This window comes from Carya illinoinensis, chromosome 4 (genome assembly GCF_018687715.1).
Source record: "Carya illinoinensis cultivar Pawnee chromosome 4, C.illinoinensisPawnee_v1, whole genome shotgun sequence".
Lineage (NCBI taxonomy): Eukaryota > Viridiplantae > Streptophyta > Magnoliopsida > Fagales > Juglandaceae > Carya > Carya illinoinensis.
In genome coordinates this window covers 35,472,858-35,544,946 of record NC_056755.1, presented here as the reverse complement: position 1 = coordinate 35,544,946, position 72,089 = coordinate 35,472,858, and the positions used below count along the sequence as shown (strand labels likewise).

At 34.9% G+C, this 72,089-nt stretch overlaps 4 protein-coding genes across 8 annotated transcripts in view; 1 reads left to right on the top strand and 3 right to left on the bottom strand.

Annotated features, from left to right (window-relative positions):
• LOC122306691 (NAC domain-containing protein 75-like) overlaps positions 1–6,734 on the bottom strand; it is a 7,372-nt gene extending 638 nt beyond the window's left edge. Inside the window, exons 1-6 of one of the 4 annotated variants that reach the window (XM_043119158.1) lie at positions 6,583–6,734; positions 3,747–4,015; positions 3,217–3,394; positions 2,304–2,884; positions 1,482–1,784; positions 854–970 (exon numbers count right to left, since the gene is read on the bottom strand). In XM_043119158.1, coding sequence (XP_042975092.1) covers positions 854–970; positions 1,482–1,784; positions 2,304–2,884; positions 3,217–3,394; positions 3,747–3,875 — 1,308 coding nt within the window. In that variant the 5' untranslated portion in view covers positions 3,876–4,015; positions 6,583–6,734. Of the gene's footprint in view, positions 1–853; positions 971–1,481; positions 1,785–2,303; positions 2,885–3,216; positions 3,395–3,746; positions 4,718–6,582 lie in introns of those variants that run through there. The other 3 variants (XM_043119156.1, XM_043119159.1, XM_043119160.1) reach the window with 3 other exon arrangements.
• Positions 6,735–40,554: 33,820 nt separating this feature from the next.
• LOC122308106 (AP-4 complex subunit sigma) lies at positions 40,555–47,367 on the top strand. The gene is made up of 4 exons (XM_043121278.1): positions 40,555–40,818; positions 46,229–46,315; positions 46,736–46,804; positions 46,921–47,367. Exons 1-4 carry the CDS (start codon positions 40,678–40,680, stop codon positions 47,050–47,052), a joined length of 429 nt encoding a protein of 142 aa, XP_042977212.1. The 5' UTR covers positions 40,555–40,677; the 3' UTR covers positions 47,053–47,367.
• A 149-nt stretch (positions 47,368–47,516) lies between these two features.
• LOC122308105 (glutathione hydrolase 3) lies at positions 47,517–51,006 on the bottom strand. Its single transcript, XM_043121277.1, has 7 exons — positions 50,759–51,006; positions 49,827–50,170; positions 49,130–49,648; positions 48,733–48,968; positions 48,354–48,618; positions 48,104–48,241; positions 47,517–48,028 (listed from the first exon to the last, which is right to left on the bottom strand). Exons 1-7 carry the CDS (start codon positions 50,874–50,876, stop codon positions 47,756–47,758), a joined length of 1,893 nt encoding a protein of 630 aa, XP_042977211.1. The 5' UTR covers positions 50,877–51,006; the 3' UTR covers positions 47,517–47,755.
• Positions 51,007–57,632: 6,626 nt separating this feature from the next.
• LOC122307951 (inositol oxygenase 4-like) lies at positions 57,633–60,409 on the bottom strand. 2 transcript variants are annotated; one of them, XM_043121084.1, is made up of 11 exons: positions 60,266–60,409; positions 60,032–60,137; positions 59,861–59,942; positions 59,405–59,609; positions 59,252–59,311; positions 59,101–59,153; positions 58,865–58,987; positions 58,595–58,664; positions 58,271–58,349; positions 58,072–58,153; positions 57,633–57,964 (listed from the first exon to the last, which is right to left on the bottom strand). In XM_043121084.1, the coding sequence occupies exons 1-11, from the start codon at positions 60,294–60,296 to the stop codon at positions 57,938–57,940; spliced, it is 918 nt and encodes a 305-aa protein (XP_042977018.1). In that variant the 5' UTR covers positions 60,297–60,409; the 3' UTR covers positions 57,633–57,937. The 2 variants fall into 2 exon arrangements, with proteins under 2 accessions (XP_042977018.1, XP_042977019.1); XM_043121085.1 differs by lacking the exon at positions 58,865–58,987.
• Between the last annotated feature and the right edge of the window lie 11,680 nt (positions 60,410–72,089).

The window sequence follows — 72,089 nt, the reverse complement described above, 5'->3', positions numbered from 1 at the left end:
CATGTGAACATTAGGGTTAGGTTTATATTGTAGAAAAGAAAACTATACACCCAGGAAACAACTGAGAAAGAACCGCCTCTTTAATCCCTTCCTAGTACCCCACAATATTAAAAATGCATGTCTGTTGCTGTACTGCCCTTCATCCAACGCCAAACACGAGGAAAAGAAATACAAGCTAGTACTATAATTCCAGTACTTCTTCCAAAAGAGAGAGAAAATAAATAAAGAAGAAGCTAGGCATGTACTTAGATCAATTAAATACATAACTATGTTGCTTTGATTATATGGAAAAATGCTTTAATAGACCTTCAGGATCAGTTCATATTAGCAGGCAAATAATAAAAAAATTCCCCTAGAAAAGTTTGTACGCAGTGTATTTCTTATTTTCTCTCGATCAGCTAGCTTAGTGTAAGTTTTTCAAAAGAAAATAAGGAGATCTGGTTTTTAACTTCCATAATCGACTTTGTCTTGTGCTTTTAATTATCTGTTGAAATTCATCATCGACATCTTTAGCTCTTTCCATTCAGGTAGAATAGATTATCTTGCCTACTATAAAAGCCCAATTCATGATATGGTAGCTAACTAGGTGCCTGCATCTTTTATTACAAAGGGGAGGTTGATATACAGTATATATATCATTATAAAATCACTCACCGAAATAAAATGAAAGATAAAAGATAAAGTACAAAGAAAAAAAAGTCCTGTTTTCTCTCTTTAATTTAATTTATTTAATAAAGAAATTAATTTATCTTCTTTTTATCACTTTTAATCCTTGTTTCCCTTTTCTTTCTTTTCTCCTTGGGTAGAATTATGACAAATTATATAAGGGTCTCAGGATTAAGTTCATACTCACTTCTTTGATGTCAGTTGAAGTGCAACCCATTATGAGTTCCTCCAAACCAGATGCAGACCTCCCAGCTCCCAGTTTATGATGCTGTTGCTGCTGCGGATGCTGTTGTTGCTGCTGCTGCTGTTTTATGCATATTCAAAACACAAGAAAAAATGAAATGTAATTTTATGTTTGTAGTACTTTTGCAAACAGTATTGGAAGCCGTAACAACTGGCTATGCCTGAATGTGGCATGCATGCACACACACACACAGATATATATATATATATATATATATATATTCATATATATATATATATATATCTATTCATACGCATGAATGCTGCGACTCAGACTCGAGTACCGTGTGTGTGTGTGTATATGTGGTTAAAACTCAGAAAATAATTTACTGAGTTGCAACTTTAGTTATGCCCATTCATATATTGGAAACTAATCTCACTATTGAGTTTTCGATCGATTCGAGCTGCCGCATGTCCTTTTTTCATACTTTTTTTTCGTAAAATTAAAGAAACGAAAGAAACTGCACACTGAAATAATATAATTAGTAAACAAACTAGACTCAGATTACTTGTGGGACATCAGAAATAAAGGGAAATTAACGAGGTTACGTTGCTTCATGATGAGTACCTACCTGGAAATTTTCATTTTCGAGCATTATTCTGGAGATGTGGTACGAGTCTTGATCGAGATTAATAATGGATGTGTGGTGGAGGGGAGGTGGAGAGATGATGGTGGAAATGGTATGTGAAGGCCTGGCGCTGACGTGGAAGGCTGCGGTTGCAATCTCATGATGCGCATGGTGATGTTGCTGCTGTTGGTGATGATGCTCATGATGGGCCATAGGATGTGGCCTCTGGTGATGATCTCCCATCTCTTCGCACGTGCCAGCTGATGCTTGGGCTTCCCTTGCTGTTGAAACCTCTCCTATTCCCACCTGCAATATTATTTGACACTACGTTATTCGTGAGGTCTAATTGCTAGCTTGTCCATTTTCTACATACAAGATTAATGAACATTAATTAATTTCGGTTTTTTGCAATCTTTTTTCGTGGTTAAACTGGGGTTAATTAGCGGAAATAATATCAAGAGATGTCCATAGAGTTTTCATCGCCAGTTCTAGCTATGACAAAATCTAATGACTTGTAGATGTTGAAGAGCAACGTGCTACGAGTAATTAGCTTTTTGACTTCTTTTCTTTAGTGCTTTTATTGTTGTGAAATCTCTATCATTAGTTCTGTACCCAAATCTATTTACCTGTAGATGTTGAAGGACAACATGATGCTATTGAGTAAGCGCGCTAGGTGATCAATTAATTCATGATTTCAATGTATTTTTTCTTATATATCTTTTTGTTTCATGGTTATTCATTTGTTTGATTTAGAAGGTCCATGCATGCATGGAAGTTTCAGATAAAAAAAACCATATCGATCGAATGAAAAAAGATCATATATACCTCATCAAAGCTTTTCCTGAACGGGGCAAAGCTAAAATGGTGATCAGATTTGAATTGTTGAATGTCCATGGCATTGTAACCTGACATTTGATGAGCATTAACCCCAGGTGGTGGAGAAACTTGATCATGATCTCTTTGGGGAATCATTTCCCGGGAGGAAGAACAACTCCCACTGCCACTATCTCTCCTGCTATTCGGCTCACTGCTTCCTTCTCCAGTGGTTGCACTACGCTCAGACCAATTGCATTGCCTTGGCTGCGTCTGATAGAATATCTTTGAAACAACAAGCTCCCCTTCTTTCTCTTCTTCATGCTGACCAAGATGGTATTGATGCATGACCCAGTTGGTCTTTTCGGGTTTTCGATTTTTCCCAAAATTGGTGTAAAGCACAAGTATTTTCTTGCACCCCTTTTGCTTACCATTCACCATTACAGGCCTGGTCTTTCCAGTCTTGTGCCACCTTGTTTCTCCCCCTTGCAAGTCGCATTCGGTTTGAATTTTCCTTCTCTTTCTTGTCCCGGTCGTGTAAGCTTTCGAAGGTCTGTGGAAGAAATGCTTGCTCAAGCCATCTCTTGTGACTCCTGCAAGAAAAAGTGCAGCAGCAGTAGCAAAATCAAAGTTAGGTTGACTTAGGTGTAACAAACTGCAAGACATGCAAGTGGGATATCCTGAAAGTCGTAACAAATGATCTATATAATATATATATATATATATATATATATAGGAGGAGCATATATTAAAAAAAAAAACCTAGTGCATGAAGTCCCATTTTCGGTTGAGACAAAAGAGTTTTTAGTGAACCCAACAACAATAAATAATTACATGAGTACTAGCATATATATATATATATATATTTATATATATGTATCAGAGAAAGAGAGAGAGAGATGATATGAGATTTTCTGATGATCACCTGGAAGTTTTTCAGGATGGGTATAACAAATCCCATCTTCTCCTTCAATAGTAGTGATAAACTCGTCTATCAAAGGGTGAGATTTCATGTCTTTGGCTTCTACCTTTGCTTCAAGGTGTTCTATCAATTCTTGGTCTGTAGGATCAAATTTCACTCCTGCAGGTAGACCTAACCAGTCCTGGAAACTCCATTCGAACTCTCAATTAGTAAAAATGAAAGCCAACAAAAGAAAAAGAAAAGAGATATCGATGAAAAGCAAGAAAAAAGAAAAAGAGGACCCTAGCTTCCATTAAATTTAAAATTTGTTCTATATGTATGAAAAGCAATCAATCAAAAGCAATCAATCACTATATACATATATATATTTATATACATATATCATGTATGTATGGAATAATATAAGAGTCTCATTATAAAACAAGAAGCATATTTCTTTTTCTTGGTGTGATTCTTCGTTTGTAAAGATCTTTATGCTGGAGCCAATAAGAATATTATAATAAGAAAATATTATATCCTTAATTTATACGTACCGGCTTGCCTTCGAGCTTGTGTCCACAGCCGGGGCACTGCTTGGATCCACACATCTGATGCTCTTCAAGCTTGGCATCGATGAGATCAGAGCTGCTGATGGAGCCCACAGTAGTACTACTCTTATTCATTGCTAGCTCTTTCTTCCTTCCTACAGAATTAGATGCTATTCTTAATTTCTCTAAAGCTAGCTGAAATCTTCTGTGAAATATTCATCCCCGTATGCATGGCGGCAGATGATCACTATTCATATCCCAGCTTTGCTCTCTATCTATATAGGAGAAATCAAAAGATTTGATTGAGATCTATAAAAGGGAAAGAGTAAATAGATAATAACAAAGGTATGAACCACTTTGGCTATGGTTTCCAAAGGTAAGTATCCTAGTCCTAGACATGAACCTCGAACTAATTCTGGTTCAGTAGTTTTCAGATAAGATGAAGAATATAACAAACAAAGAAACGCTGGAATAGATAATAACAGTGAAAAGGAGAGAGATTGAATACATGTTCTTGAGCATGTATGTGAAACATGCCAGGCAAATTTCAATTTACATGAAGAAACTCAGCAAACCAAGATGAGAAATATGCCCAGAATAGGAATATGGGTATATTCTCCATGGTAAAACTGATAAGGAAGAATAAGAGGACAGGAGAAAAAAAAAAAGGAATAAATTCAGAAAAAATATCAATAAGAAGAAGAAGAAGAAGAAGAAGAAGAAGAAGAAGGGGAGGAAAAGAGGAAACTGTCACAGTAGGATTGAGCTATAAACCTGCTTTAACCACAAAAAACACCAGAATTCCCTCCCTAGCTAGCTACTTTAACTGAAACCAGTGAGAGATAGAGTGAGAGAAGAGAAAAAAGGAAAGAGAAGAAAAGATGCCCTCAAAACCTCCTTGGCACCTTTAAGCCTTTGCCCATTTAAGAGGCGCATGTAGGCGGTTTAGAGAGAGAAGAGAGAGAGAGAGAAAAAACCGGCCGGTTGGTTTTCCTAAAGCACGAGTGGTTCTTCCACGCCTTTGTTTGAGCCTTGACTACAAAAGCAAAAGGCAATTAAGAAAACGGCCTACACAGCTGTTACTAAGGCACGCACTCAAAAGTAAGAGCAACCCTATCTGCATTTTGCTTATATCTACTAAACAATCTATCTCTCTATTTAATTTTTCTATATATATTATTACTATTTCTATAATTTTTAAACTACATTCCTTTACTCTCACGAAATTACATTATATTATTCTTAAAAATAACTTTTTATTTTTTTTTTATAAAAAAAGGTAAAAGGTTTCGAATCCAAATTTTTAATTTGATCAAGAACTGGACCATATGCCATCAGACCATAATCTACTTAGTTTAAAAATAACAATTAGTTTGCAATGAAAGTACTACATCATCCATTTTACAACATATATAATCTTTTGCTATCAAAAAATTTACAACGAATTTAAAAAAATTGGAGCTGTAATTTTTTTATTCGCTAGGATAAAAAAAGGGGCGGTGATTTAGTATTTTCACCAAAATTATTTGAGGCAAGCAACAAAACGCTGCCATTTGTAGATGATTTTGACTATTGGCACTGTGCTAGAAAAGAAATACTACCACAATTGTGACATTTTTTATATTTTTGTCGATGTTTTAATCGCACAACTAACCATTTATAAATATATTAATTTCATGAGTTGTTCTGCATATAATTATTTTTATGTACTCTTTACATATTCTATTAATCTGATTGATTAAAATAATTATTTTATATTAAAAAATAACACAGACAATTACATTAATAGAGTATACAAAGAGTACGTAAAAATGACTGTATATAAAATTTTATACATTTTCATTGATCTAACCCTAAATATTTCACCTCTCTTCTCCTCCACTGTGCTACTAATCTACTTCTCCGTCAGTACTCCCATGTTTTGTTCTAGACAATATATTATGTTTAATAATTTAGTTGGACATCTAAATACTATGGAAAATGCTCTTCATTAATATATGATTTTATTTTCAAATAATTGAGTTTTGCTCTTGATCAAAAGCCACGCATCCATCAACTATATATCCCATTTCAGGTAATTTAAATCTAGGAAATAAAATATATATATATATATGCAATTAAATTTCTAATTCTATTTGTAAAAGTAAAAATATTATTAATGATATCAAGGCATAGAATTTTGCTCTTTTGAAACCACATCACCAACTATATATCGATCGAGAACATCATATTTATTAAATAACTAGTAGTGCTATAAAACCACATGATCATCCACTCCAAGTTTTTTTAATATATATATATATATAAAATATAATATATGATCATCAAATTAAGCTTACAATATAAAAAATAATAATTATATATAATTCTATATACTTATAATCAAAACTAACATTAATGGTACCTTTCTAAAGTTTTATTGATAATCATATAAATGCCTCATGACATGAAATTTAGTTACTTACAGTACTCTTCATTTTAATAAATGAAGTTATTATATATACCTAGTGAGCATTTATCACATATATTTACAACTAATATAAGAAGAAATAATCATTGGCCACAACTTTCATGCAGGTCAAAGGGGGATATGATCGATGAACTTATATTCTAACAAATATATAAGGAAAAAAAAAAGAAAAAAGACAACCCGAAACGATCGAGGAGGTAGGAGAATTGTAGTCAATCTCATAATAATTTTGCCTAACAGATAATATTAATTAGGAGTAGTAAAATAAAGAGAAAATCTTCATCAACTATATATACGTGAGGAACGACAGAAAAGAGGTAAAAATTATTCTAAGGGAAAAGGGATATTGGAGGTAGCTAGGAGTGAGCTCACATGGATTTCGAGCTGGAGTGCTGATGATTATGCTTTTGCCATGAATGCTAGCTGCTGCATGAGATCAGATCAGAGAGCTAGAGATCAGAGAGAGAGAGAGAGAGAGGGAGAGAGAGGGAGAGCATGGCATTAGCAGATTGCTTGATAAGCAAGGCAAATGAGCGGTGTACTTGATGGACCACCACCACCCCCTTGTAATTAATCAGAATTTATATATAAAACCTTATTAAAATTAATAAATATCTACGAAGCTTCAGGCCGAAGCACCAAAAATTATTAACACATCTCGAATATAGGTGCAATATATTGCATTATGATTCTCATGTACAGTACTTTTCCTCCCCGTTTGGCCTCATTTAAATGAAAAAAAAAAAATCAATATTTTAATTTATTTATTCAAGCAAAAAAGGTTCACGCCAAATGATCATATCACTAAAAAATAAATCACAATTTCTAATGGATTAATATGCAACACGAATAACTATTTACGATTAAAATATATTTATTTTAATAAAAAATAATTATTTTTATAAAATATAACTTGTCACAGTTAAATAGTTTTCTTGTAATGATATATATATGCCCCATAAATAACAGGAATATATATATAATTTTCAATTAAGAAAAGAAAATTTATAATTTTACTAATTAAAAGGAATTTTCAAAATTATATATATTTTTTCTAAATATAATTTTTCAAAATCCCGTCTGAATAAATTGCCAACCTACACGAGTTAATTCGTTCATGTCGTGCACAGTACATGAAAATTATAGAGCTACCACTATATATGTAGGCCCATCTTTGAAATCTCCTGCATGCCCTTCAAAAGTAGCTTGATTAGATGATGGTTTTGCGTTCACGTTTATACATTACATTCTTTTGAGCAATCAAGAGCTGTATAATGATGAAGGGACAGATCACTGCAGATCGATGGCCATGATTGCTTCTTTTTCTGTTTGTTTTTTTCCTCTTTTAAATTAATTACTTTTTTTTTATAAGAGAGTTATAAAAAATGATATTTATAATTATTAAGAAAGTCTCGTAGTAAAAAAAAAAAAAAAGATGAATCTAAATTTAAAAAAAAAATTAATTTTTTAACAAGTAATATTAAAAATAATTATGATTTTTATAAATACTACGTATTTCTTTTAAAAAAGAGTATCGACATCCACAATTATAAAATTATTTTTTTTTTTCGTGTAAATTATTTGTCAAGAACACCTGCATGTAAGAGATCATATATATATAACATTAATGGGTTTTACAAATGAATTCAATTTTCCTGTAACTAATCTATTATCGATCTCTAGTTCTAAGCCATTAAAATTGAAATCTCTTTGATTAACTCCCTATTAATTTTCTATAAAGGCATACTAATGAAGGTACATAGCATTAGATTACTAATCAGGCAATGGACCCTACATAGCTTAAAACTGTTTCCATCATCTTTGTCTCCTGCATGCGGCATAAATACATATCCTCATATTCATTTATTCTGAAATTTTATGAAAGTTTTGTAATAAAATTTTGAGTAATATTATATATAGTCGTGGAATGTGTAAGTACTATACAGTCATTTTGAAAATAAATGAGATTTATTATTAAAAAATTAATTTCTTTTCATTTAAATTTTATATTTATTCTTTTTTTTTTCAAAATGATTACATGGTATTTGCATACTTACGACTGTAACTATCATTTCTTTAAAAATTTATAGACGCTAATTATAATTTTATGAAAGTTTGGAAGATTACATGATTAATTGCAAAAGAATAGGATATGTATTAATTAATTGTTGATATAATATGTTAGCTAAAAATTAAAAGCAAGAACATTAATAAACATGCAAATTACCCATCATTGTGTTTGTGTGTGTTTTCGCCGACAAATATCTTTTTGTCCATAAGACTGTTGAGCAGATTACTTTCGCTGAATATCTTGCATTGACTCCTTTTATAAATAATAATTACTTCACAAAAAAGAGTGAAATGAAAAACAGAATTTGACAGAGGAGTGTGTACTTCAAGCTATAAATTATGAAAACAAGGGCAAATTCTATATAGAAGATTTCAAAAACAAAAGATACATAACAAAGAAATTAATCATGTAAGAATATGGAAACCGAACATGTTCTACACTACTTAATTCTCTCTTTAAAACACACCCTCTCTCTCTCTCTCTCTCTCTCTCTCTCTCTCTCTCTCTCTCTCTCTCTCTCTCTCTCTCTCTCTCTCATTAATCTACCTCTCTTAATTAAAAAAAATAAGAAGGAAACAAAAAACAAAAAACCGGTCTGAGCCACTCTATCAACTTTGTTGGATCTTAGATGTTCAAAATCTGATCATCGACGATTTTCACATTTAGTGTGTGGGCCCCACATTTCGAAGCAGATTTAAATATTCCTTAAATGTATGCGAAGCGAGAGGAAGATCTTCTTCAACTTCATCCTCGATATGCTCTCACCGATGCGGTGAGAATCTTGGACAGATTTATTTTAAAACTGCCAACAAAAACTACCTTCATAGTTAGTCTTTTATTTTATAAACATATTCATGTAATATGTTGTATGAAAATTTCGACAAATTATAATAATTAGATGAGAGGAGATAAAAAATTTTATGAAAATAAATAAGGCCAGTCCCAATTTTTCTTTTCTATATTTTCGTTTTACACTTCTTTTAATCTTTAACGGTTTGGCACATAGGTTTAGAAACTTTGGGACGATTGTAGGGGTCTCTCTCCAATCACACCTGTTGTATTTTTGCTTATAAATGAAAAAATTTGCTTATAAAAATTAAAAAAAATTGTAACACTTTTGTGCTAAAATTTGTAGTAAGTAAAACATTTTTCTTATCTATTATTGTTCCTTTGATTTTATTTCACTTCATTTAATTTATGTGTAGATAAACATGGATGCACATGTTTATTAATTTGTTTGCATGCATACTCACGATTTCATCATCATTTACCTAGGAATTAACTTGATATAATTACTCCTACTAATTATATTTAGTTACTGGTAAAATGGTAATTCTTTTGTTAATTTAATTGTTAACCAAACTAATTTACGAAATTCTAGGTAAGTTGTAGATTATTTTGATATTTAAAGTTACCATTCAATCCATGCATGCGGCCATATGATCTGTACTCCCAAGTGAAAATGGCAAAGATGAAATGAGTGATCAGGATAATAGATTTATTTATTATTATATAAAGAAATCATGTCGTGCATGATTATGCTATTTAATTGATTATATAGAGGCAATTCATCAATTTATATGAATTAAAAACAGCATAATCATTTATTACCAAGACATTTTTCGATTGATTTTGTTGATTGCTCTTAAAGCATTCTTTCTTGTTGCAAATGAAAAGGTCCACGATTTATTAATGATTTCAAAACCATGTCATGGAATTACAAATCTCAAACCATTATATATAGAAAAAAAAACAAATGGACGACAAATTTCTGTTTGGCATTTAGGCTTTTACAATAAGGTTTTTAGTTTTCACTTTTCTCAAAAGTCTATTTAATGGAGATTTAAAATAGCATAAATATTAAAATAGTCTATGTCGCGACCCATCCTGAATAAGTTGAGATGGGCATGGAAGGGATTACAACGTACAATGGAGGTCCTCTCTCTCGAGTAGAGGTTTTCTTCCTGTCTTTGTGCAGGGTGTGAGTTTGTAGTCTTATCTGTGAACCTACTATTATCGTAATGGAGGATAATCTGGAGGAGTTCTATAAATAGTTATCCCTTATAGATCAGGAACAAGAGGCGATCCAAGTGGAGACTCATAAACTGGAAGATAGATACATTCGTGGGGGTCATTACCTGATTACCAAGTGTTGACGGGTTGAAATTATAATCGAGATGCATTCAAACAAACAATGAAAAGGAATTGGATACCAGTCAAGCATATTAGGTTTCGAGAATTGAGTTCTACGTTAATGTTGATTGAGTTTGAAGATATTCGAGACAAGGAACGTGTGATCCGTGAAGGTTCATGGTCTTTTGACAAACAATTGGCATTGCTTAAAGAGGTAGATGGGGAATCAACCGATTCATCAGATACGCCTTACTGAGGCTCGAAACTACTACTTGGTGCATGAAATGAGTATATTGGGAACTTGATAGGGAACATCATTGGAAGGGTACAGGAAGTGGATATTGAGAATGGTGAAATGGCATGGGGAGAGTTCATGCGACTAAGAGTTGCTATTGATGTTACAAAGCCACTACTTAGAGGGAAAATGATAAATTTTGGTAATGGGATATCGAGTTGGATTTGGTTTTCTTATGAGTGGCTACCAAATTTTTGCTACTGTTGTGGGTTGTTGGGTCACGGACATAAGGAGTGTGAATTATGGATGCAAGTGAAAGATAACATTGGAAAAAAGGGTTTCCCGTATGGAGTATGGCTGAGGGCAATTGGAAGTATTTTTGCTAGGGGGGTTCTGGTGTAATAAGAGTACTGGTAATGATGGTGGTGGTGGCCACTCTTCTTCGGTGGCAGTTCTAGTGACGACGACGAACAATGAGGACGAAGCTTCCATTACAAGATCCCGATCTCTGAAAATGGTGGGAGATATTAAAGGGGAAGTTACTCAAAATGCTGGACAAAGTTTTAAAGGGGAGGCGGGGATGAAAGAGGTGAAAATGAAGTTGATGTCAATAGTTGGCCCAAATTATAGGGAGGTTCAATCTGATTCCCTTAATAATAAGGAAACAAACATAACACATGGTCTAGCAGATATTGAGGTAGGAAGGGAGGAGCTTCTGGAGACAATGATATAGACTGATGGGCTTACTTGCCCAGCAAATGAATAGAAAGCTCATGACGAGCCCATAGCCTAGAAGACTTTTAATGATTCGGGAAAGAGCCTAGTAGAGCCCAACTTGCCGAAGCTTAATGAGTGAGAAGCAGCAGGTAGAGAGAAATTTTGATGGGGATCACAATGAGAAGCAACAAAGGATATCAAGGGAGGTTGTTCAACAACCCTACTAGAAGCCATGAAAATCCTAAATTGGAATGCTCATGGGCTTGGGAACCCACAAGGCATTCACACTCTTCAAGACCTAGTCACGAAAAAAAGGGTTTGATGTTGTGTTTTTGCAAGAAACCAGATTGCAAGCTAAAGAGGTGGAAAGATGTAAGTATAAACTTGGCTTTGTGAATTGTTTAGCTGTTGATTATGAAGGATGAGGTGGAGGTATTGTGTTATTTTGGTAAAAGGATGTTAACATTACCATTTTTAGTTATTCCAAAAATCATATTGATGCTTGTGTTAAAACTGAAGTTTCAAATTAGAATGAATATTATTGTTGGTATATTACAGGTGTTTATGGGCATCCAGAAACAAAGTGTGGATATTTGACTTGGGCTCTAATTAAGTCTTTATGTAGAAGAAAGAAGCCATGGGTAGTGTTTAGGGATTTTAATGAAATCATTGACCCTAATGAGAAGGAGGGAGGTAGGAAAAGGACAAAACAACAAATAAGTGAATTTAGATATTTGATCTCTGATTGTGCTCTTAGGGATTTAGGCTTTCAAGGACCAATGTTTACATGGTGCAATGGGAAGGAGGGACAAAATTGTGTTAGTGAAAGATTGGATAGGTACCTTGCAAATTCTCTTTGGACTGACTGCTTTTCCCAAGCAATTGTCACCCATGGTTCTAGTGCTTATTCTGATCATCTACCCATTTGGTTGGAGTTAGAAGGAGGTGTTATTCAAAGGCCAAGACATTTTGAAGCCATGTGGGTTTGGGAAAAAGGCTGTGAGCAAATTATAGGGAGTTCATGGGGTCATAGGTTTCAAAGACATGATATGGCAGAAGTGATGGCTAGGATCTCAGATTGTAGCTAGAGATTAGAAATTTGGAATCGCACTACTTTTGGCAAGGTTTAGAACCAACTAAAGAAAACAAAACAGAATCTTAAGAATGTTTAAAATACAAATCCAACCTATGTTGATAGAGGCACATTGTTTAGCAAGGGCAGAGGTACAAACATGCCTGGAAAGAGAGGAGATTATGTGGACTCAACGTTCAAAAGCTTTATGGCTGAAAGAATGTGACCAAATTCAAGATTCTTTCATAATAAAAGCTTCACATAGAAGAAGAAGAAATTGTATCAAGAAGCTAAAAGATGCAAATGGGGATTGGAAGGAAGGAGAAGCAAGGGACATAGTTATATTGGATTTTTTTCAAGACTTGTTTTCAGCTATTGGAGAGAGGGGTAGTACATATTTTTTGGAAAACTTTAACTAGCAAGGTTACAAGCTCAATGAATGAGGAATTGTCTAGTCTTTATACTGAAAGAGAGGTTGTTGATGCCCTTAAGGAAATGAACCCTTCAAAGCCCCCTGGTCTAGATGGGATGGCCCCACTTTTTTTCCATAAATATTGTCATGTACTTGGCAGGTTAGTCATAGCAACAGTATTAAAAGTATTGCAAACTGGTAAGTTTCCAACTGCCTTGAACCATATTTTTATTACTCTTATACCAAACAAGAAAGTCTCTAAGGATTGTTGATTTTAGACCTATTAGCTTATACAATGTAATTTGTAAGTGATCTCAAAGATGATTGCAAATAAATTGAAGAGAGTGCTTCTTAACATAATTTCATAATCTCAAAGTAATTATGTGCCTAATTGTCTAATCATAGACAATGTTCTTATTGCCTATGAATTAATTCATTATTTGAAGCATAAAAAAAGTGGTAAACAAGGCTATATGTCTCTTAAATTAGATATGAGTAAAACTTATGATCATGTTGAATGGCATTTCTTCGAGAATGTTATGACTAAGCTGGGGCTTGAGAAAAAGTTGGTTGATATACTTATGAAATGTGTGACCATTGTCACTTTCTCTGTGTTGATTAATAGTGAGCCAAAAGGATCAATTGTTCCTAGTAAGAGCTTGAGACAAGGAGCTCCCCTCTCTCCCTATTTGTTTTTGTTATGTAAAGAGAGCTTGATTTCTTTATTGAAGAGGTTGAGATAGATAGAGAGTTAGAGGGCATTAAAGTGTGATCTTTTGTAAGGTAAATGTTAAGGAGAATAGAGTGATTCAAAAGCTACTGGATACCTATGAAAATGCATCTGAGCAGAAGATGAATAAAGAGAAAAGTTATATGGTTTTTTCTAGTAATGTTCCAGTAGAAGGGAAGGAAAGTATTCTGCAGATGTGGGGCATCCCAAATGCTCGATAGCATGAAAAGTATCTAGGCCTTCTAGCTATGATTGGTAGATCTAAAAGGAGGGTCTTTGCAGACATTAAGCAGAAAGTATGTCATAAATTATAGAGCTGAAAAGAATAACTTCTTTCACAAGGGGTTAAGGAAATTCTGATAAAAGTTGTGCCCCTCTCCATCCCTACCTATTCAATGAGTTGTTTTCTATTTTCAGTAAATTTTTGTAAAGAGCGGAAGGCTATGATGGCAAGCTTTTGGTGGAGTCAAAAAACAACTAAGAGGAGGATTCATCAAACTAGTTGAGAGAGGATGTGTGAAACAAATGATAAAGGAGGTTTGGGTTTTAAAGATCTACATACTTCTAATATGTCTCTTTTAGCTAAATAAGGGTGGAGGATATTGCAGGGTGAAAATTCATTGCTTCGTAAAATATATAAGGCTAAATACTTCCCACAATGGTCTTTTTTTATTCTAAGTTGTGATTAGTGATGGTAAAACTGCAAAACCATGATCTGACAGTTGAGTTCTAGGGTATTAAAGCTTGCTGCAAGAAGGCAATGTGAGAATTACTAAAACAAATGAAAAAGTTGATACTATTATTGATAGTGACACAAGATGGTGGGATGTGGGCAAGGTTAGAACTCTCTCTCTCTCTCTCTCTCTCTCTCTCTCTCTCTCTTAGGAATCAAAATATCATTAATCATAGAAAATAACAATTACAGACAATCATCAAGCCATAAAGCTTGAAAAATATAGTCTGAAATACAATCCCACCATAAAACAATATTATCAGCCCTAGAGACATTCCTAGCCAACATGTCAGCTACCATATTACCCTCCCTATAAACATGTAAAAATTTACAACAGTCAAAATAGGAGGACAACTGTTTAATTTTATAATTTAACCCCCCAAGCAAAGAGCTATGCATACTGGCATTTTGAAGAGCTTCAACACATAATAAACATCACTCTCCACAATAAGCTCTGGAATACCCATAGTAGCACACAATTGTAGAACTCTGAAAATAGTCATTAGTTCTATAGCTTCTTAACCATCCATTTCCAATTTAGCTTTACTAATAGTCATTAGAACTCTACCAGAATGATCCCTCAAAGTAGCACCCACGCCATTCCTCCCCAACTCAGAAAAAACGGTCCCATCAACATTTAACTTCAACCATTATGATTCAGGATGATGCCTTTTATAATGAAGTCGTATTTCCCTTGTCTGCCGCTGTACCTGATTGAGACTTCGCAACATAGATAAAGCATGGTATCCAATATGTTGTGGGCTAATTAATATCTGATCATGCACAAATTTGTTCCATCAAAGTTAGAAACTCCAAGCCAAAGCAAAGAAAACAAGTTTATCATGCATATTTTTCTCACAAAGTTCCAAAACCATATTATAAACTATGTTATTGCTATCAAAGCACAAACTAGGAAAATAATTAAGAAAGAAGCCTTGAAAAGGAGTACAAGTAACCAAAGCATGCAAAATAGTTTCAGGTGTTGCTAAACACAAGTTGCAAGTGGCATCTATCAAAACATGTTTATGCACTAAATTGGTCCCCGTAGGCAGCCCATTTTTGCATGCACGCCATGCAAAAATTTTAATCTTATTCGGAGCCTTCATTTTCCACAAACGCTTCCAAAGTAGTTCCTGCCTATGCACATTTGAAGGTTCTGGAAAATGTGTGCCCAGGTGATCATGAATGGCTCTATAACAGCTTTTAACACTAAAAATCTCATTCCTTTCATGTGACCACACCCTTTTATCTTCCATAGTAACATAATTATTGCTCATATAATTAACACAAGATGGGGGTAAATTGGGTTATATTTAAAAAATTTAACAATTATAAATCAAATGCACAATATAAAATATAAATAAAATACAAAGCAGCAATAAATATAAAAAGTAAGGGTAAGAGAGAAGCAAACTCAGTATGTTAACGAGTTTCGACCCTACTGCCTATGCCCTCGCCTCAAGTTACTCCTTTAGGATCCTCAAATTCACTATTCAACCTCCTTCAGGTAGAGATAGAAACCAATTATACCTTTGATCAATACCGATACAAAGGATCCGTGTAGAACAACTTCTACACTTGCAATCACCTTACACGTACTTATTAAACTATTCACTGTGTAGAACACTTTCTACACGCACAAAAGTTATACACACATTTTTACTGATACAAGAGCTGATAGTGGATAAGTTATCAGAAAACACTCCTCAATGAGTGAAATAAGAACAATACAATACAAATTATATCTCTCTTAAAATAAACAAGGTTTAGGGCTCAATGTTTAGAAAAGAGAGAATGAAAGTTTTGAATGAATGTTGTATACTCTTAGAGTTATGAATTTGAAACTCTCAAATGATTTATTTATAAACATATGAGATTTCATATTCAAATTTAAAAAGATTCTCATATCAAAGACAACATCATTCACTTTTTAAAAATTTCAAATCTAATCTTTTTACTTTTGGCATATGACAAAAGGAGTACATTTTACTTTTCAAATTTTTCAAACAAAATCATCTACCTTTTACATAAGTCAAAAATAGCATCAATCACTTTTGAAAATATTCAAATAAAGCATGCACATGTGAAAGATGAAAATCAATCATTTTTAATATTTTCAAAATTTTCAAACAAAATCATTTACTTTTTACATAAGTCATAAAAGTATCAATCACTTTTGAAAATATTCAAATAAAGTATGCATATGTGAAAGATGAAAATCAATCATCTTTAATATTTTCAAAATTTAAAGCTTTAATCATGTCATGCACATGTGAAAGATGACAATCAATAATCTTTCAAAAATTTCAAATTTAATTTTCAAAATATTCATGCACATGTGGAAAATGTATTTTAATGCTTTATGATATTAATTTTGAGCCTTAATCATATTTTCAAAATTTTAAGATATTTACAACATTACTCTATGACTTTAATGTGAACTTGTTTCCTTCTTACTCATGTTTGATCCCTTGATGTGCTTGACTCCATTGTGTAGACAATTTGAGTTTGAAACTCCTTTATTTTTTGAATTTATTTGTTATCATCAAAATCCATGTGTAGATATATAATTATACGAAATTTAAAATCTTGAGTTCAACAATCTCTCCCTTTTTAATGATAACAAATACTTGATAGAACTTAAAACTCATATTAATATTTAAGCTCCCCATAAGAATGTGCGTTAGTTTTTCAAGCAAAAGTATAAATATAATTCCAAGCATATATAACAAGTTTAGCAATTCAAACAATGTTAATGTTCTAATTTAAAACTTATCCCTCTTTTAGCATTATTAAAAATGATCCGCAACAAATAAATGGATTGAAGAAAACGGTGTATTAGTAGAAACTGTAAATAGTTGAAAAATTAGAGCCGCCCGTAACCCGACAGGTGTGGCTGGAGATTTGAACAATCGTCTGATGTTATTGACAAACAAGATTGAGGGTTCTGAGTTTACATAAAAAATGATCATTTTCACACATCTAATACCCTATAAAATCAGTCTTAAAGTTCATTCAATTCGCATCAAATCTTATTCTCATATCTATAATTTATCTGCATTTTTTCAACATTCTCGCTTTAAGTTTTCAATTCTTTTCTCAATAGCTCATTTTTCTAACATTTCTCTAGATCCATCCATGAGGTATTCTACACCTCAACCTCCTGTCTTTTCTGCAGTTATCATTAGTGTCATGTTGCAGCAAGAAAATAATAATTTGACAAATAAGTTAAATTCCGATGCTATCTATGACTTGGTGAGTATCGAGACTCGCTACTCCTCTTCTATAGTTACTTTTTTCACAGCGGCTATAAGCCAAAAACTATGAGGTTGAAAAGCTTAAAAAATAAATTATTGTACTTCAACGAATTGTTCAAGAGTCTCATACAAGGGAATGAATCATTCGATAGAAGAATAAACAGTTGAAATCCCTATTAGATTCTTCATTCTGTTTGCCAATTCCCATGGATAGGAATGACATAATATTGTATGAAGAGAATGATCGTCTCAAGCATGAAGCTAAGAACCTCAATTTTATATAAAAGTATTTAAAAATCTCTCTCTATTTTTATAGACTCTGTTATATCTTTAAAGAGATATTCATAGTATGCATCATACCTATTTCTCTTTTAATGATACATAATCTATCTTCTGGTAAAGGTTTTGTGAAAATATCTAATAACTGATCATGTGTGTTTGTAAATTCTAGTACTATATCGCATTTTTGCACATAATTTTGAAGAAAATTATATCTTATTTCAATATGCCTATTTCTAAAATGTTGTATTGGGTTCTTTGAAAGATTTATAGTACTTGTATTGTCACATTTGATTGGAATGTGATTATACATAAGTTTAAAATCTTCAAGTTGTTATTTCATGTAAAGAACTTGAGTACAACAACTACTCGCAGCAACATATTCTGCCTCAGCAGTAGATAATATAACATAATTTTACTTTTTATTAAACCAGAAAAATAGTGCATGACCTAAGAAATGACATACTCCACTAATATTTTTTCGATTAATTTTGCAACCAGTATAATCTGCATTTGTATAACTGATTAGATCGAAAGATGTGTGCTTAGAGTACCATAACCTTAGGTCAATTGTACCACTAAGATATCTAAGAAAACGCTTAATTGCAATTAAATGAGATTCTTTTAGAGATGATTGAAAGTGTGCACATAAGCACACACTAAACATAATATCTAGTCTACTGGCTGTCAAATATAATAAGTTACCAATCATACCTCGATATACCTTCAAGTCAATTGACTTACATATTTCATCTTAATCAAGTTTAGTGGATTGGCTCATTTATGTTCCAATTTCCTTAACAGTTTCCATTTCAAACTTCTTGAGTAATTCCTTAATATATTTTGATTAATTGATGAATGTTCCACTTTTTGAATATAAGTTCTCCCATCATACTCATTTCAAATTCTTCTTACAATCTTAGCAAAAACTTGGCACATGTTTTTATTAGTAGCACCGAATATTATATCATCAATATAACTCTGAATCAAAAAAATATCATCATTTTCGTGTTTAATGAAAAGATTTGTGTCAATTTTTCCTCTTGAAAAACCTTTTTCAATCAAGAAACCACAAATTTCTGGTACCAAGCTCTCGGAGCTTATTTGAGTCTATATAATACTTTTGTGAGTTTGAAAATATGATTTGGAGAAATATGATTTTCAAAACCTAGATATTGTTCAACATAAACCTCTTCATTTATAAAACCATTTAAGAAAGTACTTTTAACATCCATTTGAAAAAGTTTGAAATCTTTATAACAAGCATATGTAAGTAGCATTCGAATAGCTTCTAATATTGTGATTAGTGCATATGTCTTATCATAATTAATTCCTTCTTCTTGATTGAAATCTTGGACAACAAGTCGAGCCTTATTTCTAGTAATGACTCTGAACTCATCTTTCTTATTTCTAAAAGCCCATTTTGTTTCAATAATAGTATGATTTTTGGGTTTAGGATCAAGTGTCCAAATATTATTTCTTTTAAATTGATTTAGCTCTTCTTGCATAGTTAAAATCCAAAATTCATCAAAAAGTGTTTCATCAATATTTTTGGGGTTCAATCTGAGATAGAAAAGCAGTATGATTGCAAATATTTCTAAAAGATAATCGAGTACTTACACCTCATGAAGGTTCTCCCAGAATTTGTTCTACTAGATGATCTTTTACAAATTTTTACTATTTGGTTGTATCTTGTATTAAATTTTGATGATATTTCCTGATGTCTTGGTGTTGGACTTCCTCTATTGTGTTTTCTTTGTTGAGATTGAGACTTTTCGTATTATTTATACATCATGTTTTTTATCAACCGATTTATTGGAGAGTAGAAAATTAGATTCATCAAATATATGTATAGATTCTTATATAGTCAAAGTCTTTTTATTGAATACTCTATAAGCTTTATTATTAGTAGAATATCCAAGAAAGATACATTTATCAGATTTTGTATCAAACTTGCCTGAATTATTCCTATCATTTAAAATAAAACATTTGCATCCAAATACATGAAAATAACCAATGTTGGAATTTTTATCATTCTAAAGCTCATAGGGGGTTTTATCTAGTTTAGACCTTAGCATAACTCTATTTATAATATAACATGCACTACGTACTGTTTCGGCCCAAAAGTAACTAAGCACGTTGTTCTCATTGAGCATTATTCTTGCCATCTCTTGAAGAGATCTATTTTTCCTTTATACTACTCTCATTTTGTTGAGGAGTTCGATGAGCAGAAAAATCATGCACAAAACCATTTTTATTACAAAAATTTCAATATTTTTATTAACAAACTATTTTCTCATATCATTTCGAATGATAATCAATATTATCAAGATTTATTACCTCAAAGTCATCTCTAGCCATAAGATAAAGATTTACTGATACTTCATTGCTTGCTTCATTATCTGAGTTACTTGAATCATGATCATCTCATGTAGCTTTCATTGTTTTCTTGCCCTTGTTTCGATCTTTCTTTAGCAAAGGACAATTTAACTTAATATGATCAGGCTTATTGCATTTATAACAAATAAAAGTGTCATTTTTACCTAAATCTTTTTTGAAAAACTTTTTAAATGATTTCCTCGGAGAAGTTGTATTTTTCTTTAAGAACCTCTTAATTCTTCTTGTTATCATTGCAACTTCTTCATCTTTGTCGTTATTTTCCTTATCTTTATCACTTTCACTTTCATAAGAAACAAATTTAAGTGTCAATATCTTTTTTGGCTGTTCTTTTTTTTTCTCCTCTTTTCAATGTGTACTTATGGGTGATAAGTGACCCGATGAGTTTATTTACTTCGAGTTTCTTGAGTCTCTAACTTCAAGAATTGCTGTCACTTTTAATTCCCAGCGTTTTGGTAAAGAATTGAAAATTTTTTTTACTATCTCCACCTTAGAATAAATTTTGCTAAGAATTGTCAAGTTGTTTATGATGTTAATAAAATGATTGTACATATTAGAAATAGATTTATCATCATGTATATTAAACATTTCATATTCATGGGTAAGAATATAAATTTTTGATTTCTTAACTTGTAAAGTTTTTTCATAAGTAACTTCCAAGTTATCCCAAATTTTCTTTGTCGTAGCGTAAGTCATTATTCTATTTAACTCATTTCCATTGAGAGCATTATATAATAAATTCATAACAATTAAATTCAATATATAAATTTTATCATCTTCACGATCAAACTCTTTTTCTTCCTTTATGACATTTATTTCATCAACCACTTTTGTTGAAATATAAGATCAATTTATAATGCATTTCCAGATTTCTCAACCTTGAGCCTAAAGGAATATTCTCATTCTAACTTTCTGAATGAGTAATTGTCTCCACAAAAAAGTGGAGGCCGACTACTAGATTGACCTTCATCATAAGATCTTAACTCAAAAAATAGTTAATCTTATAACAGAACCCTTGCTCTGATATCAATTGTTAATGATCATAGGCAGTGCCTATGTCACCTAACAATTATACCTACTAGACTAGCGGGCCACCATCTCTACTGGTGCACCGTCACCCATGGTCGGAGAGTCTTACTTCGGTAACACAATCACAAACAAGAGTTCCTATGAGTGATCTACCTATATGAATAGTACAAGTCAACTAGCTTTGATACCAATTATTGTCCATATGACTAACACAAAAGGGGGGTGAATTAGGTTATATTTTAAAAATTAACAATTATAAATCAAATACACATTATAAAATATAAATAAAATATGAAATATCAATAAATATAAAAAGTAAGGATAAGAAAGAAATAAACTCAGTATGTTAATGAGGTTTAGCCCCATTGCCTACGTTTTCGCCTCAAGCTACCCCTTAAGAATCCCAAAATTTACTATTCAATCTCTTTCAGGTGGATATATAAACCTATTATACATTTGAATAACACCACTAAAAAGGATCTGTGTAAAACACCCTCTACACTTGCAATCACCTTACACATGGTGATTCAACTATTCCCTGTGTAGAATAATTTTTACATGCACAAGGGTTATACATACCCTTTTACTTATACAAGAGCTGATAGTAGGTATGTTATCAAAAAACACTCATCAATGAGTGAAATAAAAATAATACTGAGCAAACTATATCTTTTTTAAAATGAACAAGGTTTAATATTCAATGCTTATAGAATAGAGAATGAAAGTTTTGAATGAATATTGTATGCTCTTGGTGTTATGAATTTGAAGCTCTTAAATGATTTATTTATAGGCATATAAGATTTCATATTCAAATTTAAAAAGATTCATATATCAAAGACAACATCATTCACTTTTTAAAAATTTCAAACATAATATTTTTACTTTTGGCATATGACAAAATGAGTACACTTTACTTTTCAAAATTTTCAAATAAAATCATCTAATTTTTATATAAGTCAAAAAAACATCAATCACTTTTAAAAATATTAAAATAAAGCATGCACATGTGAAAGATGACAATCAATCATCTTTAACATTTTCAAAACTTTCAAACAAAATCACCTACCTATTACATAAGTCAAAAAGAGTATCAATCACTTTTGAAAATATTCAAATAAAGCATGCACATGTAAAAAAATGATAATTAATCATTTTTAGTATTTTCTAAATTCAAACATTTAATCATGCCATACACCTGTGAAAGATAACAATCAATTATTTTTCAAAATTTTCAAATTTAATTTTCAAAATATTCATGCACATTTGAAAAATGTATTTTAATACTTTATAATAAAATATTAATTTTGAGCCTTAATCCTAATTTTGAATTTTTAAGAGATTTACAACATTATTCTATGATTTTAATATGAACTTGTTCACTTCTTACTCATACTTAATTCCTTGATGTGCTTGACTCCATTGTATAGACAATTTGAGTTTGAGACTCATTTATTCTTTGAATTCATTTTTTATCATCAAAATCCATGTGTAGATATATAATTAGACAAAACTTGAAACCTTGAGTTCAACAAGAACATAACTGTACTTTGAGAATACCTTGCACCACATTTGGATCAAAGAGAGCCCTTAACTTGATTATATCCCAAGCTCTTTCATTTTGCAGGTACAAAGAGTCTACTGAAGCCATTTCAACTTCTCATTGCCACTACCCCTTAGCAGCAATTGACTTATGCCCAAGAATCCACTGATCTCACCATATGTTTACAAAGGTACTGCTCCCGATTCTCCACCTACAACCTGCCACTGGCCATTTTCTTGCCTCCCAAATACCTCTCCAAGTGTAAGAGGGACATCCACACCTAAACCAGCTTCCACAAAATTGGTATGAGGAAAATATTTAGCCTTTAATAATCTGTGCAGCAAAGAGTCCTCATCTTGAAGTAAACGCCACACTTGCTTTGCCAACAATGCCAAATTAAAACTTTTCAAGTCTTTAAAGCCCATCCCACCTTGAGATTTCCTTTGACATAATTTTCTTCCTCTCACACTCCTTCTATCCCACCAAAACCTTAACATCATTCCTTCTAAATCTAGGATACTCTAAAGATCATTATTTCTCCATATGCACAGCCAGATAGATGGACTTGGGCATATGAAATGAGTGGCCTCTTTACTGTGAGAAGTGCATACAGACTTATTAGAGGGTAGTAGTAGACTAATGTTGGATTGTGCTTTTCTGCTGCAAGGCAACAGTCTTTGTGGAAGGCTATTTGGTAGATGAGAATCCCACATAAAGTTAAGATTTTTGCCTAGAAAGCATGTAAGGAACTTCTCCCCACTCTGTCCAATCTTAGGAAAAGGAAGCTCCTAACTTAAGATACATATTGTCTTTGCAATGCAGGTGTTGAAACTCTACCTCATGCTTTAATGTATTACTCTCATATTCATAAGCACTAGAGTAGCATATTTCCTATGATTAGTGAGATGGAAGGGGAAATTTTTGTAATGGATATAGCCATGAGAATACAAGAATTTGGGGATTCTTGTTTAGGAGATCAAGTTTGTCAATGTGCATATCCTTATTGAGCCACAAGTTGTTGATCATGCTTTATCCTTGAAGTAAGAGTTTACTACAATTCAAAAGGCTATTGGTTGTGAGTTGAAAAAATTTTGTAACTAAAAGCCTCCTGAGCCAGGTTTTTTAAAGTTAAATGTCGATGGAGCGATGTTTTGTGATTTGCATAGAGTAGGTGTTTAGGTTATTTTAAGAGATGAACATGGGTAGATCATCATGGCAACAAGCAAAGTCGAGTATGAAGTTGTAGAGGTAGAGGATGTTGAATTGTTAGAAATTTTTAGAGGCCTTCAACTATATGCTAACATGGAGATTTGGAAGATTATTGTTGAAAGTGATTGCTTGTTATTGATTCAAGATCTTCAAGATGCTACTAGGCTATCATTGAGATTTGGTATTTTGATGATAGAAATTATGAAGCTATTGGTTTTGTTAGATGAACATAAATTTTAGAATGTTAGTAGGTTAGGCAATGAGTTTCTAATAGACTAGCTAGGCATACTAGGAATGTTGACACACTCGAGATGTGGTGGGATTGTTTTCTAGATTTTATTTCTCAATCCATATGGCTTAATCGATGTCTATAATACTTGTTATTGATGAATGAAATTGCTCTTTCTATATAAAAATAATAATTCTAATATATTTTAAATTTGCAGGCAAATAAAGTAAAGTCCTAACGACATGTGTGCTTTGTGCAATGTGGTAGCACACACAGCATCACTATATGAAAAGCTTTGCCAAACATGTTAACTTTAAAGACTTAACTCAGATTGTTTAAGTCCCTAAGTCTTCAACACTTTGCTCACCAAGAAGTGCAATGTTGCTTGTCAAACGTATTGTTCCCCTTCTTTGCTTGTCTACTATTTACTTCTTGTCATTACTCGCCTTATGCATTACTTGCCCAAGGCTTTGCTCGTATGTTATTTGCCTACTCAAAATTGGTCACCTCAAGCTTAGTTTGTTGACCTTTCACTTGCTCACTTAACTGTGCCCGTGAAGTACTTAGCCCTTTCAAATATTTCATTTTTCTATTCTCTTGATCAACTATTACCCATTCAATATCCTCGTTTGCCCAGTATCTGACTGCACCAACTTTTCCTGCCTATACTTTCGCTTGGCTAAGTGTGTTACTTAACTACTTGATCATGCTTGCCTGAGCATTCATTGCTCACCCAAACTATCAAACTTGCTCGTTTGCTCGCCCAAAAGAAATAAAAATATATTTTCTTCAATTTTCTTCTTAAGTAAGGGTTATTTAAGACTATGGATCTCACAAATTATGTCCTTGAGGACATAATTCATTTGTCTAATTCTTGTCCTTCTTATACGTCTCTCTCTCTCTCTCTCTCTCTCTCTCTCTCTCTCTCTCTATATATATATATATATGTTCTTAAGGCACAAAAATGTTGATCACTTGACTTATTTATTAATATTTTTTATATGTTTAATTCTCCTATTTGGATGCTGAGAAAGAACAATAAGAAAGGAAAGTGGAAGACTAACTTCAGAGTTCTTATAACAAGAAACTCACTTAACTAAGATAAATTGTAAAATTAGCGGCTTTTGAATTCTCGAAACTGGTTTTAAATAAGGTTTATTATCAAAATTAGTAACTCTTTGTTTTAATTATATAGCAGTACTTGTTTTAACATTATTTTTATTGTCTAAATCTTATAAATCTTCGCTTTTGAAGTTGCTTCTTCCAATTGCTATGTTTGAGAAAAATTTTTTATTCATTAGCAATTGAGTATGCAACATGTTGGATTTTTTTTTTTTTTCAGTAATGAGGTTAGTTGCAGATGCTTTTTGGGAATGCTAGTTATAATTGATGATATATGAAGGTCTAGATCATATGTGTACATACTATATTTTTAAGTAGTATTTTATCAATTCTAATGACTCTGCTGCTCAGAAAGTCATATTCTTATTTATGATAAAATATCAATTATTATATGTAAAAGTTTCTAATTATCCCCAATTTATTATGTCCTTCACTTTGTAGTTTTGAAGTAAGGGTATAATGACCTGAATGGGACATTTCTAAATTCCAAACCTATCTAAGGGAGCAATTAATCATGCTTGTACATGATACAACACATATATGAATTCGATGGATTCGAGCCATAGACAATAACATAGAATTATGTAATTCAATATCTCATACACCACTCCTCAAAACATGATCATGGATTTCTTTCGTTGACAAAGGAAATGCTCTTTAGCCTACTAGAAGCAAGCAACACTAGTTGTCATTATTGCAGTAACACAAATTCTTTCCTCTTATTATTTTGTGTAGAAAGTTCACTTTGATCTCAAACCCTCCTTTTACAATGTGCACCATAAACAATGAAAAATTGCAATGTGTTTTAAACTATTAATATTCAATAGGCTTCAATGTATAACCTCGATTGACATCATGTCGTCAAAATTAATACACATGGAGTGTATTTCATTAATTGATCTTATTGAGAAATGAGTGTTCTATTTATTTATTTAAAGCACAAATTCTTTCTTTCAGCTAAGAGTTATACTAATGAGTGGGAAGCAATTGTTGTCGAATATATCTGTAATTACCACTCTTCTTTGATGAGCTAGAAGAATTTGATATTTTAGATTGTCTACTACTTTTTAGGTATTGATTGGCGATACCAAATGAAATCTTTCTAATGTTATCTTACAAGTAGATGTATGCACCTCCAAGGCAATATGTGAGTAAATTTCCTTGTGATACTAATGAATGACAGTGGTGTGTCTAACCACATGTCCTCCCAATCCTTCATTCTTCTTGAGTGATTGTCCTATCAAGCTCCCACAAGTGAAGTCATTCTTATTAAACGTACTGGTGCTATTCATATCACTTGCATTAACTCTAGATGGTGTCCTTTTATGTTCTTGATTTCTTAATTTACTCCCCATTATTACTATAAACCACTTCATCCCACCACACACTCAAGTCTTCACTCTCATTGTGCATGTGAGATGTACCTCTTTATGGCACCAACTTTTGGGTCACTCATCCACACCATGTTCAAACAAAAATATCAATATTTTCAGTTTACATTTTTATTGTGATGTACGTATGTGTTCAAGCCAAACAAACTTGGATACCTTTTCAAACTAGTTCCAATAAAAGCTCTACTATTTTTCATAGAATTGATTCTGGCATTTGGAGTGAATACCCAACTCTTTCTACCTCTAGTGCACATTACATTTTAGCTAGTACTGATGATAATTCTAGTAACACTAGGGTGCAACCTCATATGCTTAGAATAGCTCTCACCCATCTTCATCTCTTTTTTTTAGTTAAAATCAATTTCAATGTTCTATTTATCCATTTGTATAAACAATGTTCAAGAATTTTTTTCCTCACTGATTGCAATAACTTTTTCATGATCGTGGTATCCTTCATGAACACATTTTATGCATTGAAACCCCTAAGCAAAATGGGGTGAGTGCATCCGCATTGTCATATACCTCATCAATTGTATTACCACACCACAACTTAACAAGAAGTCACCACACGAGTTGTTTTTCAATTCCCCACCCACCTACTTCCACCTTCATGTTTTGATTGACTTTTCTATGCCCAAACCTTCTTTAGATCATTTCATCGTAACAAATTTTCTCCATGTGAAACCAAATGTATTTTTCTTATCCTTGTGATTAAGAAGTTTATGATCTTACCCATAAGAAAATCTTGTTTATCAGGATGTTACATTTGTTAAAATAGAATTTCCCTTTCAATATATTACACATTCTTTGTCATACCATACCATACTTCCTTCCTCCATTAATGATGAAATCCCCACCCCTTTCTAGCTTCCAATTCCTCTTTTCCCACCCTGACCATCATTACTACTTTTCCTGAACCTTGCTCTCGCTTTCCTTCCCACATATCTAGCTACATCATTATATCATTTGCCCATACATCTCGATTGTGTCATTATGTATGCCCTTCTCGATTAGGTGAGTAGTTACTGCCTTCCCTTAAGACTTCTCCTCGGCAGGTATAGCTTATTTTCTTGCCATTTTTCTTTCTTATCATCATTTTTCTTCCATGCATATGGCTTTTCTACCTACTTTTGCTCAATATCAAGATCCTACCACTTATTCTCAAGCGGTCAACCATTTCCATTAACATGAAGCCATGACCTATGAATTTCACATCCTAGAATCCAATAATACTTGGACTCTTCAACCTCTTCCTCTTTGCAGAAAGCCCTAGTTATAAGTGGGTCTATTCAAAACCAAGTTTTAGATTGATGGTTCCATTGAAAGGCATAAGGCTCGATTAGTTGCTAAGGGATATACTTAGGTCAAGAAACTTGATTATCATGATATTTTTGCCCCCATTGCCAAACTTGTAACTCTATGTTGTTTACTTGCTGTTGTTACTAATTGCCATTGGTTATAAGATCAACTTGATGTTTTTCAATATTTTTCTCCATGAAGTTCTTAATGAGAAAGTTTACATGCAACTTCCTTCCAGATATCCAAAACAAGGGGAGAGACATGTTTGTTGTTTAAATAAATCTTTTTATTGAGTCATATAGGCTTAAGGAATTGGTTTTACAAATTTTCCTCAATTCTTCTCATGGCTAGATTCTGCTAATCTCAGTTCGATCACTTCTTATTTAAGTTTTCACAAGGTTTCTTATTTATTGTGCTTGTATTTTGTATTGATGATATTCTTCTAGAAGATAATGATGGTACCTCAATTTGCAAGCTTAAAGATTTTCTACCTCACGAGTTCTATCTCAGTGACCTCAACTATTTGAGTTAGATACTTTTTGGGAATTAAAATTGCATGTTCACTTGATGAAGTTTTTCTAAATCAACAAAAATATGCTTAGATATTCTCACTAGTGAAAATCTTTGAACTCAACCTACTCCATTTCCCATAAAACAAAATTTTGGGTTTATTGTCACTAACAGTAAATTTTTTTCTAGTCCAAGTTATTATCGTGGTCTCATAAACCGATTAATGTCTCACAATCATAAGGTTCCAACATTATCCAATTTGTCAACATCTTGAATCAATTCATACATCAACCATGCCAACCACATTATGATGTTGCTATTCGGATTCTTCTTAATATCATTTCTTCTCTTAACGACAACATTTTTTAATCATTCAAATTTACCCCTATTCTTATTCGAATTAGGCTAACTGTCCTATAACCCGTTACTTTATTACTTATTACTTTGTTACATTAGGAGATAGACCATTTCATGGCACACTAAGATGCAACTTACAATCTCTTGCACTTTCACCAAAGCAAAATATTGCACCATGATTACTACAACTTGTGAGCTTATATGGCTACGGATTCTCCTCCATGCATGATCTTGCCATCTTCCACTTCCAGCCTATGAAGCTTTATTGTGACAGCTTTTGCTCTTCACATTGTTGAAAATGTATTCTTTTACGAACACACCAAGCACATTGAAATAGATTGTCATCTTGGACGTAAAAAACTATATGTTCGTATCATTTCTATTGTCCATGTACCTGTTGCTCATCAACTGGCCTACATTTTCACCAAGGCCTTGAATTGTGAGCCTTTATGTTGTCTACCTAGCAAGTTGGGCATTACAAACATCCATGCTCCAACTTGAGGGTGAGTATTACAATTTGATATGATTTTATTCTTATTTATTTTAATTTTGTATTCTTTGTATATTGTGGGTAGTTATATAGCTTTATTGTAAAATTTGTTTTCCTTATTAGACCCATGATTCATTGGATGTTACAACTTCCTCCACTATATATAAAAGCTTATATGGATATTTTAGTGAAAAGGAATTACAAAGAATTATTTCCAATTCTATTCTATGTTCTATTATCTCAATATTTACTGAACCATAACATGTCCCTCCTTTGAATGGATTGACACATAGATTAATGAGTCATGAGTCTCAAGACACTCTACATGGAAGAGATCTCAAAGTAAAGTTTGTCTTCCTCCAAAAGGAAAACTTGATCTTTCCAATTTAGCATGTTTGTTCTAATGCACAAAGTTTCAATTTGTCTTCTACCCAATCGCTCTACCTATCCCCTTCTTGTCCCTTTATTCCTTTACTCCTCCCTTAATATTTCCTTTTTGTGCTTTTCTTATTTTTCTTTATCTCCACCATTTTTCTCTTCACACTCTACTTTTGACCCCAAATATGCCATCCTCCCACAACAACAATCGCACGTGACCCTTTTGACCAAGACACCAACTTTTGTTCCATTACCTAGAACTTTTTCTCAAGCATTAAGAAGGCATGTGGATCACACAAGTTATTATCCACAAGATTAAAACTAAGTATTAGGTTGGGATGGGGTTTTAACCTCCAAGATTTCAAAAAAAAAAAAAATCTAATTTTTATAGTTTTTATAGAAAGAGAATTTTTAAAATATTTTTATAATTTTGCCCCTATACTTTATTTTTTGGTTTGGCCCTAACTATCAATGCATGTGTTCAGTGTGATTTTACTCACCTCCATGATCTGATGCATATTCCAAATTTTTGCTATTTGTGTATCTCTTCTTTTGTTGCTTTAGTAAAGACTTACACAACCACAATTTAACCTCTAACCATCACCTTAGCCGTCAAGATAGGACTATAGACAAATTGTGACCATTGACCTGCAATTATAGCTTTTTAAAAATATTTTATAGGCAAATTTGCATTAATTAAGAGAACAAAGGGTGATGAGCCCCAACAATAACCCTATTACAACTGCACAAAAGTTCAATAAAAAATAAAATAAACTAAAAATTGGAAACTAAAGCTAAATTATTGGTTAGGTTTTTGGTTTTCTTGATTGATTAGATACCAAGAAAATGTTGTCACGTAGATGGTTGATATAACAGTTTAGAAAGTTATGGAAGTTGCTGTTTTGTATGCTATGAAGAAGGTTGTAGTAGGAATGGGCACACTATTGTGGAGTGTAGCAAGGAAATCGTCGAAGTACTCATTTTCCTTGTCCTTAGCTATGCGATTATAAGAACTTTCAAATTTTTGAAAAGTAGTAACATAATGAGATGATGCAAATGAAAGGATTGGGGCTTCAAAGTTTCCAAAAAAGGTTACACAGCTGTATTGGTTCTTTGGAGTTCACACGGTGGGAAGAGTAGGGCTCTGGTGGTCAAACTTGAAAGATTGGTAGTTGAGGAGAAATTAGGGTGCAACACATGTGGGCATCCGCATGGTAGAGATGTGTTGGAGCATGTGGTTAATGTATAACTTGAAATGGAGCACTAGTTATTATTACTAATAGATTGATTTTTTGATAAAGATGGTGGTAAAGGGCATTTAGCTCATTTGGAGTCTTCAAAGGCAGTAAGTCAGTTATCAACTAACCAAAAATACAAGAAAAAAATTATAAAAAAATTAAAAAATGGCACAAGGAACTTGTGGGAGAGGGGGAAGGCAGGGATGGAGGAGACGACTATTGGCCTTTAGAAGCTTCGTTCCACTCGTGAAGCTTGTAGGGAGTTTTTTTTTTTTTAATAAAAACTTATTCATCATTAAAATATGTTCCTTTTAACCTATGGGCCTATTAGATCGCCACCTTAGTCATAATTAACTATGAAACCCCTTTCTTTGATTACGCAATATAGTTTTTATAATGTATTATCTTCAATCACACTAGATAAAACTTAAAGGAAAACCCAATCTACATCTTGACTATATTTCAAAAAGACTAGCCAATGGTATGATTGAAGCTATTAAAAAGAACTTTTATCTCCTAAGGAATGTGGAATCACATACACCATATGCACTAAAAAATAAGTATAATTAAAATGATAAGATCTATAACAAATGTGGCATTGAATTTTAACACATATAGACTTTGCCCATAAAGAAATCAGTTTTGCTATGGAGTATATTGCATTTTAACACACTGGTTACACTGGCCAATGTATATAGTGACATGTCTTTAAGTTGAATAAAAAAATCCCCACAAACCAGGTGTCAAAACACACGAAACCTAAGATTTTTCCATCCATTCTGTTTCAAAAGGGTGAAAACTTGTCCTAAGGAGCAGCCAACAAACTCACTAATGAAATTTTTCTTCATTTCTTCTGTGTCGAAACTGAAATTATACATTTCGTTCCCCATCGACGTGAAGAAGTTGAAACTCAAGGTTTAACTAAAGTTGTGCATTTCATCCACCATATCTACTTTGTATTTTGAAATTTTTTTAAATTTTTGTATATATTTATATTTTTAATTTGTATGTAATGAAATTTTTGTACATTTATTTGTTTGTGAATTTACTTGTTTGTTAGATAAAGTTTTGTGCATTTATCTATTTGTGTTTTTAATTTGTTTGTTTTTTTTTTTGTTTGAATTGAAGGCATTTATATGTGGGAAAGAATCATTTGTTGTTTACGGTCATGTTTGATTTGTTCTTTTCTATGAAATGAGACTTTTGGTATGGTTTTATTGTCTTGAGGATAGTAAAAATTTTAGATTCCCTAATTTCGACATTTTGCATTACATTTATGCTTCATTTTATTTAATTTGTTAAGCTCAATGTACATATTAGTATCTAAACAAATCACTTGTTGCAATTCATTAGCCAAAAAACAAATGGGCAAAGAAGATAAACAACCTCTAAAGACTCATCAAAGACATCTTTGAGTGAATCAACAAGTTCTACAAATGTGAGAAAAGTAAAATGTTTTTTTTTTATTTGTCCACGTTGTTATGTCCACGTTGTTATTGTTGGTGTTAACGTAATGGTATTTTTATTTTCAAGCTTATTATGGATCTATGCCTGCTTCATTTGTACCTCCATTTTCCTGGTCTCTACTCCCGTATACCCCCTTAGTATTTGACATAGTATATTTTTAATGCAAGAAATGTGTACAACACGGAGTATTCCATTGGAAGGCATTCACTAGTGGAGCAAGTAGATCCAAATTTGGTTCAACCCCTACCGATAGTACCAACAGGGTATGATCATATGCTCATACTTACATACTTCATTCATTTGTAATTTTACTTAATATTTTGACACAATATTATTTTTAATGCAAGAAGTATGTATAACACAGAACACTCCATTTTGAATACAACATTCACAAGTGGAGCAAGTAGATCCAAGTACAATAATGATGTTGTGAAATGAATGGAACAAGTTGAATGTTGATTTTGTGTAATGTATGAACAAGTGAAAAAATTGACTCTCTTGTAATGTATGGTTTTTTGTGATGGAATGAATGAGTTTTCATATTTCATAAATTGCATTTTGTTTCATGTTATGTTTGCATATAATCCTGAGACTTTGCAAAAAGGCCACATGAAGATAATAAGTAAAATTAAAACAGCTCATTTAATAGACATATAAAAGCGTAATGTTTACAACCAACCAACCAATCACTAGTACAAAATATCCCTACTTCACAAGTAACGTTTACTTCACATTTACAATGATATGGTGAAAGATTCTTTTGAGAGAGCTCCCCATTGTTGCCAAAGTAGTTGAAAACATATATCATAATCAATCCTAGTACATGCACAAAGCAAGCCATAAACACCTCTTCTCCACCCTAAGCCATCTTCCTAGTTTTGTAACTCCTTGTTATGAACTTCAACCTTTCTTTTGAAGACTTCATCCTCCATTTTTTGAAGCTGAAACTCCATTCTTGTGACTTTTTCCTTTCATTTCTGAACCTGAAACTTCATTTTTAGGATTCCATCCTCATTTTTCTGAATTTCATTCAATTTTTTTAGAAGTTCATTTTGTCTTACTTTATAATCATATGCCCATCTAAAGAAACTGAATGCGGAATACCCCTAAAAAATATGCCCAAACCATTTCTCTCCAAGTAACCCCACTGTTCAGATCATTAGCAGCGGGAATCCTTAGCCCAAAATTTTTAGAAAGTGTAAGTTACTAGAAAAACTTTCATTCTACCAATAAAAAATGATTTAGTATAATGTTTTATTGCAGTAACAAATAAGTCAAAGAGCATAGGGTTGCATGAATTGCTATGAAACTACTTATATAATTCTTGAAGACGCAAATATTGTGCACAATGGACAACCTTGAAGCTAAATATTTAATATGAGGGATTGCATTTTCTTATGTATAAATGAAAACTTATATAGTCTATTTGAAAGTACAGCACTAATCCACACCATTTTCCAAATACAGTATCTAATAACTGATGAAAGATTTTGTCTAGGGCCAAAATTTCAGTTTAGGGTGGGCCAAAACATATTGGCAAATCAACATTTGAAAAAGTAGAATACAATTTCTTAGATAGGTAACTAAGTGCTCTGTATTTAGCATTCGCTAGATAAATAAGTGATTTGTAATCTTCAACATGTGCAATAGAAAAGCATATAAATATTCTGGGAGTGCTTTGAAATGACTAATACAAATAATCAAGCCCAAAGACAACATTTTCCTACTTAGATAGTCTCATTTTAAAGAATAATTTGGATATCCAAAGGCCTCTACAGATCACTAGAGAGCAATAACCCACATTATTCCCAAGTAATGAGCTAAACCTAAATATTTTTTACAAGTTTGTTTTTGATAAGTAACATTTGTATAAGTAGAACCACCAAACCCCAAACTTGAAGTTTGAATATTTACAATTTCAGACTCACACAAATAGACATACAATAACTTGCAAACAATGTCCTTTAAGAAATTTTATTAATTATCTGACAAGTAAATAATGTAAGCACATAAAAATTGGATGACAATACCGATCATTACAATGTATAACCACTTATAATTATTATAAGCTAAGAAAGGGAGCTATAGTGGTTGAGATTATCAAATGATTGTCTAATGTGCAGGTTGTGTGAAGGAATGAGAAACGAGTTGTGTGTAGGAGAAGGTTAAAGATGATAGTTTAGTTTAGTTACTTGAAGTTAGAGTACTATGATGTTGGTCTATTAAACAAAGTGATGTATTTTTTGTGTAAGTCAAGGAAGATTGGTAGAATAGTGTCATTTTTTGATACAGAATAGTAATAAGTAAATATACAAGAAATGGAGTCATTTTGAACACATAATAAATACACCACGAGATGGGAAAAAAGCCAATTCTAGAATTTCATACAACTCTCTCTCTCTCTCTCTCTCTAGTTCTAGTTTTTGGAGGGTGACTACCTTGAACCAGTCAGCAAAAGTAAGGAAACAGCAGGGTCTATTAGAACTTGTATCAAATGCTAGGATCCATGGTAGAGGGTACAAGATCACGATCCTATGCTCAAATTGTGGATTTAGTAAACTATATTAGACAATAGCAAGAAAGGAAACAAAAGCAGATTGAAGAAACAATTTCAATCTTGGTTCAAAAGTAGAAGGATGCCGAGGTGGATCCAGAGAATCAAGATAAAATATTTTCAGAATTGCTATAGCAGATTTTAAGTATTTCATGTAATACTTTTAAAGGGAATGGGCAAACAGTTAGAAACTTTCAAGAAACTCAGACATTTATTCAAAATGGGGATGTTAATTAAATGAGTGAAGTTCATTATCGTGACATGAGTGAAAGGAGATTCACTAAAGGTATAAAACTGGATTTTCCAAGATTTGGAGGCAAGAATCAATCAGCTTGGATTTAAAGGACTAATCAATAATTTTTGTACCACCAAGCATCACCTGGCTAGAGAATATTTTTAGCCTCATTTAATATGGATGAGGAAGCCTTAACATGGTTCCAGGATGCAAGTCAAGCAGAAACTTATCATTCTTAGGAAGAGTTTACATGGACTGTGCAGACAAGATTTGGTTCGTCGCCATATGATGATCCAATGGACGCTCTTTCAAGGCTCGAGCAGGTAGGTTCTATAACTGCTTATAAGGCTGATTCTGAATTTCTATCTAATCAAATAAAGGGTATATTTGAAAAAAATAAACTTAACTATTTTTTGAGTGGGCTAAGGGATGAAGTGATGGTGCAAACCCAAATTGATATGGGGTATTTAAGTCCAGATTCTACGCTGATTAGATTGAAGTACTACCTTAAGAAGATGAACATGTATAAATATGGAAGAAAAAACTTAATATCTTCCTTGGATTAGGGTACATAATACTAGTTATTTTTCCTCAAATTATATATTTACACTCACTTTTGCCTTGTTAAGAATTATTTGGTTTTAAATTTTGGAACTGATTCTGATTTCGATTTTGATCAAATGTTTTGTATAATTCTTATTTATTTATATATTTATTTTTTATATGAAAAGATCCTCATAATTTTGAATTTTACAACTATTTAAGCCCTACTTGTGGGTTTCATAAAGGGATTTCAAATTTTTCTATTAATGGATATTATTATGAAGTTTTGATAATTCTCAATTGAAAATGAAGTTTTTTCTGTATTTTAGGCAAGTCTATTGTCTTCCCTGTTTCGATTATCTGTTAAAACTAGCCATCAGAATTAATCGTAATTCTGTCTTGCATCAAGTGAGGTTGCCCATGAGGATATTGAATCCTACTACCTTAAATGATGTTTTCTTTTTTCTTTTTAATAGGAAAACAACTTCATATTTATTAAACATAGACATTACAAAGAATGTTTATCCAGCCAAGCGGCTTGGGATACATGAGTAGGAACACTATCCCACCACGTCTCTATATCTACAACATTCCAAAAATGTCTAACAAGCTATGACTAGCCTCATTACCAAGATGACTGACATGTTGAACACTGCAATCCTGAAAGATCTGCATGAGCAACCTCATTAAATGATGCTTTTGATTTAGCCAAGATCTAAAAGCAATATATTTGGAGTACAATGAGGTATTGGAGAAGTAATTCTATAGATTCTCATCAGGAAAATTGTGAGTGGGGTTTATCTAAAAATGTACCTGCTAGTTTTATTCTGGGTGCACTTAAAAATTTACCCACTGCAAAATTGCCTTATCAAAAGGTGTCTGAAGCTCAAATGCAAGAAAGAAGGAAGAAATGACAATGTTATTTTTGTGATGATAAATGGCATCAAGGCCATAAATGTGTTAAACCAAGATTATACTTATTGGAGGGTATGGATGTGTTTAAATAGCATTGGAGTAGGAGCTAGTGGTTGGTAGTATGGAGGATAGACTTGAAGATGTGTGAACATTACCTTAATTTCATTGCAAGCAATTTTTGGGAGTCCAAACCCTAAGTCAATAAAGGTGGTGGTCAAATTAATAAGAAAAGAGTTTTTACTTTGATAAACATTGGTTGTACCCATAATTTTATGGATATTGCAATGGTGGCTAGATGTAAATTGTTTGTATAGATGTGCAACCCTATTCAGGTGAGGGTAGCCAATGGTAAAGTATTGAGTAGTGAGGGTAAATCTGCAACAATTTGGGTACAAATGCCGAGCACTATATTCACTATTGATATTTTCACACTAACCTTAGGAGGCTGTAATGTACTTTTTGGGGTATGGTGGCTTTTGTCATTGGGACATGTTCTTTAGAATTTTGTAAGTCTAAAGAAAGGTTTTTCTTACAGAGGAATGACAGTATGTCTCAATTGGTAGATGATAAGGAGATTTCTAATTTTTCCAAAATAGGGTATAAAAGATTGTGGTTATAATTGCTGCCTGCTGAGTGCATTCTGTCGAGACCAATGTTTGTGTTAAAGTTTTTGAGTTGTTGCGGAAGCATGGTAAGGTTTTTTATGAACCTATTGGCTTACCTCCTTAGAGGTCTTGAGATCATCAAATAATTCTAAAGAGTGAATCCCAACCAGTAAGTGTGAGGCTATATCGATATCCTTATTACCAAAAAAAGAAATTGAGAAGATTGTTAGTGAGTTACTGAGTTTTGAGATTAGGCCAAGTCAATTACCATTTTCTTCTCCTTTTTTATTAGTAAGAAAGTCATACGGCTCATTGAGAATGTGTATTGACTATAGAGTGTTGAATGAGGCTACAAATAGCCTGGTTTGGTATGGTGAGATAATCTCATTTCATATAATCATTACAGTTTCTCAAACTCCAACACAAAATATAATAAATAATTCAATTTTTTCAAATCTCAAAACAAAAATTATATTCTAACAATATTTTATTTAACTTCAACTTTTATTTCATTTCATCTCATCTGTATAACCAAACGAGGCCTAAAGACAAGTACCCCATACCTGTAGCAAATGAGTTGCTAGATGAGTTGTTTGGCTCCAAGGTTTTTTTTCAAATTGGATTTGAGATCGAGGTATCATCAAATCCATATGAAAACTGATGATATACGTAAAACAACCTTTAGAACACATAAGGAACACTATTTGCAAGGAAATCAAAGTATCATTTTGCATGGGTTGAAAATGAGTATTGGGGGCACTTAATTTCTAAGGATGGGGTAAGAGCTAATCCAAAGAAGCTACAGTCTATGTTAACTTGGTTAGTTCCTAAGAATGTTAAGTCTTTAAAAGGCTTTTTAGGATTGACAAGTTATTATAGAAAGTTTATTGGAGGCTATGGTTTAATAGCTATTCCCTTGACAACTTTATTGATGGCAAATGCTTTGTCAAAAATGGATAGTTCAGATGATTCTATGGTGGTTACTACTATAACAATTCCTACCCCAACTTGGCTTGAAGAATTGAAGAATGCTTATGTTGGAGATCAGTTAGCAAAACAATAGTTTGATTTTTTGAAGAATGGGAAGAATGGCTCATCTTCTGCCTCTTCCTTCACATTTAAACATGGTCTTTTGTTTAAAGAATGAATAATTTATATTCCAGATTGTCCTAAGTTAAAAGTGAAGATTTTACATTTCATCCATGCTAGTCCATTTATAGGTCACTCTGGATTTCATAAGTCTTTGTAGTGTGCTGGAAGTAATTTTTATTGGCAAGGGTTAAAAAGTGAAGTAAAAATATATATTAGAGAATGTAAAGTTTGCCAAAGAAATAAAGTGGAGAATGTGTACCCTACTGGATTGTTGCAACCCTTACCAGGACCTCAACAAATTTGGACATATTTGTCTATGGATTTTGTAGAATGTGTACTTGTTTCAAACGACTATTTTGTCATTATGGTGTTGTTAAAACATTGTCCAAATACTCTCATTTTATGGCATTGAAATGTCACTTTACAGCAGTAAAGATAGCCTCTTGATTTTTTGATAATGTGTTCAAGTTGCATGATCTACCTAAAAGCATAGTTTCCAATAGAGGCTCAACTTTTACAAGTTCTTTTTGGAAAGAACTATTCAAATTGCAAGGAGAAACTTTTTCTTATTCTTTTACTTATCACCCTTAAAGTGATGGGCAGACTGAGGCTATTAATAAATGCCTTGAGCATTTCTTGAGATGCTTCACAAGAGATCAACCAAGGCTATAGTTCGAGTGGTTGACATTGGCTAAACAGCAGTACAATACCACTTTTCACACTTCCATTAAGCTCATACCATTTGAGGCAATATATGGCAAACCTCCTATAAGACAAGAAAATTATATACTAGCATTGACATCCAATCAGACAGTAGTAGAATTATGTGTTTCTATATGATTTCATTGCTTTTAAATTTATGTTTGGATGTTGAGAAAAGTGCTGCCCTAAAACGCTGTTCTTTAGATATCACAATCCTACCCTAAAGCTAACGTCTGTTTCAATTTTAGTACCATGTAAACTTTTACTTTTTTCTTATTTTTTTCGTGCCCGGTATTGCAAACCAAGCTCTCCATAAGCCAGTTTTGTTAGGGTGCAGAGTGTGCGTGCCCAATATTATAAACCAGTTCATTCATTGGCTTTGTTAGGGTACAGAGTATGTGTGCATGCCCAGTATTGCAAACCAGATTTTAGAGTGATATAAATGAGGAGCATCGAAACAGAGGAACATCGAAACGAATATTATAATAGGAAGGAACTATACTCTAATATAGACCACGTCTAGAAGGGAAGTACTTATCATGTATTGAACAAAGATTTGGAGTTGCTACCCCTATAATTTGTAGAATAAAAGATTTTTGATATATTTGTTAGGTTAGAGTCAAAACTGTTTTGCTAAGCTCAAGAGAGGGTTCAAGGATATGGTCCCGTCATTTACATAGCGGTTTTGTGGAAAATCCAAGAACACATTTTCACTGCGAATGATGACTACATAGATGAATAAGACCACAGATCCAAACTATCAGAAAAACTCCACAAGTAAAAAACATTATCTTCCACACGGTCCAAAACATATGAGCAAACTCAGTAGCTCTTTCAACTTCCTTCCTCGAGAGGTCTCTTTTCACTAAAGGATTCAATAACCACATATATGTGCTCCACACAAAATTTGGGGGAGAAGAGAAGAAGAAATTCGGGAGAGAAAAGGTGCTACAAGTGGAGAAGAGGAAAGAGATAAGAGAGAGGGAAAAGAGATGGGATTTACTTGATGCACACCCCCATCGCAATTTATACAAGTCTACCACGTGTTTATTTTTCACTAGGGGTGTAAAAAAGCAATTAACACCCGACCGGCTTTTAAAGTTTTCCCTTGGTTATTTCCTCCGTGCCAACGTGGAGGTGTGGTGTGGGTGTGTTACAAAGAATGATTAAAGATTTAAGAATAGAATTTTTGTAATCAAATATGCTCAACAATATAATTAAGAAAAATATAGCTCCATAGCCACCGAGTCGGGTGTTGATAAGTATATTTCATCTATTTTATTCTTTTTTATGTATTTTTTTAACATCTTTAAATATTTAAAATAAATTATAATGTCATTAAAAAACATTCCTTAATTACTAAATAAATATTTAAAAAGCATCAAAACACGCCAACGGGACTAATTCATCACTTGTTCCAACGTGGCGTCTTCAGCAGAAATTTCACAAACTGAAAATTTTCCGAAAAGATCTCTCTGCCTCTCTCTCTCTCTGTTGTGGTTTGGGAGTGGTGAAGAGGGAAGGAAATGGGGATCAGATTCATTTTGATGGTGAACAAGCAGGGACAGACCCGTCTTGCCCAATACTACGAGTACCTCACTCTCGAAGAACGACGCGCTCTCGAGGGCGAAATTGTTCGCAAATGCCTCGCCCGTAACGAGCAACAGGTTTCCTTATATCTTCCCATCCTTTTTTTGAATTTTTTTCTGGATTAATCTAAGAGATTGAATTAAGTCAATTTTATCTTGGGGTTATATTGATCCCAGATAAGTTCCCAGATCCTACTTAATCGAAACCTTTTATGGTGAAATTCTTCGCTTCCAGCCTATATTGGGAATTCCGTTTCGTATATATGAACTGCATGATTTTCCTATTCACTGATCTATTGGGAATTGGTTTTGAGTCACTAATTGAGAGAGGTGGTGAAAAGTTTCCAAGGGTGCGTGCGTGGGGTTTCTGACTCCTTGAATGAATGCTTTAGAGTTCTATTCCCAAATTCTGGAAACGAAATTGTTTCAGGTTCTTTTAGTCTTGAATTTTTAATTTATCCTTTGTTGTTGATAAAGTACTCTATATTTCTCTGGCTAAAAAACTGTACGATTTGCACAGGATGGCTATAATGGTTAAGGATGTCAAACATAAGATATATTGGAAATTTCACTTGTCAATTTAGTCATAGTTAGAAACACAATGACTAAAATATCTTATATTTTTTCCGACAAACATTTTTAGAAACATAAGGCTAAAATATCCAGTATTTGCACTTAATGAACCCTATCTATATCACGTTTAAGGGATAATCGTATGATATTATAGTACATCATCGTAATGAATTATTTTAAAAATTTTGAAAGAGATTTGAAACTAAAAAGAAATCAAAATAGATAGTACTAAATGCAAGTAGCTAGTCAAGTAATGAACTTCAGAAAATGGTTTTAAGGGAGTTCCTATTATTTCCTTTACACAATCATCTTTTGAAATGAACGTGGTTTTGTATAATGAAGATACTTTTATGATTTATTTTATAATTATAATTTATGTTGTGTAAAGGGTTGTGAAAATGGTTGTGCGTCTATCATTATCCTAAGTTCATTGCACAGCACTCCAAATCTCACCTTCAAATCATGTTTCAGCCTATGAAAAAACCAAACCCACCCCATATTTGAATAAGGTTGGAAAGAATGATTGCCAATTTCAGATAAGGGAATGCTTCTTAATGATGATACTTTTATAATTTATGTTGTGTAAAGGCTTGTAAAAAAGTTATGCTTCTATCATTTTCCTAAATTCATCGCATGACACTCCAAATTTCACCTACTTGTGATGGCTGAACTCCTTTTCTAACTTTCACACACTTAGATTGCAATACAAGGCATTGCCTAATGCGCCCTGTATAAAATCTTGCCACAATGCAATATAAAAGGAGATAATTTTTTGTGGGTGTTTGCTGGTATTTATGGGCTGAACCCAGATAGTGGTAGAAGACTTCTATGGGATGAAATAGCGGGAGTTCATTGTTGGTGGGACATACCATGATGCATAGGTGGTGATTTTAATGTTACAAGGTTCCCAGGTGAGCAGTCAGGAGAAAGTAGGCTGCGACCTGCAATGATGGAATTCTCGGTGTATTTTGACTTGGAATCTGGGTTTTCCTCTCATTGGCAGAGCATACAAGTGGTCTAATCATTGTACGTGGTCTAGACTAGACCCATTTTTAGTCTCATCGGAGTGGGAAAGTCATTATCCAAACCTATGTCAAAAGAGGCTGCCTCACCTTTGCTCAGATCACTTTCTTATCTTGCTGGATTGTGGTAGTATTCAAGGAGGGCGTCAGTTTTTTAAATTCAAAAATATGAGGCTGAAAATTGAAGGCTTTGTGGACAGGGTTAGACAATGGTGGTCCTTATATCAGATTCATGGCACTCTTAGTTTCATTTTTGCAGAAATTATAAATGCTTTGAAACAAGATCTAAAACTTTGGAATGCTCAATCCTTTGGTGATATTGGTGATCGTAAGAAGTCTATGTTGGAGGAGATACAAGAGCTAGAAAGGATATAGGAGGGTTAGGCGCTTTCCTTGGATGAGTTATCTCAGAAGGCAGAGTTCGTGTCAGAATTAGGCTAGGTTTGGATACATAGATGGTTTCAACTCATCTCATTTCATCATTACAACTTTCTCAAATTCCCACATAATATAATAGACAATTCAACTTTTTCAAATTTCAAAACAATAATAATATTAAAAAATAATATTCTAACAATATTTTATGGAACTTTCAACTTTCATCTAAAACCATCTCATCTCATTTCACTATCCAAACCTCACCTTAGAGAGGGTTATATCATTGGAGAAAATCTCTTGACGGCAAAGATCAAGAGCACTGTGGTTAAAAGAAGGAGATCAAAGTACGAAATTCTTTCAGAGTGGCAAACTCTCACAGGAGAACGAATACCATTGAGATGCTAAATATAGATAGTGTGCCTTGTATGGAAACTCTTGTGATTCGAGAGCACGTGACTGATTTTTTCGAACACTTACTAAACAGGTGGGATGGTGACCAAAGCTCAATGGACTAGCCTTTGAGTCCATGGAGTCACAAAATGTTTCTTGGTTGGAGGGACCCTTTGAGGAGATGGAGGTTCTTGGAGTGGTGAGGAAAATGGTTAAAGATAAAGCAGCTGGCCCTGATAGATTTTCTATGGGATTTTTCAAAACATGTTGAGAAGTGCCCAAGGAGGATTTAACGAAGGTGTCTAGGAATTTTTTCGGTTGAAAGAAAAAAAAAAAAAAAAGACTAAATGCCACTTTTTTTGCACTTATTCCTAAGAAGATTTGGGCACTGGAAGTGAAAGATTATCGACCTTTAGTTTTGTGAATGGGGTGTATAAGATCTTATCTAAGGTGCTTGCAAACCACTTAGGAGAGGTCTTGGGAAAGATAATTTCGAAACCCCAAAATGCATCTGTAAAGGGATGGCAAATTTTGGACTCAATTCTCATTGCCAATGAATGCCTAGACAGCAGATTAAAACCTAGCAATAATGGGATCTTATGTAAGTTGATATGGAGAAGGCTTATGATCACATGAATTGAGAATTCTTAATATACTTGCTTGGGAGGTGTGGATTTGGGGAGAGATGGTGATCGTGGATCAGATGGTGCTCGTGGATTAGATGGTGCATCTCAGCGGCGAAGTTTTCAATGTTGGTAACTGGCAATCCAATTGGTTTCTTTAATAGTTTGCAAGGCCTAAGACAAGGGGATCCTGTGTCCCCACTTTTGTTTGTCATTGTTATGGAGGTACTCAACAGAATGATCTCGTCTTTAATTAACAATGGTTTTGTGGCTGGATTCTCGGTTGGTGACCCCAGTAGGGGTATTCTAAACATTTCTCACTTATTTTTTGGTAGATGACACTGATTTTTTGTGAGGCTGAACAAAACCAGATGTGGGCATTGAGAGCCAAACCAGATGTGGGCATTGAGGGCTCTCTTACTTTGTTTTGAAGAGACATCAGGCTTGAAATTGAACTTTGACAAATCAAAGTTGGTGCCAATTGGTAATGTGCGCAAAACCCAGCAGTTGGCTAACATTTGTGGATGTAAGGTTTCCTCTCTTACCATGAATTACCTGGGTCTTCCTTTAGGAGCAACATCAAGGGCTAAATCAATTTGGGATAAAGTGATTAAGAAGATTGAACGTAGATTGGCGGGTTGGAAGAGATTTTACTTGTCAAAAGGTGGTTGGATCACCTTAATTAAAAGCACCCTGTCTAGTTTACCAACATATTTCTTATCTTTATTCCTAATTCCAGCAAGTGTGACAACTCAGATTGAGAAACTGTAACGGATTTCTTGTGGAGTGGTATGGGGGATGAATTCAAATTCCACCTGGTCAAGTGGGATATGATATGCTCTCCAATCTCTTTTGGTGAGTTGGGAATAAGAAATCTGAGGATTTTTAATAGAGTTTTACTTGGGAAATGCTAGTGGGAGTCTGGAAGCATATTAGACGAGGATGGGGGTTCTTCACTCGTCATACTAGACTTGTGTTGGGAAATGGCTCTAGAATTAACTTCTAGAGCGACCTATGGTGTGTAGATAATGCCCTTAAGGACTCATCCCCCTCAGTTTTCAGGATTGCATGTGAAAAAGAAGCCTCAGTGGCTGATATTATGGTGATATATGGGGATCAAGTCCAATGGAATGTGAACTTTAGTAGGACTGCCCAAGATTGGGAAGTTGGTAGCTTTGAGGATTTTTTTCGTCTTCTATACTCCATGAGACTGAGCACTCAAGGAGTTGACAAGTTGTGGTGGATACCCGCAAGTAAAGGCACATTCTCGGTTTGTTTTTTCTACAAGTCTCACACAATCGCAAGACAATCAATTCTCATCGAAGATGATTTGGCAAAATAGGGCACCTTCTAAAGCTGCATTTTTTGCTTGGTCGGCTTCTCTGGGTAAGATTTTGACGGTGGATAACTTATGGAAACGCAGGGTCATCATAATATACTGGTGTTGTATGTGCAAGAAAAGTGGGGAGAATGTGGATCACCTTTTACTGCATTGTGAGGTTTCTAGAGCGATATGGGATGATGTTTTCTACAGGTTAGAGGTAGCTTGGGTTATGCCAGCCACAGTGGTTGCGTTCTTGGCTAGTTGGAAAAATCTAGGAGGTTCTCCACAAATCACAGTTGTGTGGAAATGGCACCGATATGTATCCTGTGGTGCTTATTGCTGGAGCGAAATGACTGGACATTTGAAGAGAATGAATGCTTTCTAGAGGAACTTAGATCACTCTTTGTTAGCACATTATTGCTATGGGCCATAGCTGTAGATTTTAATGGCTTTAGTCTTCATGACTTTCTTGTTTCCTTTTCTTTTTCCTAGATAGGCATTACCTCGTGCATGCCATTTTGTGTACTTGGGCTATGCCTACTCTTATTAATACCAATCATTTACTTATTAAAAAATATATATATATATATATATATATAAAAGGGGGTGGTCAACTGTCTCACCACGATTCTTGGATATGTCTGTCCAAAACGATTTTTCCCTTTTCTCAAGTTATCAAATCATAATATTTTACACATGGCAGCTGTCCATCCAAAAAGGAAAAACTAATATGTGATCGTGGAAAAATGATTGGATTATATTATGGTGGGCCTTGTTAGACATGGACAGTTTTGTGTAGTTTGTAGTGTACTCTGCTCGGATCATCATTCCTATTAAAATCATGCCTAGGAACAAGTGAATATAAAAATCTTGTCTAAGAGTTGAGTTCTTGCCTAAGTCAAGCACATTATGGTTTTCTAATTTCTTCTGGTCATGTTTTATTTATTTATTTTGTTAGCTCTTCATCACGTTCTACCAAGAATCTGTATCTGGACAATGTTAACGTATTAGTTGCTATTAGTTATCAGAGAGTGTGTTTCTTTCAGTAAATTGAAGTTTTTCTTAAAGTTAATTTTAATTATGTTATTCCAGACTTATCAAAAAATAAATAAAAAATTATGTTATGTCAGAACAAGGTTCATGTATATGTTGCTGATATGTTTGTTTTACGGTAACAGTGTTCTTTTGTCGAGCATCGGAACTACAAAATTGTTTACAGGCGCTATGCATCACTGTTTTTCCTGGTTGGAGTTGACAATGATGAAGTAAGTTTCTTTGTTTAATCCATATCTGGAGATGATGCTTGTATTTTGAAATTTTTGTTGTCACAGAGAGAAGAAACAATGTGAACCATGCCAATCAAAAAATATGGATACTTTTCAGGAAATTTCTCTTTGCCTACAACTTTGGAAAAATTTTTGCATAATACTTCTCATGCAATGCGCGCCTCAATTTCAAGGGTGTAGTTTCTATGTGAAGAGAGCATGAGAGAGAGAGAGCCTTGTTATATCTCGGCCTTGGATGAGACAGCCTCTTAAAAGCCATTGTTTATTTGTTCAAAACTCAACTTTAAAACTCTGTTAAATACAGTATAAGAAAAGTGTTCTCCTCTCAAACCTTTTCCTAGATTTCCTAATGGATTTATTTCTCAGCATTCATTCCCCTTTCTTGTTTTCCATGTTTAGAACGAACTTGCAATACTGGAATTCATACATCTCTTGGTGGAAACAATGGACCGGCATTTTGGCAATGTGGTAAGTCTGAGTTATTTCTAACCACATCCTTTATTATATGTCCTGAATCCAGTTTCCTTCCCTCCTTTGATGAAGTTGATTTGGTTTCTCCTATTTCCTTTGGTTGAAATTTGCAGTGTGAGCTAGACATCATGTTTCATTTAGAGAAAGCACATTTTATGCTGGAGGAAATGGTCATGAACGGGTGTATTGTTGAGACAAGCAAGTCTAACATTTTGTCTCCCATACAGCTGATGGACAGAGCATAATGAACGGGTGTATTGCTAAGGGTTTCTTTTAGATTCTTCAGTGTTTGCATCTTACTTGTGTTGTTGCCTATTGCACAATGACCTAAAAAGATGGTAAAAATACAATAAATTTACAATGTAAACCTAGCGTTTTCATTCTAGTGTTATGTTTTTGTTCTATTGTCTTGATCACATACTAGTTGATGGATCAATCTAGAAGTGCCTCTGCCTTTTATTTTTCGTTTTAGAACTTTGTAAATTAGAGGACTTCGAGATGAAGCCAAAAAATCATTCACTATTTTTATGCTCTGTTCAATATCCATTTCTTAGGTCCAATGGCTGAGTGTCAGTTGCCAATGTCCTTATTGATGTTACATAGAGCAATGCCGCTCTTCATCTTAGATATGTGAATTTATAGGTTTATACTTAATTTGAAAGCCATTTAAAATGTGGTATATCAACCAATTTGATTAAAGAGAACAAAATTTATGATGAAGATTTCCAAGCTATGAACGCTTATTTAAATATTGAGTTTGGTTAATACAATTGAGTTAAGACAAAGCCAGAATGGTCATGGACCAACTTGATATTGATATTTGCATAGAATATCTCAACATTTTTTAATTACAATTTACCATTTTAGAGGCCAAGCTTGGAAACAATCCAGGCAGAAAGGCTTCTCTCCCTCCCTCAGAATTTTTTCAATCTGAGGCCGTAGTGCTGGCTAAATGGCTGCCGGCCTCCCGTTCTTTCTAGGGTCACATACAGCAGTAAGTGTACCATGGAATATATTGTCATTACGATACTTTCCATTTTTTCGACCCATTTTAATGGGGTTTTGGAAAGTTTGAACGGCAAACTGGACAATAGCTCCACCTGCTTTGGCCTGCAGTTGATGACCCCTCTCTTTCAAGAAAATCTTTCTTTCATCTTCAAGCTCAATGTGATCGCCATCAATCAGAGTCCAGTTTTCATACAAAACCACATTGGGTATTAGCTGCATGGGAATTAGAATGAGTCAGATCCCCATTGTTAGTTAAATTATACTTACGGACTGAAACAAGTCATGAACCTTGTGGTAGATTCTTGGATTCTGAACTGCATCTAATGGTCTCATCCCCAACATAAAATGGTTTACAAAAACCTGGATTACTGCCGGAATTATGTTTAGTCCACCACTACCACCAATGACCCCGGCCAGCTGATTATCCTGCCAAGCGCCAAGGTAAGATAAAAAGAGAACTGAGCACATATTTGCAATCAGTTCCAGAAGAAAAAGCTGCATGGGAAACATCATTTTTTAGCTATTTTAATTTCTTTACCTTGATGACAATGATCGGAGTCATGGAAGATAGCGGTCTCTTATTCGGTTGAATAAAATTTGTTGGAGCTGGAGGGAGTTTGTCGGGTGTAATTTCGGTGGGTGTTGAGAAGTCATCCATCTCATTATTCAGCACAATCCCGGTAGAAGGAGAGAGCACCCCACCTCCAAATGGATAATTTACTGTGGTGGTCATTGATACAGCATTTCTATCTGTATCCACAATGCAGAAATGACTGGTTCCATGATCTCTCAGCTGACTCCACCTGGAATTTATGGGCCGTAACTTTATAACATAATGAGATAGATACTACAATATTAGCAGTATTGTCGATCAGATAGGGAAGCTCAAATTTACACCACTAATGTATGCACCAAACCTGCTCATATAGTATTCTGGAGGGAAAGTGGTGTTGTCAAGTATCTTTTGCTGAATTTGCCTCGCAAAAGATGGTGAGAGCATGTCTGATACATATTCACTTATGTCAACAAATCTAGGGTCGCCGAGATTCATTCGGACCGCAAACATGTGTTTCACTGCTTCAACAAGGCGATGTAGACCAAGACTGCCTTCTGCGGCACTCGAATCTCCATAGCTGTCCAAGATGTTTAGAACCTGTTTTTACAAATGTTTGGTATTAAACTTGCATATGTAAAAGCTTTTAATTCTATATAGTTAAACACAGCAATCATCTTTCAAAAGTCTCTTCTCGTATGGTTCAATATACCAATGACCTAGTGTCTTAGTACTCTGTCGTCTTGAAGGTGAAGACTTACCAGAGAAAGACCGAGTGTTCCACTTGAAGGAGGTGGCATTCCAATTATAGTGTAGCCTGATACCTTCGTAGCCATGGCATCCATTACATCCACTCTATAATTCCTTAAATCCTCCATTGTCAAAATTCCACCAGCCTCTCTTACATCCTTCACAAATTTCTCACCAACGGTTCCATTGTAGAAAGCTTGTGGCCCCTGCTCTGCCACTGCCTCTAAGCTGTGGCCAAGTTCCAAATTATAGCATGTATCACCCTCTTGCAACAGCTCCCCATTTGGCGCAAACACCTGTCGTAAACCCGGGTCATTCATGATCATCTCTGCACTCTTAGTTATGTGTTGTCTTAGATAAGGAGCAATCGCAAATCCATCTCTAGCAAGTTCTATGGCGGGTTTGAATAAAGTCTTCCATGCCAAACGCCCATGTTGCAACCAAGCTTTGTGAAGGCCTGCTATCTCTCCAGGAACTCCCATTGCAAGTGCACCAAAAACTTTGGATTTGGGGTTATTCTCATACATATTCTGATTTTGGTAACCATATTTTGGCACAAGTGGCAAACGAAAACTTGTTAGTTAAACTTTAGTGGAAGGAAATGGTGAAATCTGAAGTGAACCCTGCCATCCAATGGTGAATCTCTAAAAAAGACAAGCAAAATTGATTTGAACTGCTAATCAATCTGAGCTTGGTGAAATTAAGAACCTGTGAAGCTGCTGATGGAGCAGTTTCCCTCATGTCAAAAGCTTGTGTCTGTGATGTTGAAGAAGACCGTACAATCATGAAACCTCCCCCTCCAATCCCACTAGCCATCGGATTAACAACACCAAGGCACAATGCAGTGGCCACTGCCGCATCGACAGCATGCCCGCCCTGCCGAAGCATGGATACACCAATTTCCGAGCATCGACCATCATCAGCAGCAACAACACCCTGATCTGATTCAACAATGTCAGCAGCTTCATTGGCTTCAGCTCTCTTATCATACTTGTTTCCTCCTCTTAGTACCCAAGAACTTAAATCGCCACCACTGAGTACAAGGCCTACAACTGAAATGCAAACATTGCGCACATAGTTAAATCTAGTTTATAGCTCCTATGACCGTAGATTGTGGAAAGCAAAGAATATATGACTCAAGAAAATAACGTACGATCTGTGTCTGTCGATCATCTGGCTAATCATGACAACAGATTAGGAAACATTCCTTATAGTAGTAGTTCTGAGTTGGCCTAAAACATTCAAAATTCCAGACTTGGGCTCGAGACCGAAAATGGAAGAATGCCTGGAAATTTATGGGACTACAATTATATGTTTTGATTACTGCAAATTCAGCCTGAGTTTGGTGATTAATTGTTTTGGTGCTTAAAAGTACAGCAACTGGGTTCATGTTCCAAGAACAATAGCTTAAAGTCAAAATCATTTTACAGCGAACAAGTAGGTGGGGGTGGGTTCATACATATTGCGATCTATTCACAAGGCCGAAGGAATAAAAAAATAAATGAACCAAAGAAGACCCAGACATGTCTTCCTCGGATTCAACCACTGAAACTCTATCAGAAAATAGGATTCAGGGCAGAACCCAGAACTTGGAAAATAAGATTAAAAAAACCCAGTAAAAGGGGAAAAGAGAAACTCACTTGTGAGGGCTATAAATGCAAGAAGGAACCGCAGAGCCTTGCTCCAACTCTTCTTGTTATCGTTGACCAACCCATGAATACCCAGAAGTGGAGCTTCCATCTGCTTCTTCTGCCCCATCACTGGACACCTCTTATTCACATATAGAGAGATGGGTAGGTGTAATCTACTAATCACAGAACAGTGGGAGAATTTATCGCTGGGACAACGCTAGAGCCACCGCTGGTGGGTCCCCCTGGGACCACCGCTGGGCTTAAAAAAACGAGAGATTTTCCTCTATCGTTGTCATCGTCTTCGTTGTTGGTACTATTATAATATTTATCTCTTTTATTGTAAATCTTATTAGAAAAATCTTATAATTTCGTTGGTGAATAAATGTTTATTTTTAATTTATTAATCCATGATATCTCTTAACATTCGTGAACGCTAAAAGCGTTGGATGACGAAATTAAAACGGAAACAATTTTCATTTCAGAAAAATAAAAATAAATAAATAAATAAAATGAAAGGGGAAGAAAAACCAGAACTGGGTTTTTTTTTTTTTTTTTTAATAAGTAGCCAATCGCTGCATGACAAAGAATCTTAACAAGCGCTCTGAGGAAAGGCCGGCGAATGTTGCCTAATGTTGACAGGGAATAGACCTCTAAGAGCTTTACACGTCATTTCCCGTCGTACCCAACTTCCCAAATTTCAGGTGTATATTCCAATTTGGCGGGCCCATGAATGATTCGGGGACTCGAAATTAAAAGCAATAATGAAGTAGATATGGATGGAAAAACATCTTTTACAAATTAAAGTAATACTATATTAAATTATGAAAAATACAACAATGTTGGAGAGGGTTGAATATTCCTTCCATTTTAGTTATTTTCTTCTTTTATATTTAAAAAATACATTAAATTATATCGAGAATTCAAAAAGAGTACTGCATGGGGAAGGCACCCTCGTCATCATATGTGAAAATTTTGATGCTCTATTTTCGGAGAAATTTTTAGGATAAAGTGTCAATTTTTCTAAACATATACGCACATATAAATATATATATATATATATATATATATTGATACATTTAAGAGACGAGGATTTCGAACTTCAGACTTCTAATTTAAAAGATGTGAATTATATATACCAATTAGACCACATACCTTTGACAATATATTTAAATCGATATAAAACTGATGATCGATGCATATGTCAATCTCTCTCTCTATTCATTCTTCTCTCTGTAACTGTAACAACGAAGACTATATATACCATGTTTATTTCAACTTTTGTTTAGCTTTTATTTCTGTTCATGCATTAGGTTTCACCGGAATTAATAAAATCTACAATAAATGGCAATGAATGTTACTTTCCAATGGTTACTTTAAACTATTGATATAATTTGTTTTGAAATAAGTAATTTTTGAATATGAACAAATTAAACATCCTTCATTAGATTTGCATGCGTGGTTGTTGGCAAATGAATGGTTGAAAAATTAATTTTGATTACTCCACGCATCTTTGATTCTTTATAACCAAGTTCAACAAATGAATAAATTCCAAAAGTGTAAAATAAAATACCAGATCGAGAGACCGTGATTCCTCAAAATCCACTCCCAAAATCTACAGTTTATAGATTCAATATATGAACTTAATAATACATATTGATCAAGCATTTAAATAGGCTTGTTGGGCGGGCTCCCCGCTTGGGGCAAGCAGAGGCAACCGCCCACATATGGCGGATAAGAGGGCATGAACCCGCCTTCTCAAGGTGGATGCCAGGTTTTCCACCGTACACTCGTCCTATATATATATATATATATATATATATATATATATATATATATTATAATTAAGTTTTGGAATGAAACATCTTTTTTTGGATCTCCAAAATGGCATCACTGTAAGTATATCCCAAAATTGAAACCCTAAGATTTTTAAAATTTCGAAATGCATTTGTTTTATTTTTTGCAATGGAGGATGGGATTTTTGCAATGGTTTTGTTGTGTTTTGGATGATGTGGAGTTTGATTGGTGTTTAAATTTCGATGTTTGAAGTTCTGAACATACTCTTTTAGAAAAAATTTTAGGGTTTCAATATGAAATCCTAAGGGTTTGGATTGAACTTCTAAATGATTTAAGGGTGTTGAATCTAAGAGCCTAAATAAACTCAAAATTCGAACCCTCTAACCTAATTTCTTTTGGGGTTACAAAATTAAAACCCTATACTGTTTTGGGGTTTTACTTTTGAAACCCCAAAACAATTTAACTTTAATATACCATTGGTTTGTTAATTAATTTTTTATAGTTTGTACATATGTTATTATTTTTTCCTAATTGAGAGTTTTTCTTTTTGACATTCTTTTCCTAATTCATTGTTTAGTTTTCTAGTTTTATGATGTCACTTGGAGATGTTCAATTGTTGCAACATTGGTTTTTTTTTTTTTTTTTTGTAGTAAAAGATTCATATAGAATTAGTAACAACAAAGTTAATACCAAAACAATTACAAAGTTGAATCAAGCATGACCCGTGAATGAATAAAATCTGGACATTCATGCCACCATTGAATAGTATCATCCACAAAGCAAGCATGCCTTGGAAGTAAATGAGCTAATTCATTTCTTTGGCAACCAACATGAGCTACTTCATATACTGCAAATCTAGATAGGAGACTTTGAATTTCAGATATCAAATTCTTTTGCCTTGAAAATTTTGGCTTATGTGAACCAATAGCCTCAATAACTGTCCACGAATCCCCTTCTAGTAATAAACTTGAGAAACCCAAATTAGATATCAGTTTAAGACCCCGTAAGGTAGTCAAAGCCTCTATATCATCTACTTCATATAGCCCAAATTCCTTCCGGCTCAAAGCAAATAGAAGATCACCTTTTTCATCCCTTAAAATAGCCCTAATACCTACAAAGTCAAAAGATCGAAACAAAGCACCATCAAAGTTAAGCTTTACCATACCTGGAATAGGATGCTTCCAAGAGAGTACAAGCTCTTTCTGTATCACCAACTGGCCGGGAATGTTTAACAATAATGTAATTCTCAACATATGCTAAACAATCATCAACAACTTCTTGCATCACACAAGAAGAATCCTAAAATAACTTCAAGTTTCTATACTTCCAAACTCCCCAAGAAATAATAATAAAAATAAGGACTAAAGTTATATTAAGTTGCATTAATTCCCAAACCACATTTTCATAACCAACAAAAAACTCCAAACAAGATAAAACTGGTGGACAACGAACAACCAATACCTTTTTTTACATATAGACAGCCATAAAAACAAAATATCAATCCTCTCCAACCAAGTGACAATAAGGACATCCCGCATTTGATAGAACATCACACTTCATTAAATTCATTTTAGTAGGAAGACTATCCTTACAAGCTCGCCATTCAAAGTTTTTAACCTTAATTGGTAAATTCAGATTCCAAAACTAATGCCAAAATATGGAAGATCCATATGAATGAGAACTTTCAGCCTTAATAAGTCAAACAAATTCAAGGGTAGATGATACCCAGACTTTACAAAATATACTCCATTCTTTGTGCCACTTCACACAAGTTTATCTTCACACTCTCTTGAAAATATAGGAAGCTGAAAAACTGCATTCACAACAATAGGAGGAAAAACAACTTGAACTAAATCCACATTCCAAGTTATGTGGTCCAAATTCATAAGCAAATTCACCATAGAATCATCTTATAAAACATAATTAGGAGGTAGCATCCGAGGTAACCAAAAAATTGGTACTCATTTATCATGAAGGATTCTGACTCTATTATCCTTCCCTATCTGCCAAATGCACCCATTCTGCAAAAAAGACTTAACATCACAAATACTTCACCATACATAAGAGCACCTCCTACTTACATTAGATTGTAAAAATCTATGGTAGGAAAATACTTAGCTTTAAAAAAAGGATAAAGTAAGGAATGAGGGTTGTGAATCAACCGACATCCTTGTTTAGCAAGCAAATTGCCATGTTAAACAACTCAAGGTTATTAAAACCCATACCATTAGCTTCGAAGAACATAGTTTTTTCCAGCTAATCCAATGCATCTTATGTTTAGTCTATCGTTGTCCGCACTAGAATGTTGCAAACAACCCTTCTAAGTCCTTACAAAATAATTTAGGGAATAAGAAATAACTCATAGTATAGGTTGGCAATTATTGTACAATTGCTTTAATAAAAACTTCATGCTTAGCCAATGATAACAACTATTCCTTCCAACCTTGTAGCTTCTACCAGACTCTATCTTTTAACTTTTCAAAAGTAGCACATTTGGAATGACCAACCAAAGAATGAAAACCCAAGTAACGGTCATGATGTTGAAGAAAATGCACATTCCAAATGGCCATAATTGATGCAATTTCCTCTTCATCAACATTAGGACTAATCAAAAGCTTAGTATGTAACAGCTACTTCAAACTTTCACTTTGAGAATGAGTCGCCTAACAGAATAAAAGACTATCATCTGCAAAAAAAAAAAAAAAAGGAGTAACAGCAGGAGCTTGAAGGCAGACTTTGACACCTTTTATCAAATTTTGTCTCTCATTAGATTTTAGAAGGGAAGACAACCCCTCACATAAAACAAACAAGCAAGGCAAAAACGAGTCTCCATGTCACAAACCTCATGAAGCATCAAATGAAGTAGGCACCCCATTAATTAGTACCTTATAAGATATATAATTAATACAAGACAATACCAAAGCCACCCATCTTTAATCAAACCCAAGTTTCAATTGTTGCAACATTGTTATTCATTCAAGCTATTTTTTTAATTTTTTTATTAATTTATAATAGTTTTAGATTAATGTGTAATAGTTTATAACACTTTGTAATAAGTCAGAATCATTAGATTTACTTATATTTAGAACTAAAATTTAATTTTACACATTTAATTTTGTATTTCAAATTAAATGAAAATAGATTTTAGACCAAAATTGGACCATTGAGTCCCTTGGGTGAGTGAACTGCTACCCGGCATCAAGGCGGGGGCATCTGCCCACAGGGGCTAGGGCTAGGGCCCAGGGGCCCAAATCACCCCCCACCCATAAGGTAGCAGGGCCCCTAACTGCCTACCTAAAAGGTGTGGGTAGCACCCCTAAATTTAATACTGTTTAAGAAACATAATTATGTATAACAATAACTAGGGGTGACAATTCGTGTTAGCAGGTCATGTTTGTATCGTGTTAAGTCATTAATATTCAACTATACGGGTCAACCCAAACACGAAAGCTAAACTGGTCAATCAAACCGTCAAATCCTAATACGACTCATTTAAATAGCAAGTGACACGATCTCACATACTTTGATCTGTTTAATAACTAATTAGAAATGAGTCAACACGACATGATGCATTTGCACCAATTTTAACCCTTTTTAAGTAAATAGGTTGAATTGACACGCATAACTCATTTGACCTAATTAACATAATTTTAAATAAATGTCAAAATCTATATTTATTTATATCCACAATATCTAAAAAAATGGAAGGGAGTTTTTGTACCCAACAGGGCTAGGCCCAACCCACTTCGCCGAATCTAAAGGCCCGTGACTTGGTGGGTTAGAAAATGAAAGGAAGAATGGAAACCCAAGGCTGGTCGGGATCCTATCCCCGACAAGATTAGCCGCATTAAATGCAATGTTGAATGGCCCACACTAGGTTAAGGTCTTGTCCCTAATAGGAAAGACCACAATAAATACGACACCATGCCGTCCAAAACAAGGGGTGATCATTATAAAGACAGAGAAGACAGAGACCTCTCTAGAGGCAGAGGTATAAATAAGAGAAAACTGGTAAGGGAAAGGGGTTAATCACTCAAATCAAACTCTTAACTCCATTTCTCTTTTCTTCCAGTAAGATTATTTTTCTAACTTTGGCTTTAAAGGTGCACAGACACACCCGACCACCCCTTTTATTCCTTTGGTAGAAGCTTGGCAGTGTTCGAAGATGGTGGTTACAAAACTTGCCTCAACCAAAACAATAAGACTTACTAACATATTAATATTTTTTTGATTTTAACTTATAAGAAAACTAAAATTATAAACCCAACAATAACAAATATGAGCATAGATCTAAAATTATAATCTCAATAATAAAACATAAGCATATTGAAAAAGACCAATATTACAACCTATAATAATAAAATTGTAAATTTTGAAATACAATCTAAACAGGTTATTACGGGTTGATTTTGGGTTAAGCAGGTTGACCCATTATTGACTTGTTTATTAGTTGTGTCTTAATGATTAACCCGTTTTGACCCAAATTTATTTATATCAAATACAAACTCACTAATTTTGTATCGTATTCGTGTTGGATTCATGGGTTGTGTTACATGTTACCACCACTAATAATTATAACCTATGTGTAACAATAAATGTCACGAGTTGGTACAATCTAGAAGCCCTTATCAACTCCAATGTCAAGACAACTCAAGACTCACTATTTGGAATCGATAGTTGCAAGGGCTCAAGTTTCTTTCTCTTAAGTTTTAACTTATTGCCCCGTTTGAATAATAAAAGTATTTCATCTTACCTCATCATTATAGCTTTTCTAAATTTCCACACGAAATATAATAAACTATTTAACTTTTTCAAATCTTAAAATAATAATAATATTAAAAAATAATATTTTAACAATATTTTATTCAACTTTCATCTTTCATCTAAAACTATCTCATTTCACTATTTAAACCACACTTAAGATATCTTAGCACTGAGATATCATCCGCCCATCCTATGTTACATAATTTTATTTTTTTGAACGTACACATTTTACCTTTTGAATGGTGCAAATTTAAAGAAAGTCAGCCATTGAGCAGTATTTAGCTATATAAAAGGTAAATGATGAAAGCAAATTGGAATTTGGAGCAAACAGAAATGATTTACTTGTACATTTCTTTTTGGTTACAGAGCAACGCGTGCATTACAGTAATAGAAAAAACATATTATAATTGTAGTAAATATCTTTTCAAACAAACTGAAAAGAGGACATGATCCTCCCATAGTATCCTTTATTTATGTGCATACACATCAAAGAACTACAAATTAATGTAGCGTGTGTATATAAACATAATATATATATTACACACACATAAATATATATATATATATATATATATCGGCGGCGGCCACCATTGCCATTTCTAGAATCCAGCATGCTGAATATATCCAAGTTCACCACTTGAGTTTTGCCGGAAAATACTGCAAAAAAATCATCCCAATTTAGAAAGGCAGGCAAAACTGAAGTTAAAATGGCTAGATATATAATTAAAGGTCGTATTTATAAGAAATGAAATTGATCATCTAACCTTTTCAATGAGGGACATGTAATATGGCTTTACTTTCTCAATATCAATCTTATCTTTGCTCTTACTGTAGAGGTCGTATTTGCTGTTCATGATCGTGTATATATATTAAAAAACATGTTAAGTTCCTTTAATATAAATCAAACATTAATAGGGAAAAGAAATTTTGAGGTGGAAGAAATACAAACAATAGCTTAATTACTTGAATATATGAAGCCAGTTTAGACTCTTGGCATCCTCATCGTTGAGTAGGTGCTTATACGCTCCCGCCGTATGTAAAGCTGAAATGCCATATATATAGAGATCATTGAAATCAACATATAGATTGACTGTCGCCCAGATACATCATTTAATTAATACTTAAAAGATCTAGATCATCATCATATATATATATATATATCATATCATTTTCGAAGCAAAAACTTCATTCATGTTGAATCACATCATCTATTTATGCGTTAAATGATCCTCGATTATCATTTATATCATGATTAGATTGTATACTTATTTGAAAAATAATGCTTACGGTAAAATGAGTGGAATCGAATAATGAACAATGCGGCTGGAGGTAGAGTTGTCCCATTCTGTTTAGCCACCTGCACATATATATATATATATATATAGAGAGAGAGAGAGAGAGAGAGAGAGAGAGAGAGAGAGAGATGTAATTGACATTAATCAACCAGCAGCAACAGCACTTACTTATGAGTAAAATGATTGCTCACACAAATACTGATAAATTTTATATTAATAATTATTAATTGGAAGGTGATGGAGAATTAATATAGATATATACCAAGTACATGTAGTCATCATGCCCCCATGATATCATTACATTGTCCAGTCCACATCCTTGAGAGTAAATTCCGTATTTGGTATTGTAAGCTGGGTTGTTGTAATCTGGATTTTCCTTGAAATACTACATGCAATAATAACAAACGAAACATATTTGTCTCGATTGGTTGATCAATAAGATAACAACCAAGTTGTTTAAATTAAGCTCATGGTTAACTTAGCAAAAAAGAAACAGACCTTGTTGTGGACAATTGAATCGTCAAAAGCACATCCAAGAGGGAATGTATCCCCTGCAATATTAAAATTAACCCACTCAAGAGATCAGAGAGAGAGAGAGAGAGAGAGATTAAAAACAAACTAATTTCTAGGGTTATGACAGAATGCTTACCCACAACAGCCCATTGAGGAAGTCCTCCAAATTGAGGAAGGAGAAGAACTTTTCCAAGGTCTGAAACCAATTAGTAAGACAATCTTATTTTGTATCTCATTTCAGCTTTGGATAGCATCAAGAAACTGGGATTGGGAACATATTATAAATTACCATGAATTAAGGCAGTGAGATGCAGCCAATCTTCATCGGGATAATCTTTTCTAATTGCTTCAGCCGTTTGTAACAAGTGCATAATTTGTGGTTCGTCCAAGTCAGGATCACTATCATCCACCACCTCGTTGAGGAGCTCACAACATTCCCATATCCCCATTTCCATTCTATTCAGCTTAGCATACTCTGCTCTCATCCTCTTCACCTACAACATTCATTTTGCACCAAAATTAACCTAATTCCATGCACATTGTAATATCTTTTTTAGACAAGTAGCTCAACAATATTAAAAAGATCCTCTGAACTTAAGGGTTTCAAATGAAAGAGAGATAAATTCAAAAACTTGGTCCAAATCTACAATATTTATTACTAATTTAACGATGTTTGAAATTTTTATACAAGCAACAACAAATACTGTAGGAGGCTGGGGTGCCGGAAGCACATGAGTTTGCTTACAAAATTATATGTTTGGTTAATGTGCTGCAACCTGTAGAACTCCTCGACCGTGCTTTGCCTTGCACTTTCTGCATTATAGTCCCTGCTCAGAATTTTGATCATGGATCAGTGTTACCCTTAATACATCACCAAACAAGAGTTGAAAGCTAAATAGTGAAATTTGTAGGACACCTGAATGAGTTTCCGAATGAATTGATTTCTGGTGCGAAGAATCCATTCTTTGCTACCATTTCTTTCTCAGAATCGTCTTTGTTTGACACATCTTTGGGCTCCAGTGCTGGTGACACTCAATCGAAAAAATAAATTAACAAATAAAACATCAAAACAAATGCAATAATAGAGACTCAATTCATCATCCCAAAAAAAAAAGGCATGGAAAAGAAAATAAAATCAAAAATGGTATACCAAGCACAGGCTTCTCAACGAGGATGGTCATTTTTCTTCCAAAATTCAAGCAACTAATGTAACTCAGAGCAATCAGACAGATCAATATATAAACAAGTAAAAAGTCCTACTTTTGGTTGTGGATGGCAAGCTCATGTCAAAGAGTTACTGGCATTTATAGTTTCATGAAAAGGTCCTCTTCCGTAAAATGAAAATATTTGTGTCCTCGATCTAAAATCTTGTTTTATTGAAAAACAACTTATCCATTAAGGCCGAAGGAAACGCTCAAAGTATTAATCCACGCTATGTTTCACGCCCTTAATTTATTATTTGACAACAAGATGAGTCCCTGCACATCTCTCTCCCAATTAGATAAAATTTGTTATTAGGCTAAAAAAAAAAAGATGGATTTTCTATTCCCCAAAAAAAAAAAAAAAAAAGTGTCTATACCTAAATTCCAATAATTAGTGAATTGGATATTCTGATTTAAGGGAAGAATTAGTTATAAAAATGTTATCTTTGAGACTAGTTTTAAGTAGTTTTGGAGTACTAATGAGGTCATGACACTTTGATCGATCCCAGCACATCCTGCCAAATTATTAAAACTCTTACCTAATAACCCGTATTTGATAATAATATGGCATTATCGATATCATTATGTGAGAGGATGAAGTTGTAACGGGTATCTATTCCAAAATGACATTTTTCACATCTTTGATAAGCATATATAATTTGTTGAGTCGTGTGTAGATATTACACTATTGTTAACTAATTTCCTCCAATTATATGTGAGTAACTCTATTTTAAATCTGATCTACACCACAGTACACCATCTACGTAGCATAATTTAATTTGAAAGATAAATTTTAAAATTTTTATCTTACAAATCAAATTATATCATGTAAATAGTGTGTGGTAATCAGGACTTAGAATAGAGTTACTAATTATCAACTAATTAAGATGAGAAGCACGGACTGAGTATTTACCTTAATTCTAGGTAAGCATTACAGTCTCATGCTCTTCACAAATAATATGGACATGCCCTTAGCCTACCAATGATAGAGTCAAGGATCAATACTGGCATCCAAAAGATCAATAATACAACTATTTAAAATCTTATTTTAATTACAACCAATTAATATAATATATAGTTTCACTTCATTAAAATTTATTTGGAACTCGGTTTTACCTCTCAAGTTTTTTATTTTTATCCAGAAGTTGTGAGATGGCGTACTTATTGCATTAATTAGATGACAAACTTAAAAAACCTGGTGTTCTAGATCATGATTTCTTGGCATCTAAATTACGTAGTTATTGTTCTCAAGGGGCTGTTGAACCTCATGAATCTCATGTCTTTAATGATTGTACATGGAGATGACAAAACATCTTGATCAGAGGCCCAAATAAACCCGGGCTGTTATTCAGGCCTTGGCCTAGGAGATCTCTGACTAATTTCGGAGGACTAGTCCATCTCCAATATTGACAAATAACCATCTAAAGATCATACTAGACAAGAACGGTTATCATTTGACTTAAATATCAAATGAACCCCTTCTCCACAAGTTTGAATATCAAATAGTATATAAGTCAGCTATCACACGAACAACAGATTTGTTACAAGCCTTATATCTATGGAGGGCCCAAGTATGTAGGGGCTATCTAATTAATTGGTATTGAAGAGAGTGGATTCACTGAGATCACTGACTTGGGCATCGGAAACGTTCCCACTAACCCCCAAGCCATCTTATTCTTTAGTTGCATGTGGTCAAACGTAGGTGACGGTGAAATACGTCCATAACAGTTAGCGTTGTCTATGGGATCAGCTTTATCCTACAACCAGCATTTTCACATGCACACTACAACTTGATCACAAGCAACTAGAGATCAAGAAGCATCGTCAAGAAACATGGAGAGAAGACTTGCATAAATGAAGGAGGTAGTGAGGAAACTCACCGCTGAGTTGGATGCATCATGAAAGGAGAATGAATTTCTTAAGATGAAAAAAGGCCAGCCGAGAGAGGATTAAGGGGAAAGAGTGGATATGGAGGCACATAATGTGGGAGCAGGGAAACCCCCCAGAAAATAAAGAAATGAAAAAAATGCATCACAATTGCAGAGCTTAATAGACAAGTATGAGGAATGGCCAAGAAGATAGGGACATTTCCTCAATCAATAAGTTGTTGTCCAACACAAATCTACCATTTGGCGTGGAGATTATGGCAGTGTCATTGCCTCCGAAGTTCAAAGTTCCCTCTATAGACTTATATGACGGCTCAAAAGATCCTATGGAGCATCTAGAGACTTTTAAAGCCCATATGACACTCCACGGGTTTCCTAAGGAAATCTCATGTCAGGCTTTCCCTTTGACTTTGAGTGGAATAGCGCGAGGATGGTTCAAGAGCCGAGATCCATAGACAAATTTGATGAATTAGGCCGACAGTTTTTGACCCAATTCATGGCAAGCAAAAGGCTTAAAAGTCTAGTCGCATACTTATTGACTATGAAGCAGAGAGAAGATGAAAGTCTAAAAGCATACCTTACATGTTTAAATAAGGAGAGAATGACAGCTGATAACCAGGATGAGAAGATTATGATGGCCACATTGCTCGAGGGGAATATGGCCAATGAGTTCTTTCATGGCCGAATTGGCAAGGAAGACCCCCTCCACGTTACAAGAATTTATGAATATGGCCAACGACTTTGTCAACACTGAGGATACGCTTATCATTTTGAATCCCAGGTCGAGGGAAAGTCTGAAGAAAGATTGTGATGGGGGACAAAAGGCCAGAAGGGATCAGCATGAATCAAGGTGTGATGGTAATGTAAGAAGACATAATGGCAATTATGTACACCATTCTAGTGTGCACAATCAAGACAAAAAAAAGGAAGCAAGGCAAGATGATGATAATAGGCAACAAAAAGGGAAGTACTATACGTACCATAAAATAAATGGGCATAGAACGAAGGATTTCCACAACCTAAAATGAAAGATTGAAGATATGAGAGATAGTGGTGAGTCAGAGCAACTAGTGGCCCAGAATGCCACTTCCCCACGATGGGCAAATGACCGAAAGCCCGAGAATATACTCGGCAAGTGAAAGTCCCAAACGACGGGGCTCCCCAAAGAGAGGAATGATGTCACAAGAACCTCAAGACCGGCGACCAAGGGCAAATGTGGGACGAAGAAACCCTCCCTCCGAGGAGATACATACAATCACCAAAGGATACGCTAGAGGTAGCCCAACCTCCTTGGGGAGGAAGGTGTATGCAAGGTGGGCGAGGTACGAGGAAATTTACAATGTAGAGAAAACTGTCAAACAACCTCAAGTGTAGGTATCCCCCACCATATCCTTCGGGGATGAGATTGACAAAAAGTTGTCTACCCACATGATGATGCTTTAGTAGTGACGATGTTGGTGGAAAATTACACCACGAGAAGGACATTGATTGATAATGCAAGTTTGGCGAACATCCTAATTTAGGATGCATTCAGCAAGGTGGGGATTAATGTAGATCAGCTGTGACCTGCACCAACTACATTAAAAGGGTTCACTGGGGACACTATCCAACCCATGGGGTCCATTGCATTGCCAGGATCTGTAGGGACGAATACCCACGTCACCACCACCATGAAAGAGTTCTTGGTAGTAAGGACTCGGTCAGCATACAATGAAATTATTGGTCAGCCCACACTGAATTCATTAAAAGCAATCACCTCAACCCATCACCTGAAAATAAAGTTTCTAACAAAAATAGGAGTTAGGGAAGTACATGGCAACCAAGTCCTATCTCGAGAGTTCTACGTATAGGAGCTCAAACAAGGAGAAAAAGAGGTAAGTGTAGTCGAGTTAGAAGAAGTGGCGAGCGTGATCCTTCCACCACCACCCCAATTATTGATGACTGAAACAAAAACAATGGGATGCATTGAAATAGGAAGAAGAACCTCTGCAGCTTGTCACCTTTGATTTGCCTCACCTAGAGAGTTATGTGAAGATAGGGATGTGATGACCCGCTTTTGCGTGTATTTTCACTGAAGGGTTGTTTTTAATTTAATTAATATATTAGTTTATTTATTTTAAATTAATGTGTTTTAAATTGGTTTTTAATTTATTTGATGTGGTGTTTATTTTATTTAGTCGTTTTACGGTTTTTAAAATCGTTTTCGGCGGATCAGTTTTGGTTTCCGGAGTGAGGACTGGACCTCATTTCTTTTCTTTTCTCTTTTTCTTTTCCCTTTTTCCTTTTTCTTTTTCTTCTTTTCTTCTTTTCTTCTTTTTCTTTCTCTTTTCCTTTCCGGTTTCCCTCTCCCCGTGCGTCCTCCCTCTTTTTCTCATTCCCGTTGCCTCCACTTTGACCGGCCGGTTCTCCGCCGTCCGGCCACCGTTTGGTGCGCCGTCACCACTATTCTCTTCCCCTTCCACCATAGATCATCCCCACCAATTTTTAGAGCCATCGGACCAGCCGTTAGCTTTCGAGAGCCGCCGGAAGTTGCTGCACTTGCTCTGTTTTCACTCCTGTCGCCGGAATCTTCTTCAGCCCAGACCGCCGCCGTCCGGCCACCGTTTGGCTCGCCGCCAGTCTTGTTCGAACCCCCTCCCTCCGGCGCACCTTCCCACCAAATATCTCCCCCATCCGGCCGGCCGTTTGGCCGGAAAAGCCATTTGAAGCCCCACGGTTTTTGGCTCGATTCGCCGCCATCGCTCCACCTCCGGCCACCATTTCTTCACCACTTCATCACCGACTCCTTGCCGTCATAACCCACCTATTTTCGGCCTCCAACGACCACCGGAACAGCTCCTACGAGCTTGCTTTCCGATTTGAGTTTTCCGGCCTATTTCCGGCGTTTTCGCCGCCACCCACGGCCAACCACCACTTCCAATAGCTTCACAATCATCCCTAGACCATTCCCTATCAATCCTAAGCTCTAGTTTGTCCCCGTTCAAAAGTGGGTAATTTATTACCCACGGACACAGTGTAAAATACACTGTTACGTTGCTTTTCTTCCGCCGTGTGCAACGCCGCAAGCTTTTTAAAAATACCATATAGCGCTGTAAGTATTTTCCAAATCCTATTTTCAGATTTAAATATATATCGCTCATTCAATTTATTTATTGTTGTTGGTTGTTGATTCCGGACTGAGTCCGAGGAGTTTCGGGGGTCGGATGAATGGAGGACGGAGTTGCCTGTTTATTTGTTTTATGTTGTTGGATTATTTTATTATGCATTGTTATGGCATTACATGGTGCATGCACGCGTGTTTGTGGATTTATGTGAAAAGCCTGTGTATTGGCGTAAGTGTATTGCGGGTGCGTGTATATCACGAGCCCAAGCCGGGATGGGTTATTATCTCGGTGGAGCTCCTCTGGTCACTCAGGAGCGGAATAAACTGGGTGATGTCCCCTGAGTTGTCGAGAGCGATGACGGGAGCGGGGCTAGGGGATGCTTGGCTACGAACGCGCCGGGCGCGGAACCGGGCATCGCCCTACTCACCGACTCCGTGGCCCTTCGCTGGCGAGGGCTAGTGGATGCTTGGCTACAAACGCGCGGGGCGCGGAACTGGGCATCGCTCGTTAGGTGTCACATGCGTAGTGGTACTCTGCGGTGTGGCACTGGAGCCAGGGTGTGCGGATGACCCCTAGGGGAGGTCATGGTGCATACGGTTAAAATTGGATAATGGTTTGTGAGGCCAAATGGGACTTTTGGCGTGGGCCAGATGGACTTCTGGCGAGATATTGGGCCAGATGGACTTCTGGCGAGATATTGGGCCAAATGGACTTTTGGCGGCCAAATGTGACTTTTGGCGTGTTTTTCGGAAAGGATATGTTTTTGGGCCAAATGGGATTTTTGGCGTGTGTGGAAAAAATTATGTTTTATGGGCTTTGTGCATTGGGCATGTTTCATGCATATTGTTTGAGTCTTATGTGTTTTTATCTGGTAGCGTTTGGGTTTACTTACCTGCGGAACCATTTGTGGTTCCGTAGCTTTTGGTGCAGGTGATGAGGATGAGGAGGAGGAGGCTGAGCCCGAGGATGCGGCTCCGCCGGGTTGCTGATGATATGTTTTATATTTGTTTAAAACTGTATTTGTGGTTTTTGTAATATTTTATTTATGTATGTTTTAAACAGCCTGTATTATGTTAAGAAAAAAATTCTGGTACTTAGTTATATGACTTTCGTTATCCGCTGCGTTTTTCTTGTGCACACTTGTTGCCTTTGCACACACTTGGCACCCGTCGATGGGATGGTGACCCGAGTTGTCACCATCCGGACGTCTCGATTTTCCCGTATTCGGGCTTGGGGAATTGGGGGCGTCATAGGTGGTATCAGAGCGGTTTGGCTCTGGGTAAAACCACATGTCCCGTAGGCAGTACCAGAATGCTTTTTAAAGTTTGTGTTTTAAAATTATGTTAAGTAAAGTTGTTATTTGATTTGTTTTATTTGTTTATCTGTTTGAGCTTGTTTGCTTGTTTTTATTTATTTGGTTATGTTTTTGCATGCTGGTTTCTTTTGTTTTTTGCTGTGTGATGTTGGTTTTGGTTTTTGGTTTTATGATGGTTTTATTTGTTTTTCTTTAACTTGATTTGATTTTATTTGAATTGCAAGTATGTTGTTTATTTGTTTTGTTTATTTTGTTTTAAGTTGTTTTGTTTTGTTTTGTCTGGAGTTAAAGTGGGATTGAGGATTGTGCTATGGCAGGAGGACGGTACTATTGAGAATGTCGTTGAAAAAAAAAAAAAAAAAAAAATTCTTAGTGAAGTAGGGTTGAATTTTATAAAGGTGGGTTACTTTCATAATATTGTGGCTAGAAGGGAACGACATGGATTAGGCAATTTCTTGGGAGTAGGAATGTAAGTTGCAACTAAGGAGGGGAGTTAGCTTTAAGTCGCTTAAGATGGTTGAGGTCTTAGGTTTTGTAGAATTTATGTAATGAAGCTATAGAATAGGAGAGTGTAGGTTCAACGAACTTTAAGGATTGGTTTAAGATAATTTTATCTAAGGTTTGAGGCCTTATAGATTTTAGGAAATAAGATTTTGGTAATTAAGGTTTTAGGTTCGACAAGCTTTGGGGGAAATAATTAAATTTCAAGTTTTAAATTTCGCTGATTCGGATGAACATTTTGGTGGCAATTGGGGTTTTAAAATTTACAAGTTTTAAGGTGAATGTTTTGGATTAAAGCTATCAATCTCGAGAATTTCAGAAAATGATTTATTATCCGTTAATGTATTAGATTTTAAAAGTTTTGGGAGCCGATTGTCCTATTATGGGGTGTAAGCTCATTGATCTTAGAAATTTTAGAAATTATTCTTATTTGATTTAAGGTTTTAGAATTACAGAGTTGAAGGACCAATTTATAATAAGAGTTGACTTCTTAATTTTACAGACTTGGGGTGTTAGCTTGATCCACTCTGGAGAGTGATTAGTTTGCAACCATTAAAATGGGGTTGATCAGAGTTTAGTTAATAATATGAAATTTTTCTGGGGTACATTTCTTTGAGAATGGAAGGTAATGATATAGCTCATATACTTCTTTGAGGATTGTAGATATTGACTTAGTTCAGAAAATGACTATTGTTAACTCGAGGTTGTGGTAACCGATTTTAGGAAATGATTTTTGTCGGTTCGGAAGATATGGACCCATTGAGGTTTTGGAAGCAATAGCTTAATTGTTGGTATTGAATTCGATTGAAGTTGAGACCTTATGTTCTAGAGACTTTTGGGAACGGATTATTAGCAGGTTTAAGGTCATTTTCTGTACAAAGTTTTAAGCGTTAACTATTTGCTTATATTAAGGGTATAAGTTAAGCAGATATAGGAATGATTCATGTTGATTTGCGGATATAAGTCCAGATGATAGAAATAGTAGTAATGGATTACTTGTACGTTGGAATGACTATTGGTTTCGGCTAAGGACGTATGAGATTGACACATGATAGTGGTAAATCGATTGGAGCGTTCAGTCGAAGCATGTTACTCAATGGAATGTGGGTTGGCAATAATTGTTATAGCTCGAGGTTATAGTGACAAGTTTTAGGATTGATTCATACCGAGTTGAGGATAATAGATGATGCAGGTTTTGGGAAATGAAATTTTGTTTATTTTGAGGATAAGGTACGGATGTTGGAAATGGAAGTGATGGATCACTTATACGTTAGAATGATTATTGATCTTAGCTAAGGGTACATGAGATCCATTTATAGTGGTGGTGAGAGTGTATGGATTTCGGAGAGTACAAATCCTAGTCTCTTTTTGGCTTGAGAGAAGTGGCTTTGGTGAGTACTGAAATGGATTAGATGTGATAGTATTAAATTCAATAGATTTTAACTTCGAGTTCTTAGTGAGTTGATCGAAGTGTACAGTTGAAGTGGGTTACCAATTGGAGTGATAGTTGGCATTTATTGTGGAGACTATCTTAGAGAATTAATTGTGACTTGAGGTCACACAGGAATTTAAATTTTGAGGCTATACTTTCTTTTGGAGTTTGAGTGTCCAATTGGGAGAATTATATACATTTTATTTAACTAGAAGAGAGATTGTTGAGTCGCCATGTGTAGTGGTTAATAAAATCTTGAAAGTGGAAGTTTGGGAATCAACGGTGATTAGCCTAAACAGGTACGTAAGGTAATAAGCAGTAGAAGTCAGGAGAGTAGTGCCATAGTTTTGATGGATTGGAGGTTTGAATAGCATGGCCTATCTTGAGATTTAATTTTGTATGCAATTGAAGGAAATAGTCGTGCTAATATTAGGGTTATGAGAATAGGAGTAGGTAAGTGAGTTTATAAGAAGGGTTTATTAAGGTTATCGTGAATTTAATCGTGGTTCGTAGTGAATTTAGTTATCTCTAAATTAGACGATATTCAGAATTTAGATGATGATCTTGAAAGTGTAAGTTGTTAGGTAGGAGTTATAGGTGCTTTATTAGTTGGTCGGGACGGATCCGAGCCTTTTGTTCTCAATCTTAGATGAGATTGGCGTATTGGTGATAATGTTGCTTGTTTTTAATTTGGAAGTTGCAATTGATTGATATTGTCTTTTTGTTGATGATCTGGGTGTCATTGCGGAATTTTGATTTGATTAGGGTAGCTAGAGATAATTGAAGGATAGGAGTGAAAATTCATGATTTTGGGAGACTATATTTTCTATCAAAATGTGATAAAGGATTTTCTTGCTTTCAGGTGTTAAGAGTTAGCTTGTATTCAAGGGTGTTAATTTATGAGGATATAGTCTTTTTGCATTTTGGCGGGTTATCAGAGTGCGCACGGAAACGTGATTTTTGGAGATAGTTAGGTATTTAAATTTTGTGCTGAATTTGGGTAATTAGTGACGACTCGAAATTTCGAGCAGGTACTTGTAATTGGAGAGTAATATTTTAGTTGTGCAAATGATGATTATTGATGGTTTATTTTGGAAGTGACTATTAGATTACCAAGATATGGTGATTTCGGTTTACGTGGCCGCTTTAAGAGTTCTAGACGTGATGCATTTCTGGGAGATTAGTGCGAATATGATGGAGTTGCTTATAGGAGTATTTTTGGGAAGTGCATTCTTCATACTTGTGTGGAAATGGTTGATGGTATGATTTTCTCAAGTATAATCGGAGTTGTTTATGGTATCTTTTTGGCGCTAGTAGTTGATCTTGCAAAATTTCGAGGACGAAATTTGTTTTTAAGGAGGGGAGGATGTGATGACCCGCTTTTGCGTGTATTTTCACTGAAGGGTTGTTTTTAATTTAATTAATATATTAGTTTATTTATTTTAAATTAATGTGTTTTAAATTGGTTTTTAATTTATTTGATGTGGTGTTTATTTTATTTAGTCGTTTTACGGTTTTTAAAATCGTTTTCGGCGGATCAGTTTTGGTTTCCGGAGTGAGGACTGGACCTCATTTCTTTTCTTTTCTCTTTTTCTTTTCCCTTTTTCCTTTTTCTTTTTCTTCTTTTCTTCTTTTCTTCTTTTTCTTTCTCTTTTCCTTTCCGGTTTCCCTCTCCCCGTGCGTCCTCCCTCTTTTTCTCATTCCCGTTGCCTCCACTTTGACCGGCCGGTTCTCCGCCGTCAGGCCACCGTTTGGTGCGCCGTCACCACCATTCTCTTCCCCTTCCACCATAGATCATCCCCACCAATTTTCAGAGCCATCGGACCAGCCGTTAGCTTTCGAGAGCCGCCGGAAGTTGCTGCACCTGCTCTGTTTTCACCCCTGTCGCCGGAATCTTCTTCAGCCCAGACCGCCGCCGTCCGGCCACCGTTTGGCTCGCCGCCGGTCTTGTTCGAACCCCCTCCCTCCGGCGCACCTTCCCACCAAATATCTCCCCCATCCGGCCGGCCGTTTGGCCGGAAAAGCCATTTGAAGCCCCACGGTTTTTGGCTCGATCCGCCGCCGTCGCTCCACCTCCGGCCACCATTTCTTCACCACTTCATCACCGACTCCTTGCCGTCCTAACCCACCTATTTCCGGCCTCCAACGACCACCGGAACAGCTCCTACGAGCTTGCTTTTCGATTTGAGTTTTCCGGCCTATTTCCGGCGTTTTCGCCGCCACCCACGGCCAACCACCACTTCCAATAGCTTCACAATCATCCCTAGACCATTCCCTATCAATCCTAAGCTCTAGTTTGTCCCCGTTCAAAAGTGGGTAATTTATTACCCACAGACACAGTGTAAAATACACTGTTACGTTGCTTATCTTCCGTCGTGTGCAACGCCGCAAGCTTTCTAAAAATACCATATAGCGCTGTAAGTATTTTCCAAACCCTATTTTCAGATTTAAATATATATCGCTCATTCAATTTATTTATTGTTGTTGGTTGTTGATTCCGGACTGAGTCCGAGGAGTTTCGGGGGTCGGATGGATGGAGGACGGAGTTGCCTGTTTATTTGTTTTATGTTGTTGGATTATTTTATTATGCATTGTTATGGCATTACATGGTGCATGCACGCGTGTTTGTGGATTTATGTGAAAAGCCTGTGTATTGACGTAAGTGTATTGCGGGTGCGTGTGTATCACGAGCCCAAGCCGGGATGGGTTATTATCTCGGTGGAGCTCCTCTGGTCACTCGGGAGCGGAATAAACTGGGTGATGTCCCCTGAGTTGTCGAGAGCAATGACGGGAGCGAGGCTAGGGGATGCTTGGCTACGAACGCGCCGGGCGCGGAACCGGGCATCGCCCTACTCACCGACTCCGTGGCCCTTCGCTGGCGAGGGCTAAAGGATGCTTGGCTACGAACGCGCGGGGCGCGGAACTGGGCATCGCTCGTTAGGTGTCACATGCGTAGTGGTACTCTGCGGTGTGGCACTGGAGCCAGGGTGTGCGGATGACCCCTAGGGGAGGTCATGGTGCATACGGTTAAAATTGGATAATGGTTTGTGAGGCCAAATGGGACTTTTGGCGTGGGCCAGATGGACTTCTGGCGAGATATTGGGCCAAATGGACTTTTGGCGGCCAAATGTGACTTTTGGCGTGTTTTTCGGAAAGGATATGTTTTTGGGCCAAATGGGATTTTTGGCGTGTGTGGAAAAAATTATGTTTTATGGGCTTTGTGCATTGGGCATGTTTCATGCATATTGTTTGAGTCCTATGTGTTTTTATCTGGTAGCGTTTGGGTTTACTTACCTGCGGAACCATTTGTGGTTCCGTAGCTTTTGGTGCAGGTGATGAGGATGAGGAGGAGGAGGCTGAGCCCGAGGATGCGGCTCCGCCGGGTTGCTGATGATATGTTTTATATTTGTTTAAAACTGTATTTGTGGTTTTTGTAATATTTTATTTATGTATGTTTTAAACAGCCTGTATTGTGTTAAGAAAAAAATTCTGGTACTTAGTTATATGACTTTCGTTATCCGCTGCGTTTTTCTT

Excerpts from the sequence above, each read along its gene's own strand:
- LOC122308106 (XM_043121278.1), top strand. The coding sequence starts at position 40,678 with ATGGGGATCAGATTCATTTTGATGGTGAACAAGCAGGGACAGACCCGT. Across the intron at positions 40,819-46,228 it reads TCGCCCGTAACGAGCAACAG|TGTTCTTTTGTCGAGCATCG; the intron begins GTTTCCTTATAT and ends TTACGGTAACAG. Across the intron at positions 46,805-46,920 it reads ACCGGCATTTTGGCAATGTG|TGTGAGCTAGACATCATGTT; the intron begins GTAAGTCTGAGT and ends TGAAATTTGCAG.
- LOC122308105 (XM_043121277.1), bottom strand. The coding sequence starts at position 50,876 with ATGGGGCAGAAGAAGCAGATGGAAGCTCCACTTCTGGGTATTCATGGG. Across the intron at positions 49,649-49,826 it reads CTCCATCAGCAGCTTCACAG|AATATGTATGAGAATAACCC; the intron begins GTTCTTAATTTC and ends TACCAAAATCAG. Across the intron at positions 48,242-48,353 it reads CTCCGATCATTGTCATCAAG|GATAATCAGCTGGCCGGGGT; the intron begins GTAAAGAAATTA and ends GGCGCTTGGCAG.
- LOC122307951 (XM_043121084.1), bottom strand. The coding sequence starts at position 60,296 with ATGACCATCCTCGTTGAGAAGCCTGTGCTTG. Across the intron at positions 59,154-59,251 it reads TCCTCAATGGGCTGTTGTGG|GGGATACATTCCCTCTTGGA; the intron begins GTAAGCATTCTG and ends TTAATATTGCAG. Across the intron at positions 58,154-58,270 it reads AACTGGCTTCATATATTCAA|CAAATACGACCTCTACAGTA; the intron begins GTAATTAAGCTA and ends GATCATGAACAG.